This window comes from Camelus dromedarius, chromosome 7 (assembly GCF_036321535.1).
Source record: "Camelus dromedarius isolate mCamDro1 chromosome 7, mCamDro1.pat, whole genome shotgun sequence".
In the NCBI taxonomy this organism is placed as follows: domain Eukaryota; kingdom Metazoa; phylum Chordata; class Mammalia; order Artiodactyla; family Camelidae; genus Camelus; species Camelus dromedarius.
This window is the reverse complement of record NC_087442.1, coordinates 60,829,362-60,901,450: the sequence shown is the minus strand read 5'-3', so window position 1 is coordinate 60,901,450 and position 72,089 is coordinate 60,829,362. Positions and strand designations below refer to the sequence as shown.

Sequence of the window (72,089 nt, the reverse complement as noted above, 5' to 3'; positions counted from 1 at the left end):
AAATATAAAATTAGACACTATATTTACAACTCTGAAAATATAATAAAAAAAACGCTGAATTGCCATACTTTAAAAGGATGCATTTTATGGTATGTAAATTAATTTCAATAAAGTTGTTATAAATTTAATAAAGGTAAAATTCAAAAACAAAAACAAAACTAAGAAAATTCAATGTAAATAGATGCTAAAAGAAATACTACCAAGGGTTCGTCATTTAGAAGAAAAAATGACCCACCTGGAAGTTTTGTGATATAGGTTTTAAAGAAAAGCACTAAAAGTCCAGAATGTAAATAAATCTACATTAAAATTAGTTGATTATTTTAAAGTATCTTGTGTGGTTTAAAATTATATGGAAACTAACACATATAGTAACAACAGCACAAAAGGTGAAAGTTAATGGAGTGACAATGCTTGTGAGACCCTTGCATTGTCCAGAAAGCAGTAACAGCACTAATTTAAGGTAGATTCCAGTTTAATGCAGACAGTAATAATTCAAGAATGCATGTTATAATCTCTGCATTAGCCAGAAAGGAATATTTTCAGATGTATTACTATCAAGCTAATAGAAGTAGAAAAAGAATAATAAAATATACCTAGTAACTCAAAATAAGCTAGGAAAAAAGAAAAGGGAAGAAACAAAGACAAGAAGTAAAATAAAATCAAGCTTAATATAGTAAATTTAAACACAAATATAACAGCAATTATATCAAATATAAATGGACTATACCCTTCAGCTGAAGGACAAAATTATTCAAAATAGATTTTTTAAGATCTGTATACTGCTTACAGGACACTCACCTTAAATGCAAGGAAACAAAAGTTGAAATGTATGGAAAAAGATGTGATAGATATGCAAACACTAACCAAAAGACAGGTGTTATAGCTATAGATAGATAAGATAAAGAAAACTTTAAGGTAAAAATAATAACTAGAAATACAGAGAGCTATGGAAATAAAATTTTTAAAAAGAGTCAATTCAAAAGTGCATTTTATAGTCTATATTTCTATGCAGCTAGTAACAAAGCATCAAAATATATAAAGCAGTAACTGACAGACTAAAAGGATAAATGGATAATAAACAATTCTGGCTGGAGATATTAACAAAATTCTAGTAATGATAAAAGCAAACAAAGACATAAATAAAGATATAGAACTGAACTGCACAGTTACCACACTTGACCTGATTGAACTACATAGGAAACACCATCCAACACAACAGAATTCACATTCTTTTCTGGTGTGTATGAATCATTTATCAAAATAGAGCATATTATCCCAAATAAATCTGAAAGGATTGAGTCAAACAGAATAAATTCTTTGATCAGTATGTAATTAAGCTAGAAATTAATACAAAGAAAGATATCTAGAAAACCCTCCAATACTTTAGAAATTAAACAATTCTAAAGTAACTCATAAGTTAAAAAAAATGTTGAAAATATTTTAATTGAATGATAATTAAAATATATCAAAAAAGGAAAAGTTAAAGGCTTAAATGCACATATTAGAAAAGAAGAAAAGTTAAAAACCAGTTATCTATGTTTCTATCTCAAAAGGAGTATGTTTCAGAAAGAAAACAATAAAGATAAGAAGAGAATCAAACAAACAGAAACAAAGATGCAGAGAAATTTTCAAAAGCCAATTTTTTTTAAAATGACAAATAGATTCACTCTTAGAAAGGCAAAACAGGAAAAAATAAAAGGAAAGAAAACACAAATTACCATTATAAGACATTTAAGAAGTGAACATTACAAACAAACAAACAAAAACAAAGCGTAAATACAGGACAGAAATAGACTCACAGACAGAGGATACAGACTTGTGGTTACCAGGGGGGTGGAGGGTGGGAAGGGATAGACTGGGATTTCAAAATTGTAGAATAGATAAACAAGATTACACTGTATAGCACAGGGAAATATACACAAAATGTTATGATAACTCACAGAGAAAAAAATGCGACAATGAGTGTGTATACGTCCATGAATGACTGAAAAATTGTGCTTAACACTGGAATTTGACACAACATTGTAAAATGATTATAAACCAATAAAAAATGTTAAAAAAAATGAACATTACTAAAGACTTGAGTCATTCAAAAGATAATAGGAGGCTATTATAAACAATGTCATGTCACAGAATTTGAGAATTGAGACAAAGAGAAAAAACTGTTGAAAAACACACTTTCCCTTAATTTACATTAAAAACATACAGAAAATTAGAATAGTTTCATATCTGTTAAAGAAATTGAATCTGTAATGAAAAACCTTCCCACAAAGAAAAATATAAGTCCAGGTGGATCCACTGGTGAACTGTTGCAAATATTAAATAATAATAATAAAAACACTAATTTTCCTAATGAAAAAAGAGAGAGAACATTTCTACTTTCTTTTATATGACTGATGTAAACTGATACCAAAATCTGTCAAGAATATTACAAGGAAGGAAAATTATAAGCTAATATGTTTTATGAACATAAGCTCATAAATAAATAAAACAGTAATAAATTGAAATTCAGCAAAATATAAAATCAGAAACACACACACACCCATACACACATTAGAAAGTATTACCAAACTTGACCTAACTGACCTATAAAGAACAGTACTTCCAACACAGCAGACTACATTTTCTTCTCAAGTACGTATGAAACATTTCATAAAATAGATATTATAATGGTCAACAAACAAATGGGATATATTCAAGACAATGTAAAGTTGGTTTAATATATAAATTTAACCAGTGAGAGATCTACTTTCAATCTGGTGGAGTAAACTCTATAGGCATTGGAGAAAAAACAAAAGTAAGTTAATTCTGAAGGTAATTTAAACTTGGAAGACGATTATGATGAAATATTATTCAGCAATAAAAAAGAACAAACCACTGATATTTGCAACAACATAGATGACCTCAAAAATGACAGACATAAATGTTTACTTAATGTATGATTCCATTTATATGAAATTTCTAGAAAAGGCAGAGCTCTAGAGATAGAAAGCAGATCAGTGGTTGCCTGGGGCTAAGAGTAGGAATGGGGATTGACTATAAATGAGGTGGAGTAAACTTTGAGGGTGATGGAAATGTTCTAAAGCAGGACTGTAATGACATTGCACAAATGCTTAAGTTTATTAAAATGTATCAAACGGTACACTTACACTACGTAAAATTATAAATTAAATCTCAATATGTATTTTAATCTTTAGCTAACTCCAAAATCATGCATGTGTCAGAAAAATCCAGATAAAGATGAAAGAACTTAACTATGATTTTAGCTTCTACATAAGAGACAGTGTTTGAAATTTGAGCCCAACTAACTTTATTACCTACTAAAATGAACAAAAAAAATCAGAATTTTTGGAAGATTATAACCGAATCTACAATATAACACTGACAACGTCCAAGATACAATTCAAAAATTTTAAGTAGATTTTTTTAAAATAGTAAAATGTTACCCATTCTCAAGAGAAAAGACAATAGATGTATATCAAACCTGGATGATCCAGAAACTGGAATTAGCAGATGTCAAAAATCTAGAAATAGCAAAATTAATTAAAACCACCAAACCAATAAATAGTATTTAGTTAAGACTTTATTGTACCTGTAAGAACAGTTTGTGAACTGGGAGCTTTCAAATTTAAAACTAATATGAAGCTCAAGGACAAGACATTATAAGGTGGATTATAAAGTGAAAATGATTGATTATTATAATGGGGGTTTCCAAATTGCGGGGGATTGATTAAAAGGGATTACCTGATACCATTTTTAGGAAGATGACTCTGTTTCTTTTATGATTATCAGAAGCACTTATAAGCAGCAGCCCAAGTTAAGTCTCAGAATAGCTAAATTAAGTTTCACTATGTGGCTTAAGTGGTTTTGTCTGCTCAGGGAATTTTCAAGCCTGGCTCCATTTTGTATTTCATTTTAATATAGATAAGGATTTTTAAAGGAGCTATTATAACTAAACTCAGTGAGGTAAAGAAAAATATTCTGGTAATGAATGAGAAGTTAGAAAAATCTCAGTAAAGATATAGAAAGTATGCAAAAGAAACTAATAAATTCTAAAATTGAAAAATTAAATCTCCAAAATTAAAAAAAAGACCTTGGATAGTCTTGAAACCAAAACAGAAATGACAGGAAACAGCCAGTGAGCTTGATGATATAATAGAAATTATCCAATCTGAAGAACAGAAAAAAAATTAGAAAACTAATAAAGCCTCAGAGAACTCAATATCAAAATACTTAACACACATGTAATTGGAGTCCCAGGATGAGAAGTATGGTAGAAAAAAGTATTCAAAGAAACAGCCAAAATTTCCCCAAATTTGGTGAAAAGCATAAATATAGAAACCTGATGAACCCAGAACATGATAAATATAATGAAGCTATGTGCAGGTAATAATCTAACTGCTAAAAAACAAAGAAAAAGAGAAAATTTTGCAGTCAGAAAAAAATGACATAATTACACAAGAAAATAATGGTTCAAACACAGACTTTTCATCTGAAACTGCAGAGGCCAGAACTTCATGAAACAGTATTTTCGAGGTGTTGAAAGAAAAGAAAAAAATGTGTCAATCCAGAATCTCAGATGCAGCAAATATATCTTACATAGATGAAGGTGAGATAATGTTTGCAAATAGAAGAAAACTAAAAAAATCTATCACCTAACATAACTGCTGAAATGCTAAATACAAGTCTTCAGGCTAAAATGATAACACATGAAAACTCAGATCTTCAGGAAGGAATAAAAATACTTAGATGTAAATGTAAAATTCTGAATTAACATAAAATATTTTTTTTACTTAATTGCTTTAAAATACATCTAGATGTTTAAGTCAAAAATTATAGAATTTTCTTGTAGGATTTATAGTATATATAGATGTAACACATACGAGGGGGGAGGTATAGCTCAGTGGTAGAGTGTGTGCTTAGCATGTAGAAGGTCCTGGGTTCAATCCTCAGTACCTCCACTAAAAAATAAATAAATAGATGTAACACATATGAAAACTTTGCATAAAGATTGGCTGGAGAATAATGGACCTATATGGTCATAAGGTTTCTACATTTTATGTGAACTAGCTCATTATCAACTCTAAACTGAGATTAAAAGTTAAGGATATGTATCAGAGCAACTACTTAACCTAGGATTATAATCCCTTAAAAAGCAAGACCTGTGTTTTATTCATCTTTCATCCTGAATTATAAACCACAGAGTAATGAATCTAAAGGCTCAATAAATATAATAACACAATGTTTGTTGAGATGCTTTCAATCAACTCCTTTTAACTGGTACTTGTTTACAGCTGAGTCATGATTCTACTCTTAGCACAACTGGATATAGTAAAGGCATAATAAATGTGGACTATTATACTCATTAGTGTTCCTAATGATATCTTTGGGACGCAATAACATCATGGGTCACAAATTCTGAAACATCAAAGAATAATCAATTCACATAAAAGGGCACAGGTTTTAGAATGCCCCAACTTAGGTTACCTACGTGACCTCTTAATTATGTCTAAAGTAAAATGGTGATCAAACTTGCTTTATAGGGCTGTTGAGAAAATTAAGTAAAAATTAATGTAAATTGCTTAGCACAGTTTGGCACAAAGAAAGTATTTGGTAACTATAGGCTGCATTCATTGAAGGAAGTTTTGGGGTTGACAATACCCAATACAAACTCTTTAAAAATCTGTAATCTGTGGACATCATATATATCAACTCTGTACTAATCAGAATATCTGATTAACTGGAATATCTTCCCCAATCTTGATGCATCACTGTGTTATGTGTTACATAACTCCACCGTGTTATAAAAGCTTTCATATTTTCAAATCATTCGTTTTGTGTCCACCAAATAAAAAACAAAATTGGACCTACTATCCTATCAGATGAAATAACAGTAACACAGATCCACTATACTTTTGCAAAGTCCTTGGGACTTGATGTCTTTTGAAATTCAGCATGTCTTGGATCTAAGAAAGTTGTGGCTATATTATGTAACAACCTTAGGGGAATCTGGCAGTTGCTTTTAATCAAACACATTAATAATTCCTCAGTCATACGTATTATAACACAGGCCCTCCATATCCATGGGTTCTACATCTGGGGGTTCAACCAACTACGGACTGAAAATATTCAGAAGAAAATTCCAGGAAGTTCTAAAAAGAAAAACTTGAATTTGCCATGGGCTCTTAACTATTTACATAACATTTACATTGTATTAGGTAGTATAAGTAATAAAGAGATGATTTTAAGTATATGAGAGGAAATGTGTAGATTATATGCAAGTACTACATCATTTTATATTAGATACTTAAGCATCTAAGAATTTTGCTATCCACAGGAGTAACTGAAACCAAGCCCCTGCAGATATCACTGGACTTCTACATTCACACAAAGTGGGATAAAGTGAATCTATAAATTGCCATAGATTATTTCCAGTCACATCTTACCACTTCTTGAGTTTGCTACAATATGTGCCAATTTCTTCAGGTTTTCAAATTTTGAATTGCAAATAAGGGATGGTGGACTTGTAACATCAAACACTTAAAATGCATTTATCATGATCCAGGCATGTTATAAATGCTGTACATATGAATATATTTGATCCACAAACACCTTACCAGGTAGACACTAGGATTAGTTTCAAATGAAAAAAACTAAGGCACAAACAGGTTAAGTAATTTACCCACAGTTACATATCTAATAAGATGAAGAATCAAGCTTCTGTTCCAGAGCTTATTCCTTAACCACCTTGCATTGCTGGCTCTCTAAAGTCTAATTTAAGTTCTAATTATCTGTAAAGCAACACATTTAAAGGTCATTCTAAATAACAATTCCAAAATTCAGCTGGATATCAGTCAGTTTCTGGCCAAAGAGACCATCAGGACTGTAGAAGAACTCCCCTGCTCTGTGTGCACCCTTGCACTGTGAACGGAAATAGAAAATCTTACTCAAAATTCCAATATGCACAGTATCCACCAATATGTACCAATAATCACATTTTTTTTCTCTGCCATGCTGGCAGTGAAAGAAATAGCAGGGAGTGAGAAATTGGTGGGGGAGGCAAGCAGAAGGGAAAATAACATGTGAAAATCAATAGAATCCCAAGCGGGTAGCCTTTTGTCATCCCCATGTGTTCAGCCCCTCTCTTGAGAGAGCAAGGTGGCAAGTTGTCTGGGCTTGGCTAGAAGTTGCAATGCATTGGGTCTCCAAACCCCCTCTTGAGAAATTATATAAAAGTCATTCAAATGCTGGTTATTGATTTAGAATATTTCTCACCTCTGATTCACTCAATGTATTAAAATACAACTTGAAAAGCTTTACCAGAATTTTCTATAACTTAAATTCAATTACAAACATACATTCTTTGAGGTCCCTTTAGTAATTGTAGAAAATCAAGTAATCAGCATTTTCCAAAATAGATTTCTTTATAGGTATACAGTAACCATACTCTGTCCAAATATCTTCTGTTTAGGTGATTGGCTTTGCAGTCTAGGACATTACTGTTGAAAATACACTTTTTTTAAAGAGATGTTTTCATTGTTAGTCAAAGAAACAAGGTATTCATTGTGTCCCTTGCCATCCCGGACGTAGTCAAATCTAGGCTGTGCCTGCAAGTTGAAAATCATTTTAATTATATGTCTATATTCCTGTTGGAAGACAATCTGCTTTATTTTATACTCTTGTTTTCCTAGTCTCATTTCATGCCCTGGGCCTGCAGATAATCACAGCATTGGCTCTTAAATTTGAAAAACAAGTTTAGTGAGATTAGATTTGATTCTCCTTGGTGAAATTGTTGATTCACTGTTATATTGTATTTATGGTATTCAGAGCACATGCAGAAGGTAAAGAAGTCTAAGAACCAAAGGGTCCAAAAGCTACTTAATTCTAAAAAAAGGAAAAAGCTAAAACAGCCAGACCCATCTTGAATGATCTGAAAAACAATGAGAATGTAACAATATATGAACCACCTCCAGACCCCAGCCCCCAGCCCTGGATGCCATCAAGTAGTTTAAAAAAAAAAAAAAAAAGCAGCAGCAGCAGCTTTAGATCAAATGGGTAAAAGCGGAAAAGGACAAAACTTTATAGATGAAACTTTCAAACAACTCAGTAGCCCCTATTATCTCTCTCCCCAAGGGCAGAAGGGCCATTACTGCCACTGTGGGACAGTGAAATATTTTCCTCATTGCCAAATTGAACCGATCTCCTCTCTTATGGGTGATCACAGCATGGGGAAGTACACTAAGTGAATCAGGGAAAGATTGCCAGCAGGGATGTCTGCAGACAAGGCACGAAAGAGCTCTTCTCTGGGTTTTACCAGGGCAATCACATTAAGGGAAGAGAAACTTTCAATCAACTAGAATGAAAAAGGTTATTATCCCAGAAGTTCTCTTTTTTCACTGGGTTACAATTAAACATCATGGGTGAAGAAGAAGGAAACTAGTATTTGAACATCACCGCGGTCTAGGCATTTTGATAGGTACTTTGTTCATGTGATCTCATTTGATGTTCTAACAAATGCTATAACCTAGATGTCTTCTTCCCTTATTATACTGATGAGACTAAAGCAGACAAGCTGGGTAACTTGTCCACCATCACTCTATTAGTAACTGATAAGATGGGATTCAAATACATGTGTGTTTGTGTGTGGGTCTTCAAAGCATGTGCTCGTTCCACAGCATTTGGAAAACTTTCCCTCCCAACAAACAGGTTCCCTCTTTCTTGCTTCTATTCTCAGAAATATAAGCTCATTCCCCTCTCCCTTACCAGAGGCAAGAGTTCTCCTTCAAACTGGATCATCCTTGCTTCCCCTCAAACCGAGACTCCTCTTTAATCAACGATTTTACCTTGAACATCTTCAGGAAATCCCATTTACAGAAACACAGTGGTCTGGGAACCAGCAAAGTCAGGACAAAAGGACAAAATCCTTTCAAAATGTGTTTGGTTGAAATGGAGGGAATGGACACTGCTTTTGTTTGTAATACAAATGAACCCTGCATTTGGGTTTAGGTCTATTCTAGATTACCCCTCAAAATGATATTTGTGTACCCAAGTGTCAGGGATGGCCTTGCCTACAGACCTCCTCAGAAGGATGCTGCCCTACTAGGATCTCTGCATTTGAGGATGGGAAATGTGGAAATGGACACTGAGCAATCTTCAAGTTCTTCTTTATTTTCTAAATTTGTCTTCACACCAGACTTTACTGAACAGGTAAGGGAAAATTAAAGATGAGTGTGGGATAAAAACTTTGAAAATGCATACAAAATATGACTTTTCTAACAGTCCAGAAGCTAACCAGACACAACTCACAGCAGTTTAATTTCACCTACACAGTAGTTCCAGCATAGTTTGCACAATTCAGGATACCTACTTTGCTGCCACAAGGAGAGTTACATGAATAATGTTTACAGTTACTTTGTCTAGGTCATAAAAAGGCATGATAAAGTATTCTCAGCACAGAACGCTTCTTCAAAAACCAGAATTCTTCTGTTTCAGATTTGGTGTCTTTCCTCTAGCCTGCAACTGGACAGATTTTTTTCCTAGCTTCTTTACTAGTGGAAAACAGTCAACTCATTTTTTTCAGAAGTTCAGTATCATTCAACTTTATTAAAGTCTCAGGCTTCTGAGAATACTTGTGACTTCTATGTACTGCTCAGATGTACACATTTTAAAAACTGAACATATTGTAATTTATTCTTTACTTTATAAATGATAATCAGTTAGAGTAAAAGGTAAAAGTAAAATTTTTCTGAAGTCAGTATATGAAGGATTACAGTTTTTCCCTGTGACTGGAAAGTAAGAGAATATGAACCTTAAATGATTAAGCTTAGGATGTAATGACTAATGACAAGAGATATAAAAAACAAAAGAAAAGCTCTTAGGCCAGTTAAGTTGACTGTGTCCTGAATGCAATAACAGTTCAAGAATATTTATTTAAACAATTTCCTTTGTTCTGATTTCACATTCATCAAATAAGCTTCAGATTATAATATGACATCTGATGTTCAATTATGTACAGAAAGAGAATGATCTGGTCATAGACTATATTATAGTTTTCTGATTAGTGTGATAAGTATATTTCCCATTAAAAATTAATAAATTAGCACTAAATTTTGGATATCAACTTTGTGAATATGGTTTACATGAAACTGTCACAGAGAAATGCATCCATTTCATGAGCTGACTAAAGCTTCAGAGCTTCAAGCCTAGACAAGCTCAGGGCCAGATCACTTACTGTGATAAATTCACCAAAATAAAGCCCCCTCACAGGGTTCTGTGAGGTGTCTAGAAAGCCAGCTGCTGGCTTGGCCCTGACAACACACCTCTCACAGAGTGGGTCTGTCTTCACATTTCTATTCCTTCTGTGCACCCGTGTTAACCATAGCAGCCCACTAACAACTGGCATCCTAGCCAGCCTTATGGGCAGGAATTTACCACAAACAGAACATATTCTTCACATCTAATTGGGGGGAAAATGTACTTTCGCTGGTTTTTCATCCCACTTATGTCAATTGTCAATTATCACTTTCAGCAAAAAAAAAAAAAAAAAAAGAAAAGAAAGAAAGAAAGAAAGAAAAAAGAAAAAAAAAAAAGAAATTAAAGAAGGGGAAGTCAATCATCGCCTTCCCTTGCCACCAAGAACAGCAAGCTAATACATAAATGATAACACTCCAGATTTACAGGCTTTTTCCAATTTACTATACACATGTTTACTTTCATCAGTTTTGGTAAGAAAATACAAGATTTTTTTCCTGTGCAATATTCTGTCTCTTGAACATCTAAAAGCAGACAGATTTGTAAATCCATCATCAAGGTAGGATACTATAAATATATTTTATTCATATTTACCCATGTTATCTAGAGAGCTGTTTGCTTTCCTGATGATTTCTGGGGAAAAGTGAGAGCTCTGCTTTACAAGACTACCACAAACAGCAGTAATGTAATTTCATGACAGCCAACATGAAGAAGCACTTCTCTTATCAGTTTCCAGGTGTATTTTGAATTAAATCAACTGATATGTATTGAGTCCATAATATGCATGCTCAGCACAGAGGAATCCCCAAGTTTGTATTCATGAAAAGGTTACATTTGAAGGAGGTTTTAGGTATCTATTTGAAATTGTGTTGAGAACAGAGACAAGAGGGGTCTTCATTTGTTCTCATGTTGCTACCATAAAAAGTTTTGTTTTTTTCTGTGAAATACGAAATAACATCTATCTATAAGCCTCAGTTCTAACCATATTATGGACAAAGGAGAATTAAAATTTAACTTGAACATCTTACTCACAGAGGCCTTAGGTGCAGTCCTGTTGGTCATTAATAGCCTTTGAAACTGCTGATTAATCAAGGGCTGGCCACTGCATGCACAAGCATGGAATCCTGTGGAAAGAAAGTATATATGATTCTGTCTCTAGGAACAACAAGCAATGTCACCACATACAACACCTTATTCCAATTCATCAATAAAATCTTGGTAAAGAGAGAGAGAAAAAAGTTACACAGTAATGGTAACTGTAACAAATGTGCATGATTTCTTACCTCTTGTATTAGCTCTTTTTAAATGTACTTTTGTGTTTATTGTTTTTATAACGTGATGACACATCTTCTGAATGGATGGGAAGGCTGAGGAACCAAATTCCTCAGTGTCTTGGGGAATGTAAGTATGCATTTTCAAGATGGCTTTGGGAAAAGAATTAGAGTGATCTCTAATGAGAAGATACAATTTTGCTAGGTTTGGAGAATAGACTATGCCAAGAGTTACACTGTTCTCCTTCCACAAGTGATAAAGCCCCTCTAAGAACTAAAAGATGCAATGTAGCTGACTGGAAACAATACTGAAAGTCTCCCAGACTGAATTTTGGTGGCTTCCATATATTGTGCGGGGGATGGAGGGGTTGTTTCTTTATTTCTTTGGTGTAGCACTTTTAATCTCCCTTCATGGACCTCCTCTCAACTTCTATTTATCTAGCCTTTTTCATAGTGTCTCTCAATAATTTCAGTGTAAACTGAACTAGTTTCTCTAGCCTCTGCAATTTGAGATATAGTGGACACTTGTCATTAGCCATTCTACTTCTTATCAGCACTCTAACGTCCTTTTAGGGAATGATTCCCTTCTTTGTGTATTACTGTAGTTGGAGAGTAATTGTGGGTGCCTGTCTATCAGGTTCCCATTTCTAAATATAGCCAGAGGGTGGGCATGTGACCTAACATCAGCCCATTGAATGTTTTCATCCTACACTATGAACAAGTGAGGCAAGAACAAATGGTTGACAGTCATATACAGGGTGTCAACAAAGCAGCAGAATCCTGACAAGACTACTTTCTGCTTCTCTGCTCTTCAGAGATCCCTGAAATCCTCTTCATTCCCAAGCCTCGTCCCCTCTTTAGCCTCCAACCAGATTGTGAGGGTCCTTGATATCTTTTGAAACACTTCAGTTTTTCCTTAGTCAGTGGACTTCTGTTGCTTGCAACCAATATTCATCATTAACATATCATATAAATCAGTAACTGATTATATACTTTTCCATAATTTTTGTACTTCAATTTTGTCTCCATAACAGGATTTTTACTTGCAGAGTTAATATTTATTAAATGCTAAAAATCTTCAGATAATAGAAAACATAAACTGAAAGGGATTTTTAAAAACAGGTTCTAAAGAAAGACACTATAGCCAAAGTAACTTGCCACAGGTGATTCTACTTAGCAGTGGACTCATGACTAGAGCAAGGATTACCTGCTCTACTGTTTATTACTCTTTCCATCAGAACACGCTTCCTTCTTGTTCATTAAGTGGTTTTTTGGAAAACATTAAGACTAAACTATGAATCATATTCTCAGATAATATTCAAAGAGAATATAATACGCATTCAAACAAGGAGCCCTAAGAGCTGTTATAGAGCACTCTAACAAAACAACAGAACTGCATCCGTCATTTTAGGATGTCATCCCGTGGAGCTAATGGAACACAGGAAATAATTCCTAAGAATGTGCCAAAGAAAGTAATTTCCCAGAAGAACCCAAGGAAATATACTGCTATAATGATGATTGCAATAACTGATATACTATTCATAAGCCTTCATTTATCATGAGCTTTACAGAGTTATTTCCATACTGAACAGAAATTTTTCTCTCGGTTTCTTCCATGAGATGGCCACAATACTTAATGTTCCAGGATTAACTAAAAGGTATTATGCTGGATTCAGAGTGACTATTTGCATAAATGCAGCAGAGAGAAGTTTAAGGATTACGCTGAGAGGTCTGTAATTCATATTAGAGAAGAAGCCAGGAACATTGAGGCAAGGGGGCTGAGCACACCTCCCTTGCAGTCTGTGTATTGTTTAACACGGTTATGGAAGAACCGTACTCTAATGAGAGACAACATGTATTGCTCCTGCCAGAGATTTCCATCTCTGGAATTTATAGCTACATCCAAGAGGAAAGGTTTACTGTTCTGGGGGTTAGATCACAAATATCAAAGAGCAGAATTTTTAGCTGCCATGCTTTCATTATTTTCTATACATTTTCTACATGCTAGCAAATTAATTGTTTTTCTTTCTTTAGGCATGATTAATATGAATTATTTATAACACTTGAACCCATCATTCAGTCTTACAGCAAACAGATGTATCATCTAGAATTTAGATGTCAGTCATAACTACTTAAGTATGTGCACCCCCATGATGAGCAAGGATTTAATTCTCAGGAATGAAGAGTTAAGTGAGATGAAAAATGGAATAGCAAAATATTAATTTTTTATAACTATTTTGATATAGTACTAGCATTGAGGTCATAGAGAGCAAATGTAAGATGTATTAATAATTTCTCATCTCTGAGACAAGAATTATTTAGAATTCTATGCTATGTGTGTTCCATTGAATAATATTAAGTTAATAAATTCAGAGTCTTCTACAAAGAGGCTAGAGTCAAGAAAATGTCTATAAAATTTCTGAGGAAAGCAAAATTGCCATCAAAATATTTTACCTTCTGTGACTTGGCTTTCTGCCCATTTTACCAGAAGCACCTTGCATCACTGCCTTTCTGACTAAACTCCAGCCATTCGACCTTTTTCCTCAGTCTTATCTGGGGGCACTTTACACTGTTGCCCCAGAGTTTAGAATGAATGGCTCTTTCTTATCACGGAAGTTCTCACCCGAAGAGTCTTCCTAGACCACCCACCACAGCTAAAGTAGCCTTCTACCCACTCCCATCCTCACAGTTACTTGCTACTCGTTACTTTATTTGTTTCCCAACATTAAAACCAAACAAAACTATCCATTTATGTGGAATCCGTTTCTTTACAGTTTGAACTCTATGGAGGAACAAACATGAAACAGTTTTCTTTCTTTCTGATCACTACTTTCAACTTCACACTATTCAGTTTTCTTCTCTTGCCTCTTAATAACTCAGGCGGCTCTCAAAGATGCTCGGTCACTTTCAGTTATTAAAAATCAGTCTAGTTCATTTTTAAACCTCAATTTCATTCTCTTTTTCAGGATGTTTCTTTACACTTCCTCTCCATTCCTTACAATATTAGGGCTTCTGGAATTGGGGATGAAAAAGAAAAAAAGAAAGAAAGAAAGATAGTCAAGATCTTATGTAATTGGTTGCCTCTCCTGGTCACTGAAGCTTCCCTGGGTAGGACAACCTGCCTTTCATGTTCTCCTTCCAGAATGCCTCCAATTGCTGATTCTTCAGGAAACCCTGAAGTATCCTTGATATAGACGCTCCCATTCTGGCTCACATCTTCCAAAATTCCCACAGCAGCTGCCCTAGTGGCACACCACAAAGCCCTTGATGTCAAGACCATCTCATGAGGTGAGATACCAGAGGATCAGCTCAAGGCCATCTACAGTTTATAGGGTCTATTTGAACTGCAGAACTCTCATATCTTCAGTATGCAAAGGTTCAAGTACAGTGATCTCTGTTTTGTCATTTTTTCCCCATTTTTTTTCCTGTCTGTTAAAATGGCATGGAGGCAGATCAGCAAGTACATGCATAACCAGATGATCCAATAGAAAAATAAGATGCAGTCTGGCTTTCTTGCAGATATCCCCAATCTCTATGAGTGGCCCCCTTGCAGCTCCCCTTACTTGGCTTTTTAGGTTAATAAACACCACTTGATTTTGGGGGGATAGCTCCTCAACTCCATCAAGTAGAGAAGAAAATGCCAAGCACTCTCACTTTAGGCAGCTGCTTCTCTCTTTCTCTCTCCACCCCTTGCTAATCTCCTCTAGGAGAGACTGAATGGGAATGAAAAAATGGGAGCTGGCTTGATGGTTCAGGAGAATCAGTTAAGCAACCACAAGCCTTGAGGGCATGTCTGTCCCCAGTTTATTGCCATTGTCTTAAGAATCCGAAGCACTCAAGACATTTTTTAACCTCAGATTTTGCTTCCAAGCCATCAATTTATAAGTAACAAGAAAGGTCTCTTTTACTTAGCATCCTATATTAAACTTTATTTTACTTATGTGTGTTTATTTTTTGTACCTCCCATGAAAGCAAAAGTTTAAAGAGAGCACAGATGCCTTAATTCACTACCAGATGTCCCCAGACTCTAGTATATGGCTTTGCACATATAAGACACTGAATAATATTTATTGATTGCTGGTATAAATGAAAGAATAAGAAAGTTTAAGGAAAGATGTAGTTTGGGGGTTTTACTACTGCTCAGTGCTTAAATCAAAAAAAAGGATTCTAGGTCTAGAGTAGTGACCAGACTAACTCTTCTGTAACAAGCCAGCCATCAAACTGCAACTAGAATCAGGGTCCCCCCTCCCTTTTTTTCTTTTCTTTCTTCCTCTCACTTCTTCCTCCATTACTGTCCTCCCTCCTTCCCTTTCTCCTTCCTTCCTTCCTTCCTTAAACAAGGAACAAAAACATGTAGTACCTCATATTGATACATGGGGTAAACAGAAAAGATACATTAATTTAAGGTGAAATTTTGAAATGTTGGGAAACCAGAACAGCAAATTGACTAATTTAGAGCAGATCTTTGATATAAAACTGAGTTTCAAAAGACCTTAAGCTAAGCAAACAATAATATAGCTATAGACAAAGAACCTAGTGTTCTTCATGTCTTTAATATGAAAAAAAAAAAAAATCCATGGTCATACAGTCGCTTTTTCTCCAAAACTTTTAGGAGAGAGGATACTATTTCTTCAGTTCCTCTTACTACTTTTTTTCCTTAATCAGAGTATTTTCTGATCAAATTCACAGTGGAAAAAGAAAAGTACTGAGCAATGTCTCCCACAGTTCCCTTCCTAAATTCCCTCTCGAATATTTTCTGTAGGTCCACAAATGATTCCTGATCAAGTGCATCAAAAAAGGTGATATATTCTAAGTCAATTCCAAAATGGAAAGCCAAAGGACTTACCCAGGAGCTGCCAGACAGACCCAACACACTGTTTTCACTTAGACTGCATAATTATTTGAGGTGGCCTTAAAAAGGAGAGTCTAATGATAACGGAGTAGATGGCAACCCTCCCCACCAACACCAGAAGACCTCTTTTCACTGTCACAGAACTTGAGTTTCTAGAATGATACTCCTTAAAATTTTCCTCACTTTTCCCTTCATTGTGCCCAACATGCTTCACGTCACTATCTTGGCCATGTGAAGCAACCACTAAACACCAAGGCAATCGCCACATGTGCAATCAATGATCTTCGACTCCTCCTTCCCACTTACTACATCTGAGCATCTAACAGCTATGTAGTTTCCACCCCAAAAGCAGTTCCCAAATCTGCCTCACCACTTTCCCATCATTAAGCCAGTCAAGCTCACTGGAGGGAAAAAATTATGCTTCTATGTAAAAGAGTGTGTATTATTTAGATTACACTCTTTCAGGTATCTGATTCTAGTCCTTCATTGTTCTCAAGTTATCTTACAACTCTGCAAGCTGCAGATAACTGATAACAATGCACAATAATTACTGTCTATAATTATGCAAATTCTGCCTGGTAGAGAGTGAATTAATTTTCCTCCCTTCCCATTTGCCCCCCTGAGGCTAGGTTTACCTCCATGTGCACATTTATTTCAATATTCTTGATTTACAAATATCTTTTATTTTAATTCTCCCTTGAACTTGTAATACCTCACAAGTTTCCTCATTAATGAGTTAAATTAAGGCGTTAACATTTATTCATTTTAATATCTGCATGAAAGTTGTCATTTTACCTTTTTAAAAAGACGTATATTTTAACATATTCAACAAGGTTACACTGGCACTTTTTAACATTCAAGGTCATCAGTAATACTGCCCCTTTGGCCATCCCACTCCCTATGTAAACTCTTTGACATTGAAACAGCCTAAGTCATTGTTCTCTGAGTACACCATGGAAGCTTTTATTTCCTTTTTTCTGTTTTTTGGCCCAACCTATTCATTTGTTTACGTCTTGTCTAACTTCACAGCTGGACCCATGGACTAGTGAGTACACCGGACCACTGGGGCAGTCTTGATTTCATAGTCAAGAGGCATCTTGTATACATGTAAGCCTGGTTATGCAGAGTCAACAAGTTGTTCCTCACTGGTGATAGCAGCATTTGGGAGTCTGGTTTTATGATTTAATCATTAGGTGATCTCTGTCAGTATATGATAGGGATCAATTAGATAAGAATTTAAAGAATCCAGTTTGTTAGCCTTTTTGGGTTTGTTTGTTTGTTTGTTTGTTTGTATGACTATATGTAAACTCAACTCAGTCAAGAAAACATTTTATGTTCACTGACAGTAGAGCATCTCTTTGAGATCTGCTCTGGTGAGTTTTTATGGTTCTGCATTTAATCTTAATCTACGATTGAGGTTGTAGAACTAAAGTTACAAGCTCTTAGCAAGTCTGTGTATCTGTAATTGAGAAAAAAAATCTTTACCTCTCATTGTGTGTTTGATGTTTTCCTATCTCCAGAATATATAAATAAATTAGAAAGTCTCTCAAATCCAAATAGCTCCATTCTAATTGGTTCACAAAGAAAAATAAACACTTATATTATTCTAATATCCCCAAATTTCTCAGGAAATAAAGAAATCAGACATGTAAAACCTGGCTTAACAAAACAATCTTACAGAAAGCTTAAGATCAGAAGCAGGTCCATATAAAAACACAAGTTCGTGTAATAAAGTTGAATCTTTTACAAACTTAGGCTGATTTAATAACTTTTGGTTTGAAAACAGCTGTGTGATTCTTCCCTGGTGTTATCAGTGTGGTCCTATTAGTTTGCTATTGCTGCATAATAATATTACCACAAATTTCTCAGCTTAAAGCAACACATTTATTAACTTATAGTTTCTGCTGATCAGTCAAAGCTAATTTTATTAGGCCTACTGCAGTAAGGGAAAACACCTTGAGAGATCTTAGTAATGTCTCAAAATGGGGAGATGAAGGAAGGGCTTGGGGATCTAGGCTTAAGTGGTTGAAGGCAGGTTTGTCAAGACAAGAAAAATAATTGAGATGAGGGGCAGTCCTTGACATAATAGTTTAGGACTGAGGGACAAAGCAAAGCCAGCTTCTTGACATGAGTCTTGATAATCAGTAAATGTTTTTTATAAGCTACTTATTTGGCCAAGTGAGCAATCTATTATCCTGATAGAGACAGAGCTGTTGGGCCAGATGAATAAACTGTATGGATAAACTGCTTTTCAGGAATTTCCTGAAGCAAATAGTGAAACTGTTCATGGGCTTACAGCTTTATATTCCTAGGCAAGAATTTCCTGGAACAAATATTAAGTCATACTGATACAAGGGAGTCTCAGTTCTCAATCCTAATTATTAAGCTAAGTAACTACAAACAGTTTAAATTCTTAAATTATAATTCTGATAAATGATTTTCTAAGCTGTTATATGTCAACTTAACCAAGATCTTTATTTAACTTTAAAACCTTGGACTATTCTTAAATCAAGTTATTTAGTGCTTAACCTTGGACAATTAGATAATTTCTAAGTGAAATATAACATGAAACTGTGATCACCCAACATATTTATATATATATATATATGTTTTTGTTTCTTATAGTGGATATATTTATTGGTCATGTTAATGATTGTGTTCATTTTGCTAATTTTAAAAGGTGAAAAATGGATGTGTGTGACTCTAGAGGGTCTTATGCATGTATTTATGAGTTTTGTTAATTTGCTGTGTATGACAGATTCCTCTACACTCCTTTCCAGTTTTTTCTGTGAAATAGAAATTAGTTACTTTAACTGAATGTTATAATGCATATGAGTAATCAATGACTGCTAAAGTAATAGTACAAGAAAAGTACAATTGTGAATGCTAGGTAATAGAATGTGCTTTTGTTTTCAAGGAAAGGAGAGTATTCTTGTCTTTAAAAGTCTGGTTCTTCCAAGAATGTAAAAAATGATTGTGTAAGACAATCTTGAATAAATATAGAAAGTTACAGATTGGCAGGAAAAAAATTATATTTGCCTCAAACTATAAATAATGAATCTGAAAAGAAGCAATGAAATGTATGCAAATTTTGACAAAGTTCACTGTTTTGATGGGTTTATTTGTAAGATAATTTTAAAAAGTAGAGCAGGGAGCTCATGAATCCTTTACTGCTAAATATAATAATAATGCAAGACTAGAATTTCATTTTCTATATATTAAAATGACAGTTTATCTTAAACTCTTTAGTCTTCTCTTAACAAGGGGTAGTAAATAGTTATTCTTTTACATTCTGTGTGATCCGTCTGCATGTTGGAAACTCCATATACCATCAAAACAGTATTCTGTGTTTGTGCTGACTTTCTCAAGCCCTTGACTATTAAGCAACAAAAACATAAAGTTTCTCATTTCTGAAAAAGCTAAGATTCCTTTCAATTATGTTACCTTCTTCTTATTTAGAATACTGTATTCTCACTTTATTAGGTAGCCAATTTATTGTTTCTCAGGTACACATGAGCCTGTTTTAATGCATGATCTAAAGTATTCTAATAACTTTTGATTTTGTTTCCCACAATCATATCTTAGATTCAGAAAAATAGTTTTCAGGATTTTCTTTACACATAAAAATTCTTTGAAATATCCCATAAAGACCCCAGGAAATTCATGAAGATTTGTCTTTTTGCCTATAAAAGAGGTGATGTCCCAAATAATTCTTTTCTTAACATGTTGTAAATTTCATGATTAACTCAACACCAGTCTAAGAACTGATCAAATTAAAGGGTAAATTTTATAGATAAAATATTATTCATATCTATGTTTCTGACATTATACACATGATAGAATGAACTGGGAGACCCTGGAGATTTGTCAGTGCTCTCACTGTCCATAAAACAGTCTTACTCCCAGGAAAAGCACTGACCAAATTATTACAAAAAATTACGTACTTCATTCAATAGAGAATTTTACTGTCCTCAGTTTTGACATTGTAGTTACCATATATGTTAACCATAATCATTTAGTCTCACTGACAGCTAATTCCTGTTATCTTCTGATGTTAGCCACCAGGACCCATTTTAGTTCAGAAAGAGATGACTTCATGAAAGTAGGCTGATAACCCAAGATGCAGCAGAATAAGAAATAAATACATAAAGCTAAATGAACTGATAGTAAATTTAATTATAGTTATTTGGTTTGGAACACTGATGACATTCATTTGCTAATCGTCTATTTTCTGATGCTTATATGAAGTCCTTGACTTGGCAGTTTATTTCTAGCTCCCTTACCCTCCACATCAAATGGAACTCTCAACATCAAATGAAACATTTAAAAAATGGCTCCTAACTCTCAATGCCTCTTTCAAATTTTAGAACCAAATATCTCTACTGAGTGTTCAGTTACTTGCATAGGGTCCAAAAGAAGTTGTTCTCCTTTCACCAAGTATCAAATTCTTATTGAAAATTACACATTGCACTCCAACAGAGAAGATTTTGACATTGTCATTCAAGGTCATACCTGAGAGTTATGTTTGAAAATAAATGGCATTTAATCAGATATGGAAATCCCATCATTTAAAAGCAAGTGCTATATTTTATATGTGAAAGTAATGCCTACAAATTTCAACCCCCCAAATACTGGCCTGGTACCTGTTTCATGGTGAAAGCCTCACAAGTCAAAAGCAGCATCACTCACTGGCTGGCCAGGAACCTCCGCATATGTGGACTTCAAGTGGAGAGGAGTTCACCAGATCCCATAAGCAATGAGGTGAAATCTTGGTAGACAGATTTTCTTAGGCTTGGTTTCTTAATCTTAGGATAGAAAAAAAAATGCTTTTAAATAATTGAATCTTGTATCTCTTAATGAAATTACTCAGCAAAATTTAATTCTTTGACTTCTACAGTTGCTCAGTACCAAATGCTCAAGGAGGCTATATATACTGTTAGTTAATACCTTTTGCTGAACTATGTAAACAGTCAGTCCAAAACATAATGAAATCAGCCTTTTGTGTGTGGGATCAAAAATAAATCTCTAGAAGTTATTTATGAACAAAAGAATGGACTGTTGAGTCCAAAAGAATGGACTGTTAAAAATTATTTAAAACTTGTATATAAGGCAAAAAGGTGGGTGACAGGACCTTTCAACGTCATACTGGAGTACTGTTTAACAGACTAAACCAAGAATTATTTAATTATCTAAAAGAATGCATCCATGTTTGACTTGGCTATTTTCTATTAATTAGACACCTAGTCTCCACGGCATATATGTTAACTGGTAGAGAGCAAATTTAAGAAAACTTCTGGCGAATTTACCAGTGTCAACGAACTTTGAAGGAAGAATCTTTTATTAAGCATCATCTAAGTGTCAAAAACTATACATTACTCATTTAGTCATAAAAACAACCTTGAGTGATAGGTCTTATTATCCTCATTTTACAAGTAAGTTGAAGTTCAACAGGTAAAATGATATGCCACATTATTTACCTAGTAAATGGTGGAGCCGGTGTCAAACCATGAATATTCTTTCAAAACCTACACTATTTTTTACTACATTATTCTATCCCTGTAGTAAAAACTTTTTACTAACAACCACAAAGTTGTACCTGCCACTTCCGCAAACCAAAAATGATGTCTAAATGTCACCTCAAAAATAACAATGCTAGTTAGAAAGGCAGAATTTCATGATAGGAAATGTAAATGCATGTTCCACCTGCACAGAGTAAAAAGATCTATGAGTCATCTCCTGCAACTGACTAAGTGTTTAGCTGAAGATTGCTCTTTATCATCTAGCTAGATGGCAATTAGAAGAGTGTGGGACAAAGTATCCCTTAGGAAAAACTGGTTAAAGAATAAATCACTTAAAGTACTTTACAGATGTTACCTAATACATTTTCATACGTCCCTGTGAGCCACACAGTGTTATACAAAAAGTGATCCTAATTTGCTTACGGCCATTCAAAGGTGATAGAGTGTAAAGTGGAAGGCCAAGATGCTGCTAACAAAGTTAGACTTACCTGAGGCCTTGGGCAGTTTCGGCCATTTCAGCTGAAACACCACTAAGTTAATTAACCTCTATTGTTTTCCTTAACCTGCTTAGTGAAAATGTCAGGACCTTTTGGGCCAGAAGGCTGTGTGAAATCAGGCAGGTCATTTAGAATTTTTCTTCTCCCCTTCAAGTTGCCCCACTCTGAGCTGATCAATGGTTGACATCCTTCACCTGAGAAACAATGGGAGCTATTCATATTCGCCTTCCCTAAGGGATTTTTTTTTTTTTTTAAAGCAGTGAACTGTGAATTTCCAGATAATTTAAAACAACTACTCTACAGAAAGGAGAATGTGTCTTAGCCTTTGAGGAAGACCTAGGGCAAAATAACTGTTACACTATCATCCCTCCCCCACCCTTTATTTGTTAACTGTTGACAGGAAATGTTGATTTCCCCTGAAAAGAGAAGTGTGCAGCTTGGAGTGGAGTGGTAAATGCATTTTTCTGTCCTAGAGAAAGTGTATTGAGGGTGATGGGATGGTGCAGAATTTCACACCTGAAAATGTAGTATGTAGTGGATTGTTTGGGTTTTATTTTGAACATACTTCAATGTAAACAAGAAGAAACTGAAGAAATGTTATGATATTCCTTCCCAAGCTTGCCCTTACTCCAGTCTTTCCCAGGTCAGTAAGTGGTCCCTGAAGCCACCAGCTGCTCAAGCAGGAAACTGAAGTCACCCTTGATTCTGCCTCTTCCTTATCTTCCCACAAACTATCTATCAGCATTTTCTGACAGTTTTTAGTACTAAAATCTATCTCCAATCTCTGCATTTTTCCCCCATCTCTTCTGTTTTCACCTTTATCCAAACTAGTAAAGTGAATGAGTCTACCAGGGAAGGGAGTGAAGACCTTTCTCCAAAGTACAGCTATTTGGGGAACACTACAATTGGCAGAAGAAGGAAAGAAGACAGAAGAGAAGCTGAAAAGGTGGGAAAGCAGAATACAATTGGGGTAAGCAGAGAATTTAGACAGAAAGGATCAGAAACCTAAGGTTGACTCCCAAGTGTTTCCCAGTCTGAAGATAAGGACAGGTCTGAATCTGCTGTGAATTCAGGATGTGTTTCTTATACTGAAGAATATTATATCACGTATAAAACTTTTACTTTATAAAATTTCCAAATGATTAATAGGAAGATTTCTGTATAAATTTTTCAGATAAAATTTTCCAGATTAAAAAATATATATATATAATAAAATAATTGAGTAATACTTTAGAATTTCTTACTGTTCTGTATCAGTTTTTGAATACTTCAGTACATACAAATCAGATATTTGGTTTTTTTGCTTTGCTTTGCTTTGGGTACACTCAACTTGATCAAAAAATCCAAAGGTCAATATTCAAATTCACAGTAATAGAAACAAGTTTTCAGTCTTCTATAGGAAACTGTTCATTTGTTCAAACAAGCCAAATTCACCTTGAAAAATATTCCTCTATCCCATAATCTTAAAAATTCTAGGAAGAGTATCTTAATTTTCTCCAGTGTTACTCATTAAATGATCTTTAATCTGAACTTAAGAAATAGTAATAATATTCATATATTAATATTCATACATTAAAAGATAAATTTTAGAAGAGGATATAGCATGACTCTCATACAGATATAAAATGAACATGTGTCAAAGCTTTTATTTAATTCATTAATTAATGAGGGAACCAGAAAGATATTACAATTGGTTCAAAGGAGAACTCGAAGAATCACATATATAAGGGCATTAAGAATGGTGAAATAAATTTGCTTAACAAATGTAAAACTTCAAAACTGCTCAACATCCACAGGGCAATAATCAACTGAATCCCAATGAGATATAATTTGCATTTCTTTGGACAAGAATCATTTGCATTACTATAAGTATTATATAACTTACAGCAATGTAAAATAACTCAAAGACAATGAAAGATTCAGAGGCCCCATAGAATCAGATAATCTGAACAATGCCTAGTTTCCCACTGAAGACAACCATAATATCTTGGTCTATTTCTAAGTCTTTCACAAGTTTTCCCTACAAATAATATGAAAAGTACTAACTCCCTGTGCCCCAATGCATAAAATCTGGAGGGAGGGGAATGGAGAGGAAGATAAACATAGTAACAGAATAAATTACAAGGCACAGTGAGATATGTCCCAAAAGACAGAACTGATAATTTCCCAATACACTCAATATGCACAAGGAAGGAAGGTATCTGTTCTGATTGTACAATGCCTGTGCTCAATACATACTTAAGCACAGATAGAAACAAAGTACTAAGACAAATCAGAGGAAGGAAAGAGTTATATTTCCCTAAGGAGCCATGGGGCTTGGTTCATAGAGGAGACAAAATGTAGCAGGTCTTTAAATTAAAGTTTTTCTGGTTGTGGTAATCATTTCACAAAGTATGCATTTATCAAAACATCATGTTGTACACTATAAGCAATTTTATTTGTCAATTATACTGCAATAAAACTGGAGGGGGGAAAAAGCAGAAAAGTTTTAAATAAGCAGAACATGAGGTATGTGGGAGAAAGTATTTCAAGCTAAGGGAATAGTAAGAGAAAACCAACAGATATATCATGTTCCTGGCTTGTAGTTTAGCATGGTTGGATAAAATGAGAGCTAGAGAGAAGAGATGGAGACTTGGTCCGAAATCACAGACAACCTCAGACATGTTAAGACGCTCGGAATTCACTTTGCTGCAATAGAGAACCACCAAAGTTTTTAAGCAGGAAATGTCAAGATCAAATATAAGCCTTAAGCAAATAATTCAAGCAGCAATTGGTAAAAAAAGATTGAAAAAAAGTGAGAAATTAGAGACAAGGAGGCCAGTTGAAACCTGTTGCAATGGTCAAGTTGGAGCCTAAACCAGAGTATTCTCAGCAAAAGGAAAAAGCTTTGAGGAAGGCATTAACAAACAGAATACAGTGATTCACTAAGTATGTGATTCTAGGCTTTTGACTGTGTATTCCTATCAGTTAAAAATTTGAGCATGCACCATTTATTTAGTGCACTGCTCTACTAATGAACCAATACATGTAATTTGAGGCATTCATAAATGTCCCCAATTTTTTTTTGCTCTCAAAGAGAAAGGTTTAATTCATATTTGGATGCTTAACTTCTAAATGTCTTGTTAATTTTGATGGCTTCATATTCAGAGTAACTCCCATCTCAAAGCACCATATATTTAGAGCAAGACCCATGGTTTATGATGAGTGGATGTAAATTCTTATTTCAAACAATCTTGATAATTTTATAATTTTTTCTAATTTCTTACAGATTTAAGTTGTTCATATATGTGTATGTCAGGTACATACATTTTTGATATACGATCAATATATAACCTGTGTCAGTTATGATATGTAATACATATGATACACATCGATACTTTTTTTAACCAGGTAACAATGCTGATAAAGAGCTTATATTAGAAGATTCCTTTCTGTATATCCTTCTTGCTTACCAGCACTTATTTGATTAGAGTCATCTTCAATTCACATTCCCCCTGGGGATTTTTAAAGTCACTTTCTATTTTGTGAGTTTAAATAAAAGTATATAATATAATCTGTGAATCCATTTGATAAGCTTATAGGAACAATATGCTGAAAGTCAACAAATAAGTGAGCCATTGTCCATCTCTCCACATGTGTGACTAGGTTCTCAAATGAAATGGTATTGATACAATCAAGGACATAGATGAAAGACAGCTTTGGGAGAGAAGAGGAATTTTTCAAGTCAGAAGGAACTGCAGTTAATACTGAATTGCACACTCAAAAGTTGTTAAGAGAGTAAATCTTAAAAGTTCTCATCACAAGAAAAAAAAATTCTGTAATTATGTATATATGGTAATGAATGCTAACTAGACATTGTAGTAATCATTTTGCAATGTATACATCAAATCATCACACTGTACACCTGAAACTAATATAATGTTATATATCAACTATAAACAGTATGAACAGTAATGAAATGGACACAGTGGAGCAGAAAAACAATTATACCAAAAGATTCTCACCTCAAAACTGTGCCCCTCCTATTGTGCTGGCTAGTCCTTTTCAGTCCTTTTTCCTGTCTTCTTCATCCCCATGACCTCCTGTGGTACAATGGGAAATAGATACTGGTTAAAAAAAGAAAAAGAAAGGAAGGAATAAAGAGTGGTCAGCTTTTTGTTTGCTTGGTTTGGTTTGATTTGCTTTCAAGTAATGCAAGGTTGAAAGAGTTCCTATTAGATGGTTTCTTTTTTTTATCAGATTCTTAGGGGTGAGGTAACCTGTTAAGCATTAGTAGTTAACATTCTGGATGGTTTAGAGGTAGGCCAAAAAACATGGAGCCACTAACTAGTTTTTAGTATTATCAGATTTGAGTTTAAGGAAGTTCAGTCTGTTAGAGATATGGCAGAGAGCTGTAAGATTGGATTTTTGAGCCAGATCTGAGGAAGATGAGTTTAAAGGATAAGAAATCCAGGCAAGAAATCATGTCTTAACCAAGGCAACAACAAGGGGATGGAGAAAAGGGAACATATTTGAGGGTTATTTAGAAGGGAGAATAGGAGTGGAGCAAGTGAAAACTGAAAAGTCAACACTAGCCTTTCTAAGATATTCGTCAGAGAAGGAAAGAGATGAAGAGGTAAACACACAGAAACACACAAGAAAAAGTTACTGGTGGAAGGAAAACAGCCAGGAGAGAGAGGGAGAGTTTAAAGAAGACACAGAGAGAGTATGATTGACACAGAGATAACTGATAGAGTCATCAACACCCCCAAGAAAGGGGGACAGGAAGAGGAGGATTAGCTTTAAACTAGAAGGAAGGAAGAAAGTGGTCCACAAGCTATTTACAATATTTCAGAGAGCCTTCTGGAAATTGCAATTAAATAAAATGTCAAGTTTCTTTACTTTTGGCAGGCATTAACTCAACCCTGCAGGCTAACACTGGTTATCGTGAGCTGATCAGAAATTCTAATTTGCTGTTGATGACATCATAGAAATTTCTAGGATGCGATTGGTAGCCCATATACTGTTAGCAGAGTTACTTCTCTGTTTTTTTGTTTTTGTTTTTTTTACAGTATCTGATTTAATTCTTTCAGTATGTGTGATCAACCTTGGATCAGAAGAATGACAGCCAAAATTAAGCGACCATTTCCAGGGAACAGTGCCTAGTGTTTGTACACTCATTTAGCTCAATTGCTTATTAGCATTACATCCATGACAGTGATGTATGTGATTTCATTTAAGTGACAAAATCTCTCAAGATAGGGGTTCCATGGATGAAAACATAATAGTCCTCGGGTGAAAATAATTGGGATGACAAGATCTCTACGATCCCTTCATATCTAAGTCTATAATTTTAGGAAGGGCCTATAAACACAAGTTCAGGAATGGCTAAATGAGAAAGTTGTGAAGAAAACACTTCAACTAACCAAATGACTCACTCTAAATAAGGCAAGTAGGAAGGGATGCAATGTAAGTATTTCCACCTGGAGGGCAGCAGAAAGGATACCATCCTCCCGCCCCGCCCCGCCCCACTGCCCTCCCCGCCTTAAAGAAAAGGGGGGGAAAGGAGGTGAGGGATAATAAGCACTTATCGAAGGCAAAGGAGTGCTCCCTGTATTGCTAACCACAGAAATTTAACCAACTTTTGGAGCAGGAACGACTATCCTGAGAACACTTTTTTATGTTTGGCCCATCCACCTAAACAATTCTTGCGGTAAGAGTGGGGTCCTTTTCTCACCAACACCTACACTAAGCTAGGTTCACTTTGTACCTTCTACTCTGTACTTTGGGGTACTTTTCACCCCCTGGAACTGGGCAAACCAGACTTTTTTTTTAAAGTTCCAAGAAAAGTAGACCAAAGCAGTGAGTTATGAATCTTACCCGTGGGTTGAGTGCTAAGGCTATCAACAGTCTCAACACCTGGCAAACATCTCCGGGCGACCAGACTGACCAGTTAGTCTGACGAGAAGCCCGGGCGACACTGGGTGGCCTTCGCATCCAGTTGGGCAGGTTCAGGGAGTAGAAAGCTCAGCAAAGGGTGTGTCGGGGTAGGAGGAAGCGGACTTTGTATACTTTTCCGGAATAGTAGTTCTACTGCCTCAACTTGGACTCCGGTAGCGGCCAGCAAGCCAACAGAAAGCCCGGGGCTCGCGTTCGGGCCACTTTGGACCCCTGCTCTCCTCACCTCACATCCCCATGTCTCTGCCGTCGCCCGCCGCCGCCCGTGACACGGTGACCCCGGAGGGCCGTCTGGAGCCCATGACCCCGGAGCTCTGGGTATCCGGACCCCCCTTGCAGGCGCAGCCGCTATTAAGACGGGAGGCTAAAGGGGAGGAGGAGGAAGGGGAGGAGACGGGCGTCCAGGGCGCCTGGGGAACCCGTGCGGCGGAGCAGCGGCGGCGGGGCTTGGGGGAGGCCGCTGAGGCGGCCGCGGCCGAGGAGGGGCAGGTGGAGGCTGGGGGCGCCGCGGCGGCGGCGGCGGCGGCGGGGTCAGGCTCCCCGGCAGGAGGCGCGGGTGACAGCCGCGAGTGCTGGCGACGGCTCCTCGCCTGGCTGCGGCGGCGGCAACCCCAGTGCTGCCCCTGTGCGGCGCCCCTTTCCCGCTCCGCCGCGCACTGTTGTCATGGAGGAACCAAGATGGCGGCTCTGGCCTACAACCTGGGCAAGCGGGAGATCAACCACTACTTCAGCGTGAGGAGCGCCAAGGTGCTGGCGCTGGTGGCCGTGCTGCTGCTCGCGGTGTGCCACCTCGCCTCCCGCCGCTACCGAGGTGAGCGGGCCCTCCCCCTGTCCCGGCCGGCCGGGGGAGGAGGCGACGCGGCGGCTGGAGGCCGCCCCCCTCGCCCGACACACGCCCACGCTCACGCGGCCGCCCGCCGGCGCGCCAGCCCGCGGGGGAGGCGGTGCCCCCACGTGCCCCAAGGTGGCCCCGGCGGCGAGCCAGGCGCCCCTAGCCGTTTGAACGGACCCCAGTTCAGACGGCCTCAGGTCGAGGGCCCAGGGTCTTGGGCACCCCCCAGCTGCCTGCGCTGGGGTCCGGGGCGCCAGTCTGGGCCGGTCCGAGGGGCTTCCGGGGTCCTGACACCTGCGCGGGCTGAGCCGGGGGAGATGCGCCCGGTCCGGGGCTCGCGTGCTGGAGGCGGGCAGGCGGCTCTCAGGGGCCAGCCCGAGGCGCCTGAAGGCCCGGCCGCCCTGCAAGGGGGTACCGCCGGCCCAAGTGGGGTCTCCGTTTTTGCGCCCCAGGGGTTCGGCTGTTTAGCCTTTGTTTAGTCCGTCCTCTGCCCCGTGACAGCGTGCCGAGCTGTTGGACAGCGGCAAGGGCCGCCCCATTTCCTTTGCTGCCGGGGCGCCAGCTGGCAAAAGATGCCCTTGGCCAAATGGTAGAGGTGTCACCCAGCCTTTGTGATTCAGAAACCTTTCAAGGATTCTGGTTGCACACTTTTTACAAAGTAGAGGCACTGGAGCAGATATTTGAAAAGAAGTTACAGGTTGACAGGAGTTGAAGTGGGCAATAGAAAGCAAGTTGGAAGCAGTTTGAAAGGAGGCCTTCGCTGCTTTGAAATTGGTGTAAAGGGGAAAAGGAAACATGACCTTATTTCAGAACGAATTATCCTCCAATAATCAAGGGATATTTACTTGTCCTTGCTGATTGATTTTTTTCTTAGTTTTCTCTGTAAAAATGCCACTAGGACACAGGTTGACAGGCTGAGGGAAATTAATAACGATAGGATCTTTTATTTTCGGCTCTTAGTATTATCGAAGCCATTATCTGGACAGCTCTTGGTGACTGTGAGAGTAATTGGTCAGGATGTAATGTGTAATAGACAGGTGAATATTTAACGCCTTTCTCATTTGATTTCTCACCTACTTTGGCAAAATATCCAGTAAACGGGGCACTGGAATCTGAACTCTCTTCCCATCCTAGGAAATCTTTCAAAGTGTAGGACATTTTGATCAATTCTGCTGCTTTGTTTCTGCAGTGCTTGAAGATTAAAAATCTTATGCTCTAGTACCCTACTGGATGAATAACCCTTTATATAAGTACACTAAATCAACTAAAAAGATACATTCTTTATGCCTGTTTGGCCTTTCTCCTCCAGCCTCCTATAGATCACAGCCACATGACCTGGCAAGACTTTGGTTCCTCTGCAGTGGCTGTAACAGAAGTTCAATCCTTTCATCTACAAAATAAAGCTAGCAATTTGATGTATTAATTTGTGGTAATTTTGAAGAAAAATTTCTAACTACTATCATTTTATGCTATTTTGGGTATGACAGTAATCTAACTCAATTTTATGTATGTGATAGTTGAGATAAATTTTATAACTGAGATGCTATAGTCCTAAAGCTAAACATGTAGTCCCACCTCCCTTTTTAAAATTGTGCTTTTATCTTTTGATAAGCTTGGATCCTAAACATTATATTTAGATTATATATTTCATCCTTTCAAGATCTGTCATCTGTAGAGAAAATAGAGTGTCAGATGGAACCTTATGATTGAGTGTAGCAATCTGGGATTGTTTACAAAGCCTCCTCCAGAAGTTAGTCATCAGCTTCCACAGGTGCTTCAGTGCGCTGAGTGTGAAGCAGTACACCTGGTGTGTGTACTTGCCCAGACTGAATGTCAAGAACTTGAACCAGGGGTTGTTTGGGGAAAATACTGATCTTACCAGGAACTTTTAAGCCATCCTCATGCTTTGGCAGTGTGAAACTGAGTCAGATACAGTGCCCCTCACACAAGGATAACCATACACTTGAATCATAACATCATAAATCTTTAGAATAATAAAAGACCTTATATTAAATACAGAGGTTTGGGCTGTATATTAAAACTCCCAACGGTGGGTATGAGTTTGCCTTAGGTAAGGTTGAGGGAATGCTGAGATACTCTGTGTCTCTTGCTTTACAAACTACAGAAAGGAAAGGAAAGAATTAACACTACAGAAAGTGAAGCTTGGCCTAACTACATGCTAACATTGAGCGCTTATTATATGCCAGGTGCTGTTCTACTAAATGTTTTACATCTTTTAACTCATTTTATTTTTATAACCAGTCTGTGAGGTAGATACAATTACCGTATTTCATTCTCCCCCTCTCTCCCCCACCAGTTTTAACATCTCTGTAATCAAGATGAGTTTTTAAAACTTTGATTGCATGTCAAAGTTTAATTGATAACATTTTCCCTACTGTTACATAAAATAATGGTGTGTTTTATAATCAGTGGTCTTAGGGTCAGCGAATTAAAGTATTATTTACATTTTAAAGATGAGGCATGAGAGGTTAAGTTGCCTAAGGATACACAATTAGTCTGACTAAGCTAGAATTTAAAACCCAGTTAGTCGGCCTCATGCCATTATGTTATAGTCTGCCTTTCTGAGAGCTTCTTAGACAATGGTGATGCATGGAAGGTGGAGTGAGAAGGTAGTCTCCAGCAGGACATGGGTTAAAACCATTCAGATACACTAATTCAAACTCACAGTGCCAGCCAAGAGTTTTCCTATTCTTTTTCCAGTAAAGTGGTGATTTTATAAAAGTTGCATGTGTAAAGCTTCAAAATTTGACCAGCTTACTTTTTATTAGCTATGCTTATCTTTCTTCCTTCTTCCTAAACTCCAGGCTCACAGTCTAAATATGCTTTGCCCTTTTACACGTCTCACAGATATCTGATTTTCTATGCCTACAGTGACTTCTCTCTACTTGAAAGAAAGTGTAGATTTTTCCTTCAAGTCCTGGTTCAGATGCCACCAGCATAGAAGTAGGAATTAGGAATTCATTGTTTCTGCAGCAGTTAGTACATACTCATCCTGTTGTATTATAATAATATGTACCGACTCCCCCACACAAACTGTGAGCTTCCAAGGGTATTTTATTCATCTATAAATCATGAGAGCTTAACACACAGTAGGAACTCCAAAAACAATTATTGGATATTCAAGGTCTTTATTTCCTTCTCTTTCCTTCTTCCATTTGGTACTTTTGGTTTTAATTGAATTTCATGTTCTAATAGCATGTTCTGATCTCAACTTTAGAAAGTAGTGTGTTGTGGGGGTTTTTTGCATTATTAATATTATTTTCACATAATATAATAGAATCCCATTTAAAAACTAGTTATTCTTTTAACCACATTTTTTCTAAATTTTAACATTACCTAATCACAAAATGTCCATTAATATTGTGATTACAGATTGAAAACATCATTTCTGTGAAAAGAAGCCAGTATCTATAGCCTTAAGGGCAGTTCCAATCTGGATAAATTTAAATATTTTAATTGATAAAGTTAACTTGCTTCAGATGCTTTAATTTTATTGAAATCTAATTCCTTTCTATCACGAGGCATATTAAATGCAAATGTTAAGTATTATTGAATGTTCTGAAGAAAAATGAATTCAGAGCTTCAGAAATTAAAGAAAAGCAGCTCTAGGTCTCTCAGCCTTTTTTTTCTTTGCTGGAAAGATCCTGATCTACATGACACCACTTGTAATGAGACATTCCTAGCTTAGCTAAAGAAAAATGTAAATGGTGATTTTTCAGCACAGAGGAAAATATAACTTGCTGAATTTTAGGCAAGTAAAATGTTTTGCAGATCATATTGTAAACTTTATGATCTGGTATTTTCATGGTTGGTAGTAAGAAACACACAGCTTTAGTAGGGTGATTCAGTCAAAAGGTGCAATGTACCAAAGGTATTCTATTCAAGGGAAAATGTAAACTATCGTTTATTTAGCACATCACATATTTTCTTTAGTTGTTATGTTTTGTTTTTCAGCTTTAAAAAAAAAGCTTATTTCTCTTTTCACTTGTTTTCTCTTAGTATCTTTCTATTAGAGAAAAATCATGCATAAAAATGTGAGACTTTAGATTGACAAACCAGAATGCTTATGCTTAAGATAACAGAATGAAGAGGAAGACAGCCATTCATCTAGATAATCTTTGTATTGGAGAAAGCTGAAGTGGATAATTCTATCCCTTTAGTTGCTTTTTTTGTTTTAAATTGTGTTCCTAGCAGCTTGATTTATCTTAGTACTTGGCAACTTTCATCTCATGCTGGTTATGTTAAAGTAGCTATTAGAATTATATGAAGCAGTTGAAAATAATGACTGTGGTTTTTTTTGCTTGTTTGTTTTCTTTTGTTTGGGATTTTTATGAATAAATTTTGAAAGGAAAATTATGTGCCAGCAGATGTTTACATATAGTTAGTATACATAATAAAACTGCGGCACACTAACTTATATTTTAACATTTAGATTTACATGTAGTGATTTTATCCAAAAAATATTTCCTTCCCAGGAAAAGAGAACTAGTTTTAGAGTATGGAATTTTGTGGAGTTTTCTTTTCTAGATCAGGTTAATTTATATTTAATCAAATATCATAGTATTTATGACTATTACTATTTTTTCAGTATATGTGCTGCCGAAGGAAGCACTGCTACTACTAATTTTGCTATGTTGGTGTCAGATATAAAAAGACCAGTCTCCTCTAGCCTTTTCAGTTAGTTAGTTAGCAGTTCTTTTACTTTTCTAACAATTCTTCATACTACGTTCTCTCTGTTAAAATAGTTGGTATGGTTTCTGTCTTCTGAGTGGACTTTAACTGATATGATACAGAGACTATTAATTCCATGTAAAAGGATTTTTTTAATTTGCATCATAAAATATGAAGAGTCATAATTAACTAGCATTCATTAGCAAATTAAGAATTTCTTCCCTGGAAAGGCTGGTGGTCTCTAAGATACTGTGTTTATAGTGTCTTTTGTTATTGACAACTTCAAATTTGTTTCGCTGTGGGGTATTTCTAATATGGGTTCATCAGATTAGAGCTGTTGATTTCTACTAGCTGAACTACTGGAAAATAATGTGTGATTAGTAATATAGAGGAGGAAAAGAAGAACTTTGCATTTTTAAACACATTTTCTGGTGGAGAAAGATTGGTTATTTTAAGATGTTGGTATGGAACTTTCATCTCCACAAAATCATTTTGATAGCCCATATAGATGGGGAACAAATGGCATAATCCCACACACTGAAGATTGATCAAGGTGTGTTCTTGTTTATGTTTCTATTAAAAACAAACCTCAGGTAACAACCAAAAACAAAAAAGAGAGGAGGAAGGGATAAAAAAGAAAGAAAAAGAAGAAAACCTCCACAGAATTTATACCAGTTATTTACAACTTCTTATAACATTTTTAGAAAATAGATGTGTTACTAACTCTCCACTTGGTTTAATAGATGTATTTAAAGAAGTAGAAAAGCTATAAATATGAAATTTTCATCTTAAACATTTACTAGATTTTTAATAGGATTTTACTATATGGACATTAAAAGAAGACAGCAGGAGTGCTGTTTTTAGGAAATAACTTAATTGTGTGTTCCTATAGTCCTTTCTTTACTCTTCCTTGATTATTTATGTAGCTTAATTTCGTTTCTTAGAACTAGAATAGTTTTTAATAATTGGAAAGAATTAAGAACTGATTATAGTTTCCTTAAAGAGGTGTTATTAAAAAACCTTTGAAATACCAAAAAAAAAAAAAGCGCTAAGGCTACATATTTAATTGCAAAAATGTAATAATTGCTATTCTACTTTCCTTATCCAATTTTTCACCAACACAGTAATACAGTATTTTCACTTTTCCTTTCTTTTCTATTTTAGAATTTATGATACTTTTTCTTAAGCATACATGTCTTGCACTTGTATTACCTTTTATCCACGTGTTGGCCAGATAAATGGATAACTGGAATGAGAAAAGAGATGAGTTCTTCTCTTTTAGATATCTTTAGGTCTTTCCTATCCTTACCTGAATGGTTCAGTACCATTTTGTTCTGTAGTATCTCTCTTACCATACTTCCTATCTTGACCTTAACTATTTGTAAAACAAATAGAGATTGCTGTTGACTGTTAATAAAGAACTAGAGAACAAATTTTAAAGTACATGTATTCTATTAAAACCTAACAGGTAATCTATACATCTTGTTTTCCCCCCATCCTTTTGACATATTTGAACTTTTCTAATGCCTCCAGCCCCCTTTTTAAACAGGTACATTGATTATGTACATTAAGCTAATGTACGGTAAAATGGCCAAAGGAAGTAGGGTAACCATCTGTTCTAGTTTACACAGGGCTGAGAGGTTTTGCAGATGTGGAATTTTCTGTTTAAAACTGACAGTTCCAACCACACTGGAAGGAGTTGTTTGGTCATCCTAAGAGGAGGCAAGAGATAATCAAGAGATGTAGAGAGGCTGAATATTAATAACTAAAATCTGCATTTATTACAGGTTTCGATTGTGTGCATCTTCAGCCACCTTTTGGCTGACATAGTTTTAATAGTCTTGTCTTTGTGACATTGTAAAAGGATGAAATTTTATTAAGCTTTTTAAGAGGTTCTTTAATTTCTTTCTCCATTGGCACTTACAGAATAGGGATAGCCTGCTTCCTTTCAGGGAAGTTGTCAAAACGAGGGAGTAGGTTTATAAAATACTTCAATATTTACTAAGATATGCTAATGCACCAACTACTATAACAATTGAATAGGAAGTCATTTCCAAACTCTTGTCTTTTATCACCTAAACTTTTCTTTCCCAACTAGAATTAGGAGTAATAAGCAAATATAAAGGCTACTGTTAGGCAAGATGATGTCCTTAGAAAGAATACGTGAAGCAGAAGGAACTGCCAAAGCAGTGAATGTAGCATTTAGGATGACAGTCTTCTAAGGTGAGGTATGTCATTAGTGGCCCTTAGCCTTTTGAATAATAATGTATCGATATTTCTGTGCTTCTCATGGATGAGTAGTATGCACCTAAAAAATATAGTAAAGTGTAAAAAACTTTGTACTCTTTCATTTCAAAGGCTTAAATGGGGTCAGATAACCAATATATAAAAATTTAACTATTGTTTACAACATTGTTATGTTTAATTGTTATAGGCAATGATTCATGTGAATACCTTCTCTCGAGTGGCAGATTTCTTGGAGAGAAAGTTTGGCAACCTCACAGTTGTATGATGCATAAGTACAAAATAAGGTATAAAATTTCTTCATTTTGTTGTTTGTTTTCTTTTCTAAGATAGGTCTTAATATTTAGTAGAGAAGGATTGGTAAAGCAAAGAAAGTAATATATGGTACTTCTCTATGTGATGGTAGGGAATTGCTGACAAGGTTGGAGTGGGGTTGAGTCCAAGTGAGTATTCTTGCTCTAAAGCATCAGGGCTGTTATTATTGAGAGTTAGTTGATCATACACGGGCCAGTAGGTTAAACAAACCTGGCCACCTATTTCTAAGGCAACATAACTGTGTGTATAATAATCCTGTACTACTTTCTTCACAAATGATGTGCTTTGAAAATGCTGTATGCTGATTTTACTTATTTTAATTAATGTTTCTTTGTTGATTTCAGTGAAGCAAAGAACTGCCTTGTAGATAAACATATTGCATTTATTGGAGATTCCAGAATTCGTCAATTGTTTTATTCTTTTGTAAAAATAATTAATCCCCAATTCAAAGAAGAAGGAAATAAGGTAAAATTTGTCTATTCTTTTCATTAGAGTTTTGTTTTAGAAGTTAGCCAACTGAATAGTTATAGAAGGAATGTGCCCTTTCACATTAATAAAAGGAACTATTTAAGTTTTACTTTGGTTTTGGGAAAGGTGGAGGGAGAAAACAGGGATGATTTGCCATAATGGGGAACATAAGAAAAAGAAGTGGTAGGCTTACCTATCTATTGGCATGTTTTTTATTGACTTAAACTTCTAGTTCTCAGAAATACTAAATTCTTTCCACAGAAAAACGTTAAAATTCTTCAGAAAGAAAACAAAGAACAGATATTCCTTATCCTCCGTTTAATATTTTGCCACATTTCTTTTCAGTCTCTTTCTTAAAAAGACATACTTGTAATCTTTTTAGCATATTCAACTTTATATTTTGCTTTTTTCCCTACCACTTACCATAATTCACAATATTATATAATAAATGTAAGTATCTTCTTAATGGTAGCATATTATTGAGTGGATATAATGTGGTTTTATAAAATCGTCCCTTAACTTTTTGTAGTTTTCTATTTTTTTTATTTTGCAATTTAGAAAAGGACATTATCAATTCTATCTTTGTGCAAAAACTGTTTTTTAAATTATTTCTTTAGTATCAGATCTCTACAATGGAAATATTAGGTTAAAGAATATAAATACTTAAAAAATTATTGATCATATTGTTAAACTGTTTCAGTTTATACTAAAATTAGTAGTGTGCATTGGGGCCTACTTTTCTGCAGCCTTGCTGGCACTGGGCAATCATGCTATATAATTAAAATGATAATGTAACAAATTTCTGCTTTTTTTATAGAAAATTTTTCATTTAAAAATGTATCTTTTTTTGAAAACTAACAAGGATGAACATCTTTCTTAATGTTTGTTAACTGATTTATTTGTAAGTTAGTTAATTGTTTTTTGAATTAGCTCATCATATCCTTCTGTTTATACATTTTTAAGTGATCTAAGGTTCTAATCCCTGTCTTCAAGTGCATGGGAGTGGGGAACATCAAGAAAGAGAAAAGTACAAGAAATTTCAGAATTGTAGGGTTAATAGCTTATGAATTTATAATGAAACTCTGCCTGTACACATCAACTTGCCCGGTGGTAAGGAACTGAAAAATCAGGGGCTTCAGGGCTAAGTAACTAGTCTCATAGTGATGATGATAATAGATACTAAATCCTTAGGAACTATTTCTTGTGAGAAGAGTCCATAAGCTATTAGAGATTTTGTTTAGTGAGAAAAGCTGGTATAGATTTTAAAGCTGAATAACAGAAGATAAAAATTCAACTTTTCACTTTATTTGATATCTATAAATGTATTTTCCATTTCTATTTATAAATACAAAATTATACAGAAGAGTTGGAACTATTTAATGACATGAGATTCTTACAGTTTAAAGTAAAAAACTTCAGTGAATGTTTAAAAAAGTAGAGAGATTTCTGATTTTTTAAAATGTTTTAGTATTTCTAGGTTTAGAATAGTGTGACTTGAAAACTGAAATGATGGATTTGGCAAGTTAGTTGAGAAAAGCTATAATGGTTTGGTCTACAGCCAAAAGTAGGCACAATATGGTGCAGTGCTTTTGAGTCCTAGTTATAAAACCTAGGTTTCCAGTTTTTATTTTCTAGAGGTGCCTAGTTATCCCACAATTACCAAACAAGATACGTTTTACTTTATATGCCTTTAAAAAAGAAACAGACACTTTGTCCCAGTCTTAAAGAGACAGTTATTGTGAAACTAGTTCAAACTTCTAGCAAAGCATTTGCCAAATAATATTTTACTTATTCTTTTGCTCCTAAACACATTGAGGACAGAGATTATGTATTATCATTATTATTTTTAAAATACATTTCTTATGCTTAGCACCGCCTGGCATATTGTAAAAGTTGATTAATTTTTTTCAGCCTTGGTGTTGGGATTGTCTAGGTGGAATAGGATATTGAAGATAATTCCTTGAATTTGTTCCTTTTCTGTATTGAGGCAAATTTTTAAAAAAGAAGCTTCAGTGCAGAATTTTCTTCATATTATATTTTGTGGAAGACTAGTTCTGTTTGAAGCTCTGGTCAAGTAAGTTTGGGCAGAGCCAGATCTCATATCCCCCTCTTAGACAGTTTTAATTTAGGCTTGGATATTAGAAACTTGAGAAGTCGCACAGTAAAGAAACCTATTTGTGTTACTTCCAGCCAGAGGGCAAGCTAGATACTCTGGGGGCCCCTTCCACCTCAAACCATGTAGATCCTAGATTAAAAAAATACTTGCTGATATATTCCTAGACTTTGAAGAAATGGGACACTCCCCTCAAAAAGAACAAACTATGAGGCAATACCAGAGATAGGAACAGGAACAGTAGGCATTCAGTAGAGATTCAGGTTGCCCTGAAGACAGTTGCCAGTAGCTACAGTGCCCTCTATGTAGAAAACTAAGCTTTGAGCCAGTATTTTTGCCAACAGTAATATTGGAAGCCAGAGGACAGTAGACTAATAGCTTTAAAGCTCTGATAGAAAGTAAATTTCAACCTAGAATTGTATCCATAGCTTACAAATTCTTGTATTCTTGAAATTTAGGATATTTTCAGATAAACAAAAGCTATGAGAGTTTACTGCCACATAGTCTTATACTAAAGGGTTTTCTAAAGAATAAACTTCAGGAAGCAGGGAAATAATTCAGAAGAGTGATCTGAAGCAATGGTTAAAGAATTAAGTAAACATGTATATAAATCTAAACAAACAGTGTCTGTATAAAATAATAATGTCTTTTTGTACTTTACAAAAAGAAAGTACTAAAGAACTGGCCAATAATAGCATCTCAATCAGAGAGAGATGATCACAATTAAAGCGCTCTAAGGTCCTCTTTACTATTTAAGGTATTATCTTACTTTAGAACTTAAGTTCAGTATGCATAGTAAAACCCTAAGGGCAAGGACCAAAAGGATAGAATAGGATGGGTAATTCCAAACCAGAAGAAGAAGAAAATTAAATAAAACCAAGCTCATCTAATACCAAATACATGTTTTATACACACATACATATATATATATATGCATATGCACACATACAAATTATACTCTGATACACACATACGGTATACACATCTATACATATATACAAAAACATATGTGCATGTAAAAATCAGTGTTTACATTTCATATATATATGAAAAATATATGTGAGAGGGAGCTAGAAATCAAAAAGGAAGATGATAGAAACATTTATAATCAAAATAAGTAAAAATATCAGCTAAACAACATTTTCAGACTGGTTTTAAAAAGAACTTACTGCTGCTTAAAAAGACATACCTAAAACAAAAGGATATGGGGACGATTTAATTAAAAATGAGAAAAAAATTTACCAGATGAATATTTATTAAGGCAGATAAGTCATATTAATGTAAGACAAAATAGATTATAAAGCAAAAAGCATTATACATGATACATGTATACATGATACAGATACTTTTAATGACAAAAGATTCAGATCACTAGGAAGATTTAAAATTTGTAGGCATTTAATAAATTAGCCTTAAAATGTATAAAGCAAAAGTTAATATGATTACAGTCAGAAATTGACAAATCCTCCACCGTAGTGGGAGAACTCCTCACTGCTCATGCAGTTAATGACAGTGCAAGCAAATAAGTAAGCATAGTGTAGACTATTAACATGCTGGTTTTATGAACTGAAAGCTCAGTGTTCAAGGAATACACTAAAAAAATCAAGAGAATACATTTTTTTCAAAGCATACATGGAACCCTTTTTTTTTTTTTTTTTTTTGACAATTTGGGCCATTAACCAAGTCCCAACAACATCAGAGGATTAGTATCATTTTTTCTCTATCAGGTAAGTTCCTTTATATTCTGACTTAACCTGAAAAAGATTCTAGAAACCTACAGTAAATATTCTTAATGGTAAAATATTTGATACATTTCCCCTAAACTCTGGAAGAAAACAAGAATGTCCATTATTGCTGCTTATATTCAACACTGTATTAGAGAGGTCTTTAACCAAAGAAAGATAATTTAAAGAGGTTAAGGATTGGAAAGATATAAACTTGGAATTTCATATAATATAGTAATCTACATAGAAAACTCCAAGGAAACTACAGAAAATTTACTAGATGTGATACAAATTTTAATAAGATAGTCAGTTATAAGATGAATATACAAAATTAATTGTAACTTAATAAAGCTGTTAAAAATTAATTGCATATCTATGTGTCAGGAATATAGAGTTCCAAAATGTTATTTAAGGTATACTATGTGCAGTAATAATAAACACCACATAGTACATAGGAATAAACTTAGTGAACGTGGAAGATCTGTGTGCAGAAAAATCGTAAAGTTTTATTTAAGGACAATTGAAAATGATATAATTAAATGGAAAGTATATACTGTATTCTGGAATGGGAAGACTCAATATTGTAAAGATGTCTGCTATTCTCAAATTGATCTATAGGTTCAAGGTAATTCAATTAAAACTCTAACAGGATTTGTTATAGAACTTTACCAGTTGATTCCAAATTTTATATGGAGGACAGTGGAGTAAGAATAACCACAAGAGATCTGAAGAACAAAGTGGAAAGGATTTATTCTCCAATATCAAGACCTTTTTTTAACTCAGTAATTAACAGTGTGGTATTGGTAGAGCTAAACAAAGAAACCAATGGAACAGAATATAGAGCTCTAAAATAGACACATGCATATATAGAGAGTTAATAAGTAACAGATATGCCATTGAAGGTCCTTTGGGATAGGAAGGTCTATTCAATTAATGATGCTGAGGCAATTGGTTAAATATATGGGAAAAAAATGAAATTGGACCCTTACCTCACACCATTAGGTATAATCATTTCTAGATAAATTTAGACTTATATGTGAAAGTCAAAACTTAAACCTTTAGAAAAAAAATAGAATACCTTGAATATTTCAAGTAGGGATACATTTCTTATAAGAAACAAATAGTGCTTACCATAAAATAAAAGATAATTTTAATCTTAGAGTATGTAAATTTATTTGTTTGTCAAAGGATACCTTAAAGAAAAAAGACAAGCTATAAACTGGGAGAAGGTATTTGTTACATATATCCAAGAGGTAAAAGGAACCAACTAATAAAAAAGACAACTTCGTAGGAAAAAAATGGGGAAAGGCATGATCAGGCATTTCACAGAAGAGTAAAATCTGAAAGATGTTTAACCTCATTAGTAATCAGAGAAATGCAAATTAAGGCCATAGTGAGACACCATTTTATACCTACTTTAGTGACAGAAATTAAATTTGACAATGGCAAAAAATATGAGGTCTGACGAGATGTATTGGAGAGACTATGTCTCATTAACCAGTGGTGAAAGAACATTGTTACAAACACTTCAAAAAATAATTTGCATTATCATGTGAGGGTGAACATATGCATAGCATATAAACCTTTAGAACTTAGGAAAACTTTTACTTATGTGTAAAAAGACACATACAAGAAGGTAACTAACGGTGCTGTTTGAAATCTAGATTTTGTGCATTGTATCAACTGACTTCGATCCTAAAAAAAAATAGTAAATATAGTATTTGATATATAGATGAAGTAAATTGATACATAAAAATTTTAAAAGGCCAGGGAATGTTCTAGATTAAATGAGACTAAAGAGACACGACAGTTAAATGCAATACCTGGTTTTAATTGAATTCTAGATTAAAATATAAGAAGTATAGAGAAAACATTATTGGGAAATTAGGAAAATTTGAACATGGTTTGTGTATTAGGTTAGATAATATTTTTTCCATGTCAAATTATTAGGTGGGACTATAGTATTGCAGTTATGTAAGGAAATTCCACATTCTTAGGAGATATGTACTTAAGTATTTAAGAGTGAAATGTTATTATGTCTGCAGTTTACTTTCATACAGTTTGGCAAAAGAAAAACTACATGTGGTATGGAGAGGCACATAAAGCTAGTGTAGAAAAAATTAATTGGTAAAGGGTGTTTGGGTGCTCATTACAATTTTGTCAACTTTGCTATACATCTGAAATTTTTCAAAATTAAAAGTTGGAGAGAAAGTCAACATTTTATCATTTAGGGATGCAGATATGTATGACAAAACTGTATAATAAAAAAGAAAGCAAAGTGTAAACAAAGTTCAAGATAGGTGTGAAACAAGGGATTTAGAAAAGGAGAGGTCCACACAGGTCACTCATGTGTTGGTAATGCTCTTGTTTGTGCCATGGATTCATGAGTGTTTGTTTTTACTCTGCTTTGTGACCTACATGTATGTGACATGTTCTCTTGTATATATCAAATATTAGATTAAAATAATAAAGGAAAAGAAGAAAGAGATTAATTGAATTAACTGAGCAATGCAAAAAGAGGGAAAAGAAAGCTCATGACACACTATTTTTCTGAGGAAGAAGTTTTCAAAGATTGGGAAAGGGTAGGAGGAGGAGAACACCTGTGTGACTTTCTCTGACCCAGTATTTCCCAGATTTATTTGGGCAGGGAAACTCTCTTCATATATACCTTAAAGTTTCATTGAATTAATGGTCCTAAGAGTCCTTTTGGGAAAAGTTGCTTGAGAAGAACTAAGAAGAATTTTAGTTAGCCTGTTGATGAAAGCAAACCTTATTTCATAAAGATAATAAGATAAATACTGTCTGTCTGGTTAAATTAATGAAAACATTTCAACCTTAGTTTTAGGAAGTGAATTAGGTTCTTATTAACCACCCCCATTCCACCCTGGATATTTAACTGTGAAAGGATTTCTATTCTTTATATGGAACAGTTACAAGAAGTTGTAGTTTCTGGATTTTAACTTCGTCTACAACTGGGCTATTTATCTGCTGTCTTCAAAGTGAAACCTGCAATAACCTAGAGTCGTGTATGTCTGTGCCTGTGCAGACAGGGCCTGTACTAGTATATTGGTGAGAATGGACTAGAGGTTGTTGCAGGAGCAAACCACTCTGCAAGCTTAGCACTGCATGTCCCAAGTGCGCTGGCAAGAGGCTTTGCTCCACGGATTCATTCAGAGATTTTTGCTGTCAGAATTTTTACTGTTTTCTAGTTGTACCAGTTGGGACATTTAGCCTCCTCAGTCTCTGTATTAGATTAAGCCAAGAGATTAGAATTGCCCTGGGAACTTCAGCCTGGAAGTGACCCACATTACATGTAGCCATATTACATTGTCTAGAACTAGCCACGTGGTCCCCTCTAACTGAAAAAGGGACTGAGGAAGTGTAGAGTAGCAGTCGGCGTCTGCCACAGATAACAATACTAGGACTCAGTTGGAATCATGGAAGGCTTGGCAAAAAGATAACTTGTATAGGCATGTTCACATATCTGCTTGTTTGTAGTTGGGGTTTCATCTTTAAACTGTAACTTAGATGTTGAAGATCACATACAAACAATTTAATATCATTTATATTTTGGTATTCTATACAAATCTTTCCTCTTTCAGGTTGAATATAGATAATTGGGATATGGTGCATAAATAACAAAAGCAGCTAAAGGGACAGTTATTTATATAAAATTAATCTATACATTAGTATTTCTCTGTTGTCTCTCCCCTTTTTTTATGGTAGCATGAAAATATTCCTTTTGAAGACAAGATTGCATCAGTTAAAGTGGTAAGTTCATGTAATAATAAGCTAAATGTTGTAATGTTAAAACTATTCATTAGTTAATTTATTTGTAGATCAGCTAATCTTTGTCCATACTAAATGTATTTCAGTGTATTGAAAGCAGATGAGTAGAGTAAAATAACTTAATAAATGTGTGCACTGTTTTGTGTAATAAAAGTAGAAAATTTGGTCTCTCAGATTTTTATCCAGGAGAAAATAATCTTATATGTTAATTTGAAATCAGTACATATTCAGGATTAATGTCCATAAAAGAATATATGTAGATTTTCTGAATTCCCGGTTGCAGTGACTTTTCCTAGATACTGAGAATACAGAGGAGGATTAAGACAACAATGTCCTAGACCTCATGGAGCTTGCAAGTCATTATAGTTCTCTACATGCAATTAAACATGGGATAAGGATGGCAAAAAAAGAAGAAGTGGGGCATGAGAAATGTATAGAAGAAGGAACTAAAAGTAGTTTTCCCCCTTAAAGAAGTGATGTTTTAACTGAGGCCTCAAGGATAATAAGGAGGAGTTAGGCTCAGGATAAGAATTTATGAGCATTATAGGCAGAAAGAACAGTATGTACAAATTCCTGGAGAAAAAGGAGCACATAGAGCGCTCCAGGAGCTGAATGAGAACCAAAAGGGTACTTAGAGACAGCAGGGTGGAAAGTGGCAGGAGAAAACGCAGAATGTCTAGTCAGAGGTCCTTAGTAATTTTAAGGACTTTGGAATTTACTATGAGAGCAATTGAAAGTCCTTGAATACTTAAGCAGGGATATGGCAAGATCAGATTTAAATTATTAAAAGATTGCTCCTGCTAAAATATAGAGAATAGTTTAGAGAAAGGAAAAGTGGATACAAGGAGAAGTATTGTGAGACTGGCCAAATTGAGATGAGAGACGGAGATATGTAGACAAGGTAGTGTTTCACTCATAAGTACTCTGTAAGACATATGTTAATGTTTATTTTGAATAGTGGATATTTCTTTGACTTTTTCTTTTCTTACATTTCTCTTTTAGGATTTTCTGTGGCATCCAGAGGTTAATGGTTCTATGAAACAGTGTATCAAAGTGTGGACTGAGGTCTGTATTTGAAAATATAGGCCTTCCTGGTTTTGAACAAATTTTGAAAGCTGTTCTCCCATACTCACCTATCCCACACTTCTGTACTTTATACCAACCTTCTTGATAGCAGCTGTGCTGGATTGATCATCACTCTATTGGCAAGACAAAGTTTGGATCCAGTATCTCTGCTGTCAGCATTTTAACCCTATAGTAATTTATACTTATACCACACTTTCCTCATTGAAAATATTCTGTTACTGTTTTATCTCAGTTAATTCAAATCCAGGTAATCTTTCTAGCACAGTACACATTCTCTTGGGCATTTTCTACTTTGTTCTTCAAACTCATGTCCCAATACTTTAGGACACTTTTTTTTTAATCCTATTTTCTTCCCTTTTTATCATTATATTTGTGACCTAAAAATCGAGCCTGATATGTTTTGGCTCATAATGTTTAGAGATAAATTAGATATAAGGCAAGCATGCTGTTAACCCCAGAAAACCCCTAAGTTCTCACAAGTCCACTTTAGAATTTCCACAGTATCTCCATCTAGCTCCTTATCAGGCCTTTAATTAAACCTGTATTCTTTCCCAGAGGTATTTGCATTTAGGATGGATAAAACAATATTCAATTTTGTTGCCCTTGCTTTGCTTAGTTATTTGTGCTGCAATGGTATTATTCTTTGCTTCTTTTCACAATAAGTGTTTAGTACTGCAACCATATCACACACCAAATAGGCTTTTGTAGGATCCTATGAGAACCTAGTCACCATTTCTAACTTTGTTTCTTTGAGAAAATGTGTTTAAGTTTTCAAAAAACAAACATACTGATAACTTCTAGGATTCAACTTTCTGGTAAATTGGGATTTCACATAGTTATGTTTTGTTTTTATTGATATGTCTTTAAGTGTCCAGAGGTATAAAATAATATGTGTATAGTTCAAGTGATTTAAACATGTGTTTCATATTTGTTCTAGACCTGAAAGTATATCCATTAAAGTAGTAGAAATTCAGTTTAACAGACATCAATGTAGTATAATTTATAAGTTAGACAAGATCACAAAAAGTCTGTTATTTACTAACCTGGAAATATATTGCATATCCAGATTTTCAGTTCTTATAATTTGCCAGAACTGGTTTTGGGGGCTTTAGATTCTGTTGTAAAACTCCTTATGATTATTGGGGGAGAGGAAAGATTCAACTTATTTAGGTAAACAGCCATGTAATTACCTAAGGCTGATTAATGGATGGTTTCATTCATTCAAAGAATATGTATGTATGCATGTATTTACATATTTATTTTTGACTATTTCATTTGTCAAAAATGCTAGATGCTGAGAGTACAAAGAGCCATATTTTTATTATTTATGTACTATTACTAGCTTTGTTCTAGATATTAGGAATGTGGCTGGGAATTAGCCCCAGTCTCAGCCCTTGAGAAATGTGCAATCTAGTAGATAGTAACTTTCTTATGAGTAATAATATGGTAGCATAAAGGGTAACAATGGAACTGAGTACAAAGGGCTTTGAAAACACCATGAATTGAGGCACTTGGGATGGTAGTTGTTTAGAGTATAGGTGACAATCTAAGAAAGCTTTACAGGCACCTATAGGCGTAAAAACAAAGTTGAATTTAGACAGCTGTACTGTTATCCTACAGATATTTATAAATCACCTGCCATATTCTAGGCACTAGGCTGAAAACTGTTGACACCCTGGTTAGTGTAACAGAGTTCCTCTCCTCAAAGAGCTCTAGATAAGTGGCAGATACAGGTAATTAAGGAACCAGCAATTTAGATTTAATTCTATAGGTGAATGGTAGTCATTCAGTCTGAGCTACTTAGATGGATTTGGGGAGTCTTGGTATGGAGTGAGGTGATATTTGAAGTGACTTGAATGAAGGAAATTGAATAGGCAGTATAGAGGTTAAGGAGTATAGCAATTAAGGAAGAGAGTTTAAGAATGGAATGATCAAAAAGATTCTGAGAAGAGACAGTAAAAGGGGTAAAAGGAAAAGCAATAGAAGAATAATATAACGCAGGGAGAAGAGTTTTAAAAAGTGGATAGTAGTGTCACTTTAGGAACTATGTAATATAGAATGAAACTACAGGACTTGGCAGTTCAGAGTTCATTAATGGGCTCTGGGCGTGGTTTTAATGGATGGTTAAGTCAAAATCAAAACTTGATAAATTGAAGTATAAATGAGAGATGAATAGTTAGCATAGTGAAGGCAGAATGCTCTTCCAAGTAGTCTGTTGATGATATGAACAGAAAGATTTGAGAGTGAGAGAGTTGAAGGGATAGTTTTTGAGGATAAAGATGATTTAACACTCGTAGATTGAGAGAAGGAAGAAGAGTAGAGAAGGATGAGATTGCTAATGCAGGAGTCTGACGAAGTAATTTATGGATATAGCTCCAGAACTAAAAAGGGAGGAGATACACAAAGAGTTAGCCATTAAGAGGAATAGGGACACATTTTCTTTACCCTCTTGTCAGAGGAAGATGGCTGAGTGAGTATATGGATGAAGTTGTAAGAATGGAGGAAGGAAGGCAAGAGCATACATGCCAGATGAATCCTTTCTCTGTCACATTTGAGAGTCAGACTTTATGCCAAAGTGAGGAGAAGGAGGGGGACAGGAAGGACCTGTGTAAGGAAAATAACAATTTGTGATAACCACTGAAGAATGAGAAAGGGAGCCACCTGGGGATGAGGGAAAAGTTTCACTAAGAGAGCAATGTCAAATGGAGCATGCTAGACTAGAAAATAGGTTAATTTTGCTGTTATTTTTTCTCTGCTTTCATACTTTTCTGCATTGAGCATGTTTTTTACCATCATAATGAAGACAGTAACCGTCATTTCTATTTTTATATCATCAGACTTTTCTGATTTCTTATTTTTAATTGTTTCTTGTGCACTTGGTTGTACTATCAGGTCTTCTATGTTGTGGAAAGTGCACTGAACTCAGTATGTCAGAAGGCTTAAGTTTTGGCTCTGTCCCTACCAGGCCTCAGCAATACCCTGTAAGCCTTTCTGAGTCGCTAGCGTTTTTTAAAAGATAGATATAATATCGTCCTAACTCACAGGTGGCAAGAATCTATACTAAAATGAGCTAACTTAAGAGAAATACTTAGTAAATTACTGAGTACTATGTAATTGGTAGTATTATTAATAGTACAGTTTGCATTAGGTGAGGATTTCTACCAAATTTCTCCTTGTTTTTTTCCTTGTTTTTTGTGATCTATAGTAATTATGTTTATTTTGTTAAATTCATATTAGTTTTGGCTTTCCCTAAAAGGTCATGTTTGTTTAGAGCACTGCATTTTATTTAACACTAAAATTGTGTGTCCTGTAGGCTTCCAAGAGTACTTTTTACTTGACTGATATAATATACACGAGTTTTGTGCAGTTTACTTAGAATTCAGAATAATAGGACATATTAGATTTCAGTAGTGGTTTTTTTGTTTTTCTTTCAAAAATAACACCAAGGAATTAGCCATTCAAGCCTCGTGCCATTCTGTATGAGCATATGACCATGTCAGGTTTTAGGCATAGGACGTTCATCTTGTTATAACAAGAATCTGATAAGGAACTCTAGAAAATTAAAACACACTTAAATAGAAGAAGAACCTAAATTTAAGGGGAAAAAAATCAAGTGATATTACTTGAATTAATTCCCTAAACTGAATATAACACTATTACACTTTCCTTTCTCCAGGATTCTGTTGCAAAGCCCCATGTGATTGTAGCAGGAGCTGCCACAGTAAGTTATTCTCTGTATTCTTACATAATGATGTTTGTTTCATACTTAAGAACATGTTAAGAAAAAGTTAACTTATGTTAAATGGAATTCTTGATTATACTTATATTTAATTCTTATTTCTATTATAATTAATTAGACTGATAATTTTAATTAAAAGATCAGAATGAACTTAGGAAATTTGGTGGTAAATGTCAATATTACTTTATATCTAAAATTACATTCCTCTTAGATGTTGTACATTGAAAGTCTAATTTTATATCCGCTTTGTCTGCCTTCATATACTTCATGAAATAATTTGACCACATTTTATTCTAATGTTGAATAGAAATGAGAATTATCTTAAAATAATAATCTTTGTTACAGTAAGAGGAAATTATATACTTTAATTTTTTTGTGATAAATACTGTATTAATGCTTAATTTTTACTTCTTCTTAGTGGTCTATCAAGATTCACAATGGCAGCAACGAAGCACTTTCTCAATATAAAATGAACATTACCTCCATAGCACCACTTTTAGAAAAATTGGCAAAGACTAGTGATGTTTATTGGGTCTTACAAGGTAAGGAATGAGTAATGAAAAAATGTCATTTTGTATATATGTTGAGGTGTGGGTTTTATTATCGCCTATTTCAAGAAGCAAAGTCACTACTTTATGAGAATAAATTTTGAAATAAGGTTTATAAAATTAGAATAAATTTGAGTTGTTTATTCTCCTTTTTTGGACTTAAGGAACAGACAAGACTAATAAACAGACTGAGTAAAACATAAATATTAAATAAATAAAGATACCCTCCAGGGAACTTCAGCAGGCAGAATGGCTGCAGAATATAACAAAGGGAATAAGTTCTATAGGCAAGTAAGATGTTTGCCTCTCACTTTTTCTTTCTTACAAAGTGTATTTATTGTGATTGGGAAATACAGAAAAAAAATTGTCTGTTTCATAATATTAGACTCATTGGAAGTAAATATTCTTTGGAATTCACAGAGTGTATTTAAATTCATACCATCTAGTTTATACCTGGTATTGAAATTCTTTAAGAGAAAGTTGACATTAGATCAACTCATTTCAGGAGTTTATTGAATGTCTATTATTTAATACCTAGCACAATATGAAATGCCTTGGGTATTTTAGCAATTCAAGGTGTTTGTCAGAAACTCTGATGATTATTTCCAAGTTTAATGTCAAGCTGAGAGGAATACCAAGGGTGGTAATAATCTCTTCCAAAATCCCTATTTCATTTACATACTCATTAATAACCTTTCTCTTACTAAAATGAGAAAAAGTTAAATTAAATGATTTTGGTAAGTGATAAGAGACTTCGATCCTTAATAATATTACCTCCTGATTGTGTGAACAAAGTTTGCAAAATTAAGCAGTGACAGGAGGACAAAAAAGACTGGCTGCTATTTTAATTAGGCCATCTTCCATAATCTTGTTTTAAATTCCCATAACCTGATATAACCCAGCATCCAAAATTTTTAAACTCTTAAGACATGCTAGAACATAAAAACATTTCCTGAAAGCTGTGTGCCTAAGAGATAAGAGATATAAAGTTCCTTTAAGAGAGATTTTGATCAATTCAAAAATTGAATACAAGATAGAAAATCTATTGCAAACCCTGGCCAACATTATTTTAAAATGAATTATTAGGTGCCTAGAATCCTCTGAACTTTAACAATAAAATATGAAATGCAGTTAAGTAACTTGCATGACTGTAATTTCTACCAACAGGGGTTTCTAAGTGTGTTTCTAAAAATGTGTTTCATGTACAGATCCTGTTTATGAAGATCTATTAAGTGAAAATAGGAAAATGATCACTAATGAGAAGATAGATGCCTACAATGAAGCTGCAGTCAGTATTTTGAATAGTAGCACCAGAAATTCTAAATCAAATGTTAAGATGTTCAGTGTTTCCAAATTAATTGCTCAAGAAACTATCATGGAATCTTTGGATGGCTTACATCTTCCTGAATCAAGCAGAGAAACTGTAAGAATTCTTGTATCTGTCAGTAGAGACTATAAATACTTAATTGGTTATAACTATATGTCACTATAACATGGCATTAAGTAATATTTTATTGCAGTCTTAGTTACTTGTAATTATGCTATCTAAACGTAGATCTCGAAATAATTTTGCTTTCCATTACCTAGCGAATATGTAAGTGAGAGTTCTAGTATATTCGAAGAGAGAAAGTTATGGAATTGAGGAGGTGAGAGTTCATTTAGTGAATGCCAGCACTCTTAATATACCTTTTTTCATAAAAACCACACTCATGTTTGAAAACTACTGCTTTATGTTCTTTGCCTTAAACCCTAAATTTACAATATTAAGCTTCTGTGAAGAGCACATTTGAAAATATGTAGAGCAATTTTTATTATTTCCTTATAGTTCTGTTACCCTAAGCATTATTCAAAATACAAAAAGATAACTGAACAAATCCAGACTGACAAATGGAAAGGGATTTTAGGTTAAGTATGAAAGAGAACTGCATGATTGTAAATTTTCACCCATAGTACAATAGATATTATTTATTGTTCTCTTATAAAAGTGATTCTTAACCTCTTTGAGGATCACATAACTTCTGTATCTGATAAAAAGCAGTGGTTCTATTCCTCTCCTGCAGAAAAATGCACATTTGTATATACAAACACAGCTCTACATATATTTTCAGGGGCCCTGTGGATTTCATAGAACTGGTTGAGAGCCTTGGAATGGAGTTGGTAGGCTAGTACCTGCAAGAGTTCCAGGCACAGAACCTCCCGAAGTCTCAGAGCTAAAACAGTGAGATTTTCTAAATAGTTGAGTACTTTGAATGCTTTAGTTTTAAGTAACATAATCGTCTTAGAGTTCTAAAGATGCCTAAATGATAAGTTGTTATAAAACTAGATTCAGTCAAATCTTCAACTAGAGAAAACCTTCACAGCTTGCCTAGAATATTTTTATTGTAATGAAACTATGTTGAAGATTCCACATTTTATTTAAAATTACAAATCTTAAAACTATTGAATCTTGTGGTCCATAAGCTGTAAATCAAATATAATTAGCTAAGAATTAATTGTTTTTTGGTGGCAGTTATTTTACATTCCTTTTTCACATCTGCAGACTAAGACTCTGTCTTAGGTATCATGGTATCTTCAGTGTTGAAAATCTGCTAATTAAAATTCTTTGGTCTTTAACATCTGTCAGTATTTTTGTAACCAAAGGTCACAGCCCATTAGCAGCCATGAAATCAGTGTTTCTTTCTTTTTTTAAAGAATAGAATAGAAAAAAGTCAGATGCATTACAAGTAGTAAGCACAGGTATCGTTTCCCATTTATGTGTTCTGGGTCACATTATAAAATGAATTTTTCATTATGGATTATAGCGCAAGAAGTTTGAAAAACCCTGAACTAGTTATTTACAAATTGAAGGAATACCATTATTTACATGAGTGTTTTGGAAATGGTGGCAAAAAGGACAAAAGCATTTTGGTTTCAGTGCTGAAAAGTCAGTAGTATTCACAGGAGAAAATCTAATCCGAAATACATTACTGACAAGATAATAACCAAATAACTTGATTTGTTCACAGAGTGCAATGATTCTTATGAACGTGTATTGCAATAAGATTTTGAAGCCTGTAGATGGTTCCTGTTGTCAGCCTCGGCCTCCTCTTACTCTCATACAGAAGCTGGCTGCTTGTTTTTTCACTTTATCTATTATTGGATATTTAATTTTTTATATAATTCATCGTAATGCTCATCGGAAGAATAAGCCATGTACTGATTTGGAAAGTGGAGAGGAAAAGAAAAATATCATCAATCCCCCCGTATCTCCATTAGAAATACTTTTACAGTCTTTCTGCAAACTTGGCCTGATTATGGCTTATTTCTATATGTGTGACCGTGCAAATCTTTTTATGAAGGAAAACAAATTTTATACACATTCAACTTTCTTTATTCCAATTATCTACATCTTGGTTTTGGGAGTATTTTACAATGAAAATACTAAAGAGGTAAGAGTCATTTTCTTTCTGTGTTAACCTCATCTCATTACAAAGTCTTAGTTTAAAGAATTAATACCATTCATCATGTCACAATGTACAAACATTTACATATATAGAAGAAGATGATGGAGTACTGAAGTTGTACTTCACTTAGTGGATTCTTAAGTGTTTCTTTTTTGAAAGAGTTTGTAGAAAGTTCAGAGTTTCATAAAGATTGTTAAAAAGTTAGAAAATAATGGCCTGTGAAAAAGAGATCATGACTTTAGTGTGATTTTGCCTGTATGGGGATGGAGAAAGTCAAAGTGCTCCCAATTTTATAATAGTGTTCAAATGTGAGATTATTATCTTTTATAAATTAAAAATATGATTATATTAATAAATACCTGTATGCATATACACATTTTGTATTTATACAGTCAGACGTATGTACACACAAATTAGAACTTACATAATAATCTGGGCACTGTTAACAATATTCTGAATTTCCTATTTTAGCATTGCTGTAATTGTTCAGAATATCAGTGTGACTCCTTTGTAAGTCATGATTTATTTGAATTAATAAATTCTGTTGTAAGAAATAACTCTCATATGAGGATGATTAATCAGTTCATCTCCAGTGAGAATATTCTAGGGAAAATAAAGTATAGAAATGGAGATTTTTCACAATAAAGTATAAGAGAACCATAAGATCTCTTCTAACTGAAATTCCAACATTTTCTTAAAGAAAATTATAAAATGCCATTTTTTTAGATTTACAAATACGTCTATTATAGTTTAAAAGGAAACTTAATGTAAAACCATAAGTATCAACTTAAATATTTACAATCTTTTGTTTATATTAGTTTTAAAATTCATATTATACTTTAAGTAGTTTTATTACATCTTTTATCAAGAAATAATATGACAGTCTTTAACTGTTTTTGCCCCAGGGTTCTTTTGAAAGAAGTATTAGCTTTATATCCTATAAAAAAAAAACTTTAACATACTTCATATATACGGTCCAAATAATAGCTTCATGATGAATTTTAAAACATTTTGGTTCTTTACACAGACTAAAGTATTAAATAGAGAACAAACAGATGAATGGAAAGGCTGGATGCAACTTGTGATTTTGATTTATCATATCTCTGGAGCAAGTACAGTGAGTATTTGAATTTAAGTTCAGAAAATACAGGAAATAATGTCACTTTAATGTTTCTTTAAGGCACCACCACCTGTTTTGTGTTTTATATTCTCTGCCATTTATAGAGCCCCACCCAATCTTTTTGTCTTCCCTTTATTCTCCCACCACCTGACTCTTTGAGAATATACAGTCTTAAAAGCAAAATTACTGTTCAAAAAGATAAGGCAGTAATTTATTTGTATTTACTTGGCCTTAATTTTAATGTAGTTAGGAATAGCTAAAATCTAAGGGTATTGTTTCATGTCCTCCTGTTGAACAACTAATTTTAAAGTTATCAAGAAACTTTATAGATGATACTGAATTGCAAAGGATTTAGAATAGGCAAATTACTGTCAAAAGAAATCAAATTAGAGGATTATATTTTATATTCTACCCTTCACTGTATTTTAGGAAGTTTGACCAACTATTTTTATACTTTTAAGTTTAAAAAACTTTGGACTCTCTCACCTCAGTATTCAGAGTACTCAGATACTGATGGGTTCTCCTTGTTGACCATGTAAAACATGCCATGCTTCCTAAGTAGTACCTCCTCCATTAGATAGAGGACCCTTCCTTTGCTCACCTAGTGTCTTCTACATACTGACAAAATCATCTTTTCCTTCTCCTTAGGTGTCTTAAAAGACTTAGGATTCTCATGATATGGGGACACTTTGGATTTGGTAGGGGTAAAAGAAAGTATTCAGAATTGTAACATTACAGCTACACACAGTTAAAATAAGCTTTTAAGAGTGAACATAGGTATCTAATAACTACCTTTCATGGAAGTTTTTATAGTGAAGGTACAAACTGATTTCTATAAAATATGTTTTAAAAATTTAACAAATTCTTTCATAATTTGGGAACTACTAAAAAGTTTTTTATTGCTTTATTTGCTTATATAAAGCACATGTCTGTAAACAGTAATTTAACATAGAATCAGTGATTCAATTTAACATTGAATCAATGTTAAGTTGAGATAAGAGGGGGAGTGTTTCCCAGAAAAGAGTATTTTGAAATTTCCATAGCAGCAGTTAAGAAGGTAAATAATACTGGGGTTTTTCAGGTATCTCTAACAATTGGAAAATACTAATGTTATTCTTCATTAAGTTTCTTTATTATTTTCAGAAATTCCTGATTTTATGTATGGTTTGTTTGAAAGGCAGAGGGCAGAAGAACAAAGTATAATTTTAACTGTAATTGTATGGTTATGATATGTGTATTTGTGACAGCAGTGAAACTCCTGTGACACTGCAGCTGTAGGGGACCCGGAGAATTCAAGCAATTATGGAAGAGTCAAGACAAAAAAGAAATTCAAAGCGAAGAGAGGTGAAGACAGTAAGAATTAGTTTATAAGTCCAGTTCAGAATTTGTAGGATAAATTTGGCAGGTTCTCTAAATAGTAAGTAGAGATGAATATTGAATCCTAGGAATATCTGACTTACAAAGAAAGATTAGATTAATTTGGGGGGGGGGTTATGTTTTAAGAAAATGCCACTTAGAGACATAATTAATTGCTGACATATGAAAGGGTGATAATACTGTTAAAAAAAAAAGAAATCAGAATTAATGGCAGATTCGGTTTCTCAATTCAGTGATTCTAGAAAGGATTTGGATCATAAAAGGATGAAAGCAATTTGGCATTCTATTATAATCATTTGCCAAGCTAGCATTCTAATACATCTTAGACTACATCCTAATACATCTAAATTACAATTTTGAAAAATCCCTGTTCTGGAAGGACACACTTGTCTTTAACAGATCATTTATTATGATTAATTAGCATATCCCTGTTCTTTTATATAGAATTTTGTGGCTAAAAATTACCTATATCTACATTGGCAAAGCATTATTAGCATGAATTCTAACATACTTTGGGACTTGATTCTTGGATATTTGATTCCATTAAAAACTCTTTTTAACAGTCATGATTAATTATTAATCTTAATATTTTTTATTTTTAGTAAAATATGTCAAACTTGAGTTGTGCCATGTTTTTATACTAAAATAGAAACTCTGTCAAAAATTACAGAGAATTATTAAAATAATCCAGATGGTCTGGCAGATTGTAGTTGTTGGTATAAACATTCTTTTAAAACATATCAGATATGGATAAAATACTATGAATTTAATGTGGAGAGTATAGCAAGTTAGGTAAATATAGTAAATGATTTTATGTTACTCTTGGGCTTTTTCTCCTTCAAGAGTTTATAAATAATCTTCCTAAATGGACCTGAATAAAAAGTCTTAAGGGTAAATTTATGGGACTAGAAAAAGCAGAAACGGAAGTCAGCCTAGCTATTAATTCTAATGAAGTTGTATTCTAAATATATTTTTAATACTAAAATTTTCTTGTAAGTAATACTTGACTCTTGAAAGACGAAAAGGAAAATAATTTGAATTAAAGGAGACTAAAGAGAAATGAAAACTAAATGCAATGTGTGATTCTTGATTTAAGGTTCTTAACTCAAAAAAAATATTTCTTTTTAATCATAAAGGATATTATAGAGAAAATGAGGGAAATTTGAATATGGATTGTACAGTAGATGCTATTATAGTCATTAAATTTCTTGAATATTATAATGATAATATGCTCATGTAAGAAATAATGTTTCTTCTTAGGTGATACTTGCTAAAATATTTAGGGATGAAGTCATGTGGTTTGCAACATACTTTAAAATGGTTCAGCATGGAATATAGGTGTTTGTTGTACTATTCTTGTAACTTTTCTGGATGGTTTAAAATACCTCAAAATAAAAAGTTGAGAGAAATATTACATGGTATTTGTAATAATCCAACATTGGTAGGAACTTGGCAAATTGTTGTGATAGTATTTAACTCAGTTTAAATGAATTTTATTTACTTTTTAAATATAATAACCAGGTCTCAACCTCGTAGACCCAGACTCAGTCTTGAAGGGACTTAAAAGCATGTTTTATGAAGAGTGGTTAAAGTAATTGGGAATAGTTAGCCTTAGTTTGGCATCTGTTTTCAATACCCATGTAACTATCAGATGTAAGAGAGATAAGCCTGTGCATATGGCTCTAGAGCTACACTCTACATTTTGGTAGCCAAGAGCAACTGTGTAGCTAGTCAGTTGTCATGCAGCTAGTTGGAACTGAGATGTGCTGTAAATGTTAAATACATACCAAATTAAGTATTATTAATTGTGATAAATGCATACAGTTAAAAAAAAAACTTAGTATAGAAAGAATATAAAATACCTCAGTAAATGTTGGAATGATATTATTTCAGATATATCGAGTTAAATAAAATATATTTATTAGTTAGTTTCATTTATTTCTTTTAACTTTTGAAGTGTCTAGTAGCCACTTTAAAAATTTACCATGTGGCTTGCATTTTATTTTTATTGCACAGCACTGTCCTAGAGAGCTTAAGTTGGTAGCTTTTACATAGAGTTTAATCTCAACTTTTAATGAAAAGGAACTCTGTAGCAGTTAATAACCATCTGCAAATGGAATGAATTGCCTTGGGAATCTGTATTTTTTCTGCTATTAAAAAGTGGCTAAATATTTGAAGGAAATATTTTAGAGTGCATTCAAGAACAAGGTAAAGATACAGGTTTAGATCAATGTTGAGGTTATTTCAAAACTACATTCCCACCTTCATCCCTGTGATTCTAATATGTCACACCTTCATTGAAAATTTCTGATTTAATGATGAGATGACATTTAAAAAGAACTAGTGATGAAAACTAATAAATAAAAACTCTTATATATAGATTGTTGGTGCTATAGGAACTCCAAGGAAGGAGAAATGACTTTCATCTGAGAGTGAAAAATTGGAAATTTTGAACAGGGCTCTAAGGAAGAAAAGGATTTGAATAAGGAAAATGCAGTTAGGAGAGGAACATTTCAGGGTGGAATGAACTGATAAATAAAGGAGAAGTGAAGGACCAGTTTAGGAGACAGAGAATCTAACAGTTTGGCTGGAGTGGAAGCTATGTTGAATGTATGACCTATTACAATCCAGGGTTTTTTTCCTTCCAGAAAAAATGTTATCCCTCAGAAAAGAAAAAGATGTGTTCAAGAATGCATTCAAGGATACATACAAAAGATGTACATATTCAAGGCCTTGTAAAATCTGTTTAAGGTGTCTGTTCAATTATTTTATTTTATCCTACAAACTATAACTTGGGGAAGGCACATTAACCTCAAGTGGCCATAAGCAATGTTAACACTGGGTAATTACAGAAATGATCAAATGAGTCTGTAAAGAAGAAGCCAAAAATTTTTTACTTCAACTTAGTAATTATTCCTGAAAGAATGGCCTTATAATTATTACAAAGGTTGGATACCACTGAATATTTTAAAGCCTTTTAAAGATCATTTTAAAAAAACAAGAGTACTAGCTATGTTGTGGAAATCATGAATATACACGTAAAGGACAAGTAGGTGGTGGAGAGGTGCAATGACAGTGTTCTGAGGTTATGAGAAGGAGGACTTGTAAGTGAAATAATATTTCCAGTGACTCCCATAAAATATAGATTAGAAATAAATTTCATTCAACTTAGACAGAAGTGAAGATGTGATGCTCTGAAAAACCATGGTAAGTGACTTTAAGGGTTTGGTCATGATGAAACATTGATGTAGGAGTGTAAAATAAAATTGTTTTATTAAGTAATAGTGGGAGGGAAATACTATTTCTGAATTGTGTTTGAATATGTTTTTTAAATGTGTATGTTTGCTAAATAGTTAAGTTTTGTAAGTAGTCAGTGACAATTTTATTTGCAAGTCTAAATTCTGTATATTTAAGGGGGTCAAAAACTATGAGATTTTGTTTTGTTTTTTATCTCCTCATTGAGAAAATGTGAAATCCAGAGTGACCATGTATTCAGCATATATAGGTGATTAATAACTATGGATATTATATATTCTAATTGAAGGAAATGTACAAAGTACTTCACATTTATTATCTCATTCATTCCTCACAAGACCCTTTAGAAAGGAGGTGATAGTCTCATTCTGCAGTTTAGAAAACTCAAACTTAAAATAGCTAGTAAGAGGCAGAACCAGAATCTGAATCTAGTTCTGATTCCAAAGTCTGTTTTTTTAACCCCTGCTATAATGCCTAATTTTTGAGAATAAATATTTTCATTGAGCTAGTGCTGAATGTTAATGATGCTTCATTATCTTGGTTAAATGTACTGGTTGTGATAATTTAGGGATAGTTAGTGCCAGCATACGTGTTACCTGTGTATTTTTGTCAACAGTTTTTGCCTGTGTACATGCACATTCGGGTTCTGGTTGCTGCATATCTATTTCAGACAGGATATGGGCATTTCTCATACTTCTGGATCAAAGGAGACTTTGGAATCCATAGAGTATGTCAGGTAGGAATGCATTATTTTTTTCTTTCACTTCAACATGCTTTTGTGCCTAACTGTTGAGAAAATATAAATATGGCCATTTTAAGGCCATGAATAATTTGAATTTATGAAACAGCACAAGTTGTGTTGTTTCTGTTCTTTGATTATAATTCAAGATAAGTAATTTATTACTGAGGGAAGAGAAAACATAATTTAGATGAACGTATAATAAAAGCACTGGTACACAGGGGAGAACATTGCTGGTGCACGTTAGTTTTGGAGAAATACATAGTTACCTGGGATTGTTAGAATATGCTATGTTTTCTTTCTCCAAGAAGAGGATTAATACTAAGTTTCTACCTTGTGCTAAGCAGTTTGTAAACATTATTTTATTTACCCCTCATTACAACCCTGAGTTCTGATCTTTAAGTTGACAGATAAGGACACTGAGGCTCAGAGAGGTAAATAATTTGCCTAAGGTCACATAGCTCTAATATTAATCTGCTCAAATTTTCTGTTCTTTGAATGACATACTGTTTAAGATGACTGTTACAAAGACCCAAAGATACTTTTTTAAGACACTTTTTAATTCGAGTTATATCATTTTGTATCTTTTACAACTCTCAGTTGAATACCAAATGGGGTAAATCAGCATCAAACAGATGAAATGGACACTCTTTTGTTGAGCTAATCTAATCTCTATTTATAAACTGTAGCCCTAGGAAGGAGGTTTGTGATTCTCTCCCTGCATTTAATAAGACGGCAGTTGTAGCCAGGGACAGCTCAGGCTGATGCTTTGCTGAAGTTCAGTTAATATAATGATGCATAAATATTTTATATTCAACTCTTTACAGTGATTGTAGGACAAATGTAATTTCAGGTATTAGTTGAATATTCTTGTACAGTTCTTAGTCTAGTCTTAAGTAAACATTTATACTCTGTCAGAGAGAATCTGTCTGCTTTTCTTGTCTACCTGGAATAAAAACCATTTTTTTCTCCTTTTTATTAGGTCTTATTTCGTCTCAATTTCCTGGTAGTGGTGTTGTGTATAGTAATGGATCGGCCTTATCAATTCTACTATTTTGTCCCCTTGGTCACTGTGTGGTTCATGGTCATATATGTTACTTTAGCACTATGGCCACAAATAATCCAAAAAAAAGCAAATGGTAAATATGCTCTCTTACTAATGTTATTGTTTCAGTGTATTAAATTTCTTTTTAGTTGCTAAAGGCTTTTCTTTTTATTGAGGCATGTTGACAGTTTAAATTATGTATAGCATTGATATTTTGAAATTTTGTTCTTAACTGTAAAATTTTAGAAAAATAATTTAAGTAGTTCAGTTAGTGTAACAGTTAATAATAGTTTGCATTTATACTGTGTGTGTTTTCTCTCTTTTAAATTTCATTTTTCAAAGCCACCTTAGATAATAGTAACACAACGGTTTTCCAACTGTCTTTGTATGGATGCAGAAGAGAGGAAAGCCAAACACAGCTCAGGGCCATACATCCTGCTTCAGCCTTGGCAGCTCTGCTTTATTTGATTTCTTACACATACTGAGATTTTGAGTAAACATTCATTTGCACAAAGGCTTTTTATGCCAAACAAGTTCAAAAATAACTAGTATAATTTATCTTCTAGTCAACTCTTTAAGCAGTTTTTATCAACCTGTTTCACATAGAAGGAAACTAAGTGCCCAAAAGGTATCATCTTCAAATTTCACATAGCCAGGTACCAATAATGTTCAACGTGAAGTCACAGTTATTTATCTTAATGCTTCTTCCCCTCAAAGTCATGTCATTAAAATTAAAACTTCCCCTTTTTGGGAACAGTAAATTTTTTTGTTTTTAATAATGTATTTAACTTAACTCAACCAAATATTGTGTATCAAAAAATATTTTCTGTTGCCTTCCATTATAGTATCAAATAATTTTTCTGGGAAGAGTTAAGTTCCAGCTTTCAGTAAAGTCCATTAGTGTCTTTGGACACCCTCTATAGTTTAATTCCTCAACACAAACCTAGCATATTAATACAATGATAATATATAAAAAATGTGAGCACAAAACTTAAAACATGCATATGTTAAAATTCATTCTGTGGTTAAATTCTAGTCATTTGGGAATTCTTAAGCTCCCGCCTTAGAATGTTAATATTTAAGCAGTATTACCTAAGTTTACCTAATATTATCATATTCAACATGAGTGTTAGAATTACATTGAACATATTGTTCCAAATCTTGTTGTAACTTTCAATGAATAGATATAATTGACTCCAGGAAGTATTTTCAAATATATGTACAGCAGATAAACAGCAGGTATTTAGGGTATCAGGTGTATGTTGTAGCCTCATTCCTAGTAAGGATCCTCTACCTTCTCTTCCTTTGTGTCCTACTTGTAATTTATATTGCTTAGATATATTTTTTGTATCCTGTAGGCAGCCTTAAATTATTTTAAGAACTATGTACAGTATTAAGATGTTAAATAGATTTAATGTTTTCTATTGTAAATTTACATTTCTTAGTAAATTATTTTTTCTCTCTTAGGGAATTGTTTCTGGCATTTTGGCTTACTGTTGAAACTAGCCTTCCTGCTATTATGTATATGTTTTTTGGCATATTCACAGGTTTGTACAGTCTTTTTGGTTTATATTTTGCTCTATTTTATTCTAAAGTTCAAATCTCTTAAAGTATGAGAGAAGAGTGAGGGCTTTTTTTCAGCTTCATTTTTTAATGACTGTAATAAAAGTGTCACTCTGTAGTTGACTACTCAGTGTAGTTCTTTTGAGACCTATCTACTTTTGTTACCACTGTTTTTTGTTGTTAAGAGCAATTTAAAGCTCTTCCTCTGGCAATTGTTCAAAATCCATTTTACTTGACTTTGATCAATCAGACTTTTATTGAATGCCTCTTATAAGACACTATAAGTGAAGATGAAAATTCTCTTGACAGAATTTGCAACTTGGTTTGTGCATTATTCATTGCATCAAAGTGTTGCTTGATTTTTTCCACAACTGCATAGAGTAAAATTTTGGCAGTTAATAAAACCAACTTAGGAGCAAAGGGGTTTGTATATATAGTATGTTTAATAAAACTTGGTCATTTTCTTATCTCGAAACTTTTATTCCCCATATAATGATAGTTGAGATTTTCTCAGTTATTTTAACAAGATGGCAAACAGTTGCTGGCTGGTCAGTCTATCAGGCAGACATATTATTTGGGCAGCATGATATTTAAAACAAAATATTTTAATTTGAATGTCTGTAGTTGTGACATATTCTGTAGTATACTCCCATCTCCAGCACTGTCTGTATTGTACCTGGCTGTGTTTGTGTGTGTATGTAATCCTATAAAGCTGGTTTTTTGTTTGTTTTGTAGGCTTTCCTACTTATTTTCATACTTAGAAATAAAGCATTTATATTTCTGCCTGACTTTCAAGGTTTGTTGCAGGAAATAAATAATGAAATGATAGGCAAATATAAAAAGAAATAGCCAGGTAATTGCCACAACTACTTGACAGTTGTTTATGAAAATTCCCAACACTCTGGTGCATCTGAGGCAGAGAAAGAAAGGCAGACCAGCAGTTCAATAGAGAGATTAAGATTTCCCCAGCTTTGGATCAGTGTTGACCACTGGACAAGAAAGTACATTTGCCCACTATAGTCCAGTATCTTTCACAAAGTGGGTACTCAATAAATACTTGCTTATTGATCATATAAAAAATAAATTTTAATCAGAAATAAAATTTTAAATTATAAGTACATCATATATATGTGATACGATCTACAAGGCCATGTATCTCTAACATAGATAAATGAAATACAGAAATATAATAGGTATATACTTTATATTGCAATTCTTGGTAAGAATCACCCTTAATTTTTGGAGGCAGACTTTGATAGAACCTATTTTTAATAAGCTATTAGTATTTTAAATTCTGTGTTTAAATGGAGAATATTACATTTTACTAAAATAATAAAGTTCTGACCTAAGGATTCAGTATTACCTAAAATATACTACTATTAATATTTTTGCTTTGATTTTTATTAGTCTTTTTAAAAATTGTGATGTTACATTTTCTATGCTGTGGCATTGTATCTAATAATGGAGTTTCCTTAATAGAGTTTGTCGTCATTCGTTAGTATGGAAATTGAGGTTTTTGTTCTCTTTTTTGTAAGACTTCATTAATATGCAGGAATGTACCCAAGACTTCTGCCCCTTCATTCCCAGATTTTCCAGGCTGTCACATTAATGAGAGAGTACATTCACTAACTTGACTGGGGTAAAAATGTAAACTTTGTTTCAAAAGCTAGAAATGACATTTGGGTATGGTTAATTGAGTAAGGTGACTAATTCAGAGGATTCTTTTAACTCAAATGGCTAAGTATAGATTATTAAAGACATTTAGAGAAGGAAAAACTATGTTTTAACTTTAACCATCATCCTTTAGGTTATTGACACCATATTGGCTGAAGTCTTTTGTATTTTTGTGTTTTGATCAGAAAATATTAGCTGTTTTGTGTACTAGTTGAAAAACTTCAAATGGAATAATTTTCCAATTACCAGCTTGTTGTGTTTTTTTTTTTTAATTTTGCAGTCTCAGTAGCCTTTCATGTGCAATGCAAGTGAATTAACAAAAATGTTTTAAGTCCTGTTTATTAGCTATTAGGACAATAAATTTATTTTCAAATGAATTTCAAATGAAATTACATTTTCAAATGAAATAAATAGAATTTTTAAATTGTGAATGACCCTTATATAATCTTAACTTTAGAAAACTACAATTTATAATAGAATTGCAAAGCAAGTATTGACTTGTACCATCTTAATTTATTTTCTGGATACTCTTCTCAGGGTGCATTTGAGAAGATCTTTTCTCTCTGGCCATTGTCCAAGTGTTTTGAACTGAAAGGGAATGTATATGAATGGTGGTTCAGATGGAGGTTAGACCGTTACGTATGTATTTACCTTGTGATCTTTTGCTATTTCAGATTATACTTTTAAAGATTATTTGTAAGGTTTTAATCTATTTTTATTTGTTTTGGAATAAGGAAACATGTTGATGTAGTAAATCAAAGCAGTCCTGTCCTCCCACTTTTATAGCACAGAAAGGGTATGCATGTGTATGTAGGAAAATTCTGGAGAAATACTGTCTATAAAGTGACCTTTATTTGGGTCATAATTTTGACTTATAGATGATCTCTTATATCCAAAAACACAATTTTTATTGAGCCTCAATATATGCTCTAGATAGATGTTGGTGTTGTTATATTAGAGAAAGAAGACATACCACCAGGCTTCCAAGCCTTAAAAATCTAGTTTAAAACTCAAGATTACTACTTATAACTAGGTGCTAAACTCTGTAGTCTGGATTTTGTAGTAGAAGTGTGCACAGAAAGGAGAGCAGTGTCATGGATGATTCCATGAATTTAATCTTGAAGGATGGTTAAGATTCAGTTGGCCAAGAAAATGTAAAACATCTGGCACAGCATTTGGAAAACAATAGACACTGAATAAATACTAATTACTCCTCTTTACTCTTTAACTTCCATCTTTTAGTCTTTTCTTTTTTTATTCAGCAAATGTTTTCTTAGTGTCTATTCTGTGCCATTCCTGGTTTCCAATGACTATGTAGTTTCTAGTTATTTTTAATAAATAAAATATTTAATTTAAAAATTCTTTTTTGCCTTATTTTTCTAATTGAACGTTGCATTTCAAAACCATATATATGAATAAAAAGCTTTGCTAAAGCCTTGCCATAAAATAATTTTAAATGATCAACTTTCTCATTAGAGCAGTCTACTATAAAATGATAGCTCATATTAAGTCTTTGCTTAAAAAAGAAAGCTTATGTGCTTTCTGGTCCGCCATATATATATATATATTTTTCATTCTTATGTGCATTTACTTCTTTTTAAAAGCATAATCTTGGTGATGTTATGTTGTTTGCTTTATTTGATTGGAAATACTGATACGAAATGTGATTTATTTTGGTTGAGTACATTTAAATTTTACCATGTGTCTTCAGAATAGCTTTTATCATTATTAATTGTCTTTATTTCTTCACTTGTTGGTGAGACTGCTCAGAATGAATCAGCTTATCTCATCTCATTGCAGGAGATGTTGCTTGTCTATTGCAGTTTCCAACAATGACTAGCTTTACTTCATTTCTTTACTACTGATTTCTTGAAGTTTAAGGTGTTCATAGAAACTTTGGACCTATAAGCTTTTAACATACTTTTATACATATTGTCCTCGTTTACCAAATATTTTTGCTATTTACTGAAAAGTAGCTATTTAAAACAGATTTTGTCTCCTTATTTTTTAGGTAGTCTTCCATGGAATGTTGTTTGCTTTCATTTATCTGGCTTTACAGAAGCGTCAAATACTTTCTGAAGGAAAGGGTGAACCTCTTTTTTCAAACAAAGTTTCAAATTTTCTGTTGTTTATTTCAGTAGTTTCTTTCTTGGTAAGTTTTAAAGTATATTCTTCTAATTTCCAAAATCCTAAATGGTGTAGAAAATTAACTTTAAGAGACAGGGATTTAATTGTTTATTTTTAATAGTTTATTTTTAATAAATAAAATCTTTACTTTGGAAATTCTTTTAATCCTTATTTTTCTAATTGAATATAAATGCTAAAGAAAAAATACATATGTTAAATATGAAGAATAACTGAGATCTCAGTGAAATAGGAATTTTAAAAGTTGTACTAAGTTTGGGGAAAAAATATAATGTGAAGTGTTTGACGGGAAGAGCCATCCCTGCCTTATGATCACTATTTCCAGAAAAGCACAGGCCTATGTGTGCTCCTCTCTCTCTGCTTTCTAGATTTGGGCAGCTGAACACACCAAATGAGTGATGAGCAGAACTGTGCAGTTTTTACTGAAGCCTTTTAATAACATAATGAAGTATAATAATATAAGTAAAAATCTATTTAAAAAATTCTGAGAGTGCTGCCCCTTTAAGACATAACTACTTTTGTGAACTGTTCCATATATTTTTTATTTTAGACTTATTCCATTTGGGCTAGCAGTTGTAAAAATAAAGCAGAGTGCAATGAACTCCATCCATCTGTTTCTGTGGTACAGGTAATTATTTAGAGAAATTTTTCTTAATTCATGATAATAACATGGTCTTTAGAGGCAGAGAGACTTGAGATCAAACTCTATAAAATGTAGGTATATTACTTAATCTTCCTAAGTGCTACCCTTCTCTACTGTACCAGAGATATTAAGATCTCTTTTAAAGGGTTGTTTTATTAAATGTATGGAAACAATCAGTATTTGTTGCTTACTGGGCACTAGAAGATGTTAATTTTTTTTCTCTCCTGTTTGGTTTTTATTTATTCAAATTTCTCCATTTATTTACTTAATTATAGTTATTAATGATCTATTACGTATTAAGTACCATGCTACATATAAGAAGTACATATAGCGTCTGCCCTCACAGAGCTTACAGTTTGAGATATGAATCAGTAAGCATTCCTTCATTTGACAAATTCTAAAATTCATTTAACAAATATTTGATACCCACTGTGTCCTAAATATTATGCTGGGGGATTCAGTGGTGACTAAATCAGACATGGTTCCTACCCTCACAGAGCTTGCATTCTTCTGTTAGAGATAGTAATCATGTAAACACCATATAAATATAAACAGAAGTGCGTGATGCTACAAGGGAAGATAATAAGTGAATATAACCCAGTTAGAAATGGGGTGAGGATAGTCAGGGTTCAAAATGATTTCCCTGAAAAAATTAAGCTGTGAATGGAGAGCTGCAAGCAGGCAGCAAGAACTTAGGCCCTGTAGTAAAAAGGAGCCTATTCACATTCAAGGAACTTAAAGAAGGCCACTGGGCCAGGAGCTCAGAGAGCCAAGGTCTAGAGAAGTGTGTGGTGGTGACTGGGAGGTGGGCACAGGCTAGGGCCAACTCAAAAATCAGGTTTACATTTTGCTGAGATACCTCTGGTTGCGGGTAATCGTAGGGCATTGTGATTAGTGTGGTGATGGTCAAATACAGGGCACTTTGGAAACACATGGGATTTCCTCCTAACCCATGTTGATATCAGAGCAGAGTTCTTACGGAAAGTAGTATCTAAGCCGAGTTCTAAAAAATGAGTAGCCCAGCAAGTAGGAACAGGGAGAATTTCTGGAGGACCTTCTTAAGTTCTTTTCAATGAAGAAACTATTTTACTCCTCTTAAGCCTCTGTATAGTCAGTAGAACCAAGTATGTGATAGATTCTCCAAACACAACTGATAATGACATTTTAAACATTACGCTGTATTCATACAGCATTTTTATGACTTCTGTAAACAACTGTAGTGCTTACTAGTAACACTTTGCATATTATATATGATGTTATTTCTGTAACGACTTGAAAGGAAGGGGGATGTTACTACTCACAGTGCACCAACGCAGAACAATATAAGGAGCGCTAAGGGAGAGAGTGACTGCACCCAGAAGAACACTAACATACGCATTCCTGAGTCTTATCCCTCTTCTCCCAGTCACTACCATTCACATACTCATCTTGCCTTAGTTACTTTTTCCCCCACATTTACATAACTGTCAGTGGAAGGAGTTTTGAAGAAAGCAAAAAGAAGGGGGTGGGTGGCTCCCAACAAAGCAGGTACTTTATGGAAGAAGCAAAGTTGTCATGGGGTTTTATTAATTTTGCTACATGAATATATCATTTCTTTCTACACAAAGGGCTTCAAAGTGAGTCTGTAGTTTTTCTAATATACATAAAATAAAACTGTTCAGCCATGTGCTATGTAAAAACCTGCATTTGTTTGCAGTATACAGACCACATGCTGAGAAATCTAGTTTGGGTAGATTCTAGATCAAAAATAACATAATACTTTATCTTTTGAAAAAAAACACATTGTGTCTGTGTATCAAGTTTAAAAATATAAAGATTAGAATTATCACTCGAAAGTAAAATGCTTATAATAAGCAGATGATTAATATTTTCCTTTATGGTTTGTCTTTAGATTCTCGCCTTCATCCTAATAAGGAATATCCCTGGATATGCCCGTTCAGTTTACAGTTCATTTTTTGCTTGGTTTGGGAGAATTTCATTAGAGGTAGGTACATTAATATTTTGGTCTATCTTACACAGCCAAATTTTATATGCATGTGTGTATGTGAACGTGTATATGAGTGTGTAAGTCTGACATACTTTTTTTTTAAACTAAAGCTATGTTTTTTATGGAATCATAGGGAAGAAACTCAGATTTTTCAACAGGAGTATTGCAAAATGTTTTTAAAGCTTTATTTAAATGACTAGACGTAGATGACTTTCAAATTTTTTTATATTATTAAGTTTTTAAGTGTAACCAAGATGCTGAGATCAGGAGAGAAAAAAATGAAATAGATATAAATGAAATTTGTAAATAGACATAAATGAAATCAGAGGATTTTGATTTGTTCATCCATAATTAAATATTATATTACTGGAATTTAGTTCATTGATGCTTATCATAATAAAATTCACTCTTATGATTGGAAGTTTTGGGAAAATTTTAAAGCTTACTACATTTTATGTGTAATACCTAATATGAAATTATCTACAAAATCATTCTGAAGTAGGTTTTGAAATACATTCTGACTGTTCTGAGTTTTATTTGAAATAGAATTAAAATAGAATTCATATTGTAATCATAAAAGATATTTTAGAGTATAACATTAAGTTGTCCTTAAAATAGGGAAGATTAATCTGAGTCCTTGAATGAATGTCCTATTATTTTTTCAGTCTCACTTAAGAAATCCTATAGAATTTAAAATTATTGATTATGAATGACTTAATAATGTTTATTTTGCAAGCCCCTTGGTATTTTGAACATGAGAGGTTTTAGTAACTTTAATCAAATGAATTTACAATTTGGCATTTCTATTAAATATATAGAAATTTCATAGTCCTATTTGTTGAAGTAGCTTAAGTATTTTCCTACTCTTCAATACTTTGAAACAATGTATGAAAGAACCACATTTGTAATCACAACCAAAAGTAGTAGTGGTATCCCCTAATATGTACACTCACATAGAAGTTGAAATATGCTTTAGAAACATTCGAATGCAAAGCAAACATGAGAACATCTTAAACACTATGCCATTTTCCACTTACATATACACATACATAAATATGTTCACACATACATATGCAGCACACATATATATACTCACACGTAATAATTCTGTATTTGAAGTTGAATACAAGAGTCCGTACATCATTGTCAGCTGTCTTCTACATCAAGCAAATTAAAGTTAGAAGATTCCTATGGTTCATTTCCTGGGGATTTTGAAGCAGTGCTTCAGCAAGTAGGAGTTCTAGAGAGTTAACTGCAGTAGTCTTTTTAGGGCCAATAGTGAAACATAATTGGTTTTGGAAAGCCTTCTAACATAATTATGATTCAGATGTTTAAATTAGGAAAACCTGTGATATATTCAAGGACCCTCTGAACATATCTAACTTGAAATATTTTTCCTTCCAGCTATTTATTTGCCAATATCACATATGGCTGGCAGCAGACACAAGGGGTATCTTGGTACTCATACCCGGAAACCCTATGCTCAACATCATTGTCAGCACTTTTATATTTGTTTGTGTGGCACACGAAATTTCTCAGATCACTAATGATCTTGCACAGATTATTATTCCTAAAGATAACTCATCTCTGTTGAAAAGGTTGGCATGTATAGCTGCATTCTTTTGTGGACTCCTCATCTTATCATCTATTCAAGATAAATCAAGGCATTAGGTTCCTAAAATCCTAAATAACAAACTCTTTAGGCTAACTTATTGTCTACCTAGAGGAGAATAGCATCTATCTGGAGATATAAACGTATAATGTAAATAAAAACGTGTGGCAAGAGGACAGCTCACTGACATCTGTTGAACATGTGTGGTTGTATATATTGGAAATGTACATAGCCAGTGTGAAATACTGAAAAAAACTGATGAAGCAGAGTGCATTGTATAGGATTGCATGTGAAAAGTCTTTTCTACTGGATCTATATTTCCATTTATAAATGACTTTAAGTTAACATACATGAAGGCAGGGAAATAATTAGCTTTCCAGTAAAAAACATAATTTAATTAGATTAGTGACACCACTGAGTGTTTTGATATTTACTGAATTTGTGGTAGTAAGATTGTCTACACCTATATTCATCATGGAACTTCTTACTTCATTGAAAACTTTCTTATTCGAATGACTGAAGTATTGTTTTCTTATATGTGCAATGATGTGGAATGATAAACAGTATGTCTTTAATTTATATATGTTCATGTTCTGATGTTATGTTTCTGACATGATTTTTCTTCCTAACTGTGGTTTTCAAGTATACAACCCTAAATCTTTGTACACTTTGTCTCAGTTGTTTAACACTCCATGACAGGATTTTGTCGTTGATGTTGTTACTTCTTTTTATAAAAAGGCCAAATTTTCTTTCCAATCCAAACATTGACCTGTTACCTTTCCTTAAGCTATACCAGTGTAATACCCATGTAATACCAGTTACCCTGTGGATCCACTGAATATGCTTCCCACCAACTAATTAATTTTTGTATATATTATTTCCAATGTTTGGAAAGGTCTTTATAACCATTTTGGTATTTCCTATTACTCCCTATTTTTTTAAAAATATCACTCTAAACTTGTGCAGTATAGTAAAGATTCAAGTTGTTTGAAATGTATAACCATAAGTAGAAGTAAACCAGTGACCTTGGGCAATTTGTTTTTGGTTTTGTTTTGATTTGTTACCAGCTATTAGAGGTATAAGTTTATTTATCTGTTGTACAGATTTGATTATGAATTTTAATGTTTCAAACATTGCACTTGTTTGCTCTTACTGTGTGTGGGGTAAAATATTTTTTGTTCATGGTATATGAAAATATGGAGTAATTTAAACAGTAAATAAACGTTCTGTGGATGCTTATTTTTGTATTGCAAAGTATCAATTAAACTATGTGTTTTTTTAAAAGCTGGATCCATTTGGTTCAAATGTCTATTTCCTCAGCTTAAATTTACTTTTTCAAACTTAAATAAGGAATAATTTACTTATCACAGGGACCCACCCCTACTGTCAGTGCTTCAGAGGATAATCTGCCTTTTCTACCCAAGAGTTTAAGCATTATGTTTTATTAGTAATTTTACTTGAAGATTTCAAAAATTTAATTTCTTTCTTTAGCACTGGATTTATGTGGTAGTGAGATCTTCCCATTAATTGAGGAATATATCTTGGACAGAAATGTGTGTTTTCTTCTTCTTTCCTTCTGCCCTTACTTAATCTTTGGACACTTCCCAGC

At 33.9% G+C, this 72,089-nt stretch overlaps 1 protein-coding gene across 1 annotated transcript; it reads left to right on the top strand.

Moving 5' to 3' along the window:
- The first annotated feature begins 28,851 nt into the window (after positions 1–28,851).
- On the top strand, positions 28,852–71,770 carry CASD1 (CAS1 domain containing 1). The gene is made up of 18 exons (XM_031454912.2): positions 28,852–29,138; positions 36,286–36,382; positions 36,755–36,875; positions 44,442–44,486; positions 45,507–45,569; positions 49,267–49,311; positions 49,748–49,871; positions 51,086–51,300; positions 52,883–53,305; positions 54,348–54,437; positions 59,689–59,808; positions 60,794–60,950; positions 62,324–62,403; positions 64,631–64,732; positions 66,105–66,245; positions 66,789–66,866; positions 68,773–68,865; positions 70,273–71,770. Exons 1-18 carry the CDS (start codon positions 29,006–29,008, stop codon positions 70,537–70,539), a joined length of 2,394 nt encoding a protein of 797 aa, XP_031310772.2. The 5' UTR covers positions 28,852–29,005; the 3' UTR covers positions 70,540–71,770.
- The last annotated feature ends 319 nt before the right edge of the window (positions 71,771–72,089 follow it).

Excerpts from the sequence above, each read along its gene's own strand:
- CASD1 (XM_031454912.2), top strand. The coding sequence starts at position 29,006 with ATGGCGGCTCTGGCCTACAACCTGGGCAAGCGGGAGATCAACCACTAC. Across the intron at positions 36,383-36,754 it reads ATGCATAAGTACAAAATAAG|TGAAGCAAAGAACTGCCTTG; the intron begins GTATAAAATTTC and ends TGTTGATTTCAG. Across the intron at positions 49,872-51,085 it reads TGTTTATTGGGTCTTACAAG|ATCCTGTTTATGAAGATCTA; the intron begins GTAAGGAATGAG and ends TTTCATGTACAG.